General features: G+C 48.7%; 2 protein-coding genes across 3 annotated transcripts; one reads left to right on the forward strand and one right to left on the reverse strand.

Annotated features, from left to right (window-relative positions):
- Positions 1 to 5,849: 5,849 nt before the first annotated feature.
- tamalin (trafficking regulator and scaffold protein tamalin) lies at positions 5,850 to 40,356 on the forward strand. Of its 2 annotated transcripts, none has more exons than XM_085972698.1 (8): positions 5,850 to 6,164; positions 23,971 to 24,020; positions 24,467 to 24,521; positions 25,541 to 25,643; positions 30,871 to 30,964; positions 33,365 to 33,431; positions 35,183 to 35,249; positions 38,051 to 40,356. In XM_085972698.1, the coding sequence occupies exons 1-8, from the start codon at positions 5,964 to 5,966 to the stop codon at positions 38,485 to 38,487; spliced, it is 1,074 nt and encodes a 357-aa protein (XP_085828824.1). In that variant the 5' UTR covers positions 5,850 to 5,963; the 3' UTR covers positions 38,488 to 40,356. The 2 variants fall into 2 exon arrangements, with proteins under 2 accessions (XP_085828824.1, XP_085828825.1); XM_085972699.1 differs by having other exon boundaries at positions 38,237 to 40,356.
- A 7,884-nt stretch (positions 40,357 to 48,240) lies between these two features.
- Positions 48,241 to 52,255, reverse strand: LOC147096988 (uncharacterized). Its single transcript, XM_085972700.1, has 2 exons — positions 50,512 to 52,255; positions 48,241 to 49,384 (listed from the first exon to the last, which is right to left on the reverse strand). Exons 1-2 carry the CDS (start codon positions 50,512 to 50,514, stop codon positions 48,608 to 48,610), a joined length of 780 nt encoding a protein of 259 aa, XP_085828826.1. The 5' UTR covers positions 50,515 to 52,255; the 3' UTR covers positions 48,241 to 48,607.
- Positions 52,256 to 71,343: the final 19,088 nt, after the last annotated feature.

Consider the following 71,343-nt stretch of genomic DNA (forward strand, 5'->3'; position numbering starts at 1 on the left):
AACACCATTTAAGTTGCAAAAAGTGACCCCGTCACAGGTCCAGACAGACTAACTGAGGCCGGCACCGATTTGCTAATCAGATCATACAAACATACGCAATTGGCCGGCGGGAAAGGACCAGCTGGTCCATCAAGCCTGCCCCACACTCATGATGGCCGGAGCATCGTGACTAAGCACTAGATCACAGTGTCAGCCGAGACTCAGTGGGTAGCATCTCTAGGTGGGAGGGGCTAGGAGCGAGCAGGTGCTGCTGGATGCTTGATTACTGCATGGAGTTGGAGTGAGTTTGTAAAAAGTTGGTGGTAGGTTTTGGGGGTTTTGGTTTCAGGTTTTAGGGCCTTTTTGATCCTTAAACAGCAGCCCGGAGTGCCAGGCCCCTCAGAGCACAATGGGGTGGGGGGAGGAATTGGCTTGCGCCCCCTTTGGGTCAATAACGTCACCAGGGCGCTACTTTTAGTGCCCCAAGCATAAGGCGGGGCGCTACTGGAAGCGCTCCCCCTCCCTCTTGGGGCGCTACCATTCAATATCGCACGTCGCGCCACGGTACTGCAGGCCTCCCTCCCCTGATTAAAGGGGAGGGGCCTAGCACAGCGTGCAATGGGGCTGGACCCTGCTGGACCACCGGGGAGTGGGGTGCTGGCAAAAGAGCCCGGCACTCAAGAGGAGTGCCAGGCTGACAGATCGCGGCCGGCGCCCCGCAGGAGGAGGCGAGAGGGGGCAGGTGCTGGCAGGCGACCCAAAACAAAATGGCTGCCCGGCACCTGCCCTTTCATTATCGCCACCTCGGCCGCAAAAACGCCCCCCTGACCCTGTCGGACACAGCATCCGGAGGTAGGTCAGGGGGCGCGAGCCAAGTTTGCGGCCGGTGCGCTGCGCACAGTGATTATGTCATCGCCGGAGGTGCAGCGCCGCGGGGCGCTACCGGCTACCGCCGGCGCTAACCACCCGCTCAATTTCGCGGGAGGCATTAGCGGCGCCGTGCCCCTTTAGCGCCCCCTCGGGCCGCTAACGGGAGGTGCAAAGCAACTGAATTCCCCCCCCCCCCCATTGTTCCCAAGATGAATTTAATCAGGGGAGAAAAAATGTCGGGGGAAGGGAGAAAAAAAGACAATGGAAGGAGTGCAGTACTTCCGAGTACTGCATGATAACCAGGTGAAGGTTTGTTATTATTGTCTTGGACACGACCATCTTGTAAGAAGCTGTCTAGACTTATACTGTTATAACTGTGGCGAGTCTGGACACATCGCTCGGAGCTGCAAGGCGGAGAGCTGTGGGGTGTGTCACAAAGGCCCCACCCGCTGTGAGTGTGAGGCAGAAGGAAGCCCCTTGAGTGACGAGGAGATGGGAGAAGGAGCAGGAGGTGTGAGTGGAACGGCCGGAGGAGCGGAGCAGGCGGAGGACACAGCTGGTGAATGGAAGGAGAAAAGAGCCCAGGAAGAGGCAGAAAATTGCGGAGCAGAAAACACGATGGAGATGGTGGAAAACACACCAAGTACAGTGGAAAAGGACAAAGGCAGCAGAGAGCAGCACGGGTCGAGGGCCAAGTCGAGCCATAATACGGCTCGGCTCTCCCTAAAGAATCTGGCGTCCACAGGGGGAGAGGAGGCGGGAGCGGGGTGCGTGGTAAATGTAAGTACTCCAAAGAATGACGGGGAGTCGGCCATCTCGAGGAGCAGGAGGGGGCAAGACAAGGAGAGGGTGCAAGAGGCAGCAGCATAAAAGGGGCAGCAGGATGGGAGTGGGGAGACAAAGATGCCAGAAGGGAGCAAGATAGCTGCAGATGCGCCATTGTCCCAGAGAGAGAAGAAATGGGGAGCAAAGGTCAGCGGTGGAGATGAGGCCGAAGAGACTGGCACTGTTGGAGAAATCGCGATAGCAGGAAGACTCTAAGAAAGATTATGTATCTGACGGGGAGCAGGGATGGGAGGTTACAGAAGAGCTCGAGAGTGAGGAGTCAGAGGGGGACAGAGACATGGGGGGTGGGGTGGCATCATGTGGAAAGGGAAAGGTTAGTGAGGGGCAGAATGAGGGAGAAGGGGCAGCTCCTCGGCCCAAACCTAATGTAAGGAAGAGGCTGAAACTGCAGGGAAGGTTCAAACAGGAGATGAAAAAGAGCCGGAGGCTGCAGGAGAAAGCAACCGCTGCCTGAAAAGTTGGGAAGGAGCATGAGAGGAGGGAAGGGCCGGAGATTAAATGATGCGGAGATTATCAGGCACACTTCCCTCATTCGGAGCCATGATTACTGATCAATTTTTAAAGTACAATAGATTAATATATGTTACGGGAGACACATTAAACTTCAGGTTTTGATGTTAATATGTGGTGGAAGAATGGCTGTGCAGAGCAGTGGAATGGATTTGTATGATACAATGGAATGATCACGATGTTGTAAATGTTTTTAATGTTCAATAAATAATATATATATATAAAAAAAAAGTGGGGAGCACCCTTGGCTCTGAGTCAGAAGGTCGTGGGTTCAAGTCCCACTCCAGAGGCTAGAGAACAAAAATCTAGGCTGACACTCCAGTGCAGTGCTGAGGGAGTGCTGCATTGTCGGAGGTGCCGTCTTTTGGATGAGACGTTAAGCCGAGGCCCCACCTGCTCTCTCAGGTGGATGTAAAAGATCCCATGGCACTATTTCGAAGAAGAGCAGGGGAGTTATCCTTGGTGTCCTGGACAATATTTATCCCTCAACCAACATAACAAAAACAGATGATCTGGTCATGATCACATTGCTGTTTGTGGGAGCTTGCTGTGCGCAAAATGATTGCCGCATTTCCTACATTACAACAGTGACGACTCTTCAAAAGTACTTCATTGGCTGTAAAGTGCTTTGGGACGTCCGGTGGTCGTGAAAGGCGCTATATAAATGCAAGTCTTTCTTTCTAAGTGACTCAGCACTTCCTCCCTTCAAAGCCAAAGGTCAGAACTAACTTTTTTTTCATTCTCAGTGTGTGTGGTGGAACCTGGAGTCTGTAGAGGAGTGAAACTGAAGGTCTCTTTCTCTTCTGTCTAAAAATAACATTTTGGGACACAGTGCATGAGTAATTTGAGACGTGACGTGTGGGGAGTGCAGCGTGCTCGGGAGGAACAGGTGACTTTGAACCTGTGGTTCCCAAAGCTCTACCACCACTGGGGGTTTTCCTCAGCTCATGTCTGGGTCTGCTGTAGACTCATTGATGGAGATTGATTGCTATGATTAGTCAACAAGTCAAGTATCGTTGGATCATGCGACTCCCAGGATGGTAGATGAACTAGATGGGCCTCAGTCTTCTTTGGCCCAGCAAGTCCTATGTCTCAATCAAGCAGTTAAACCCAGAGCGGTTTCCAAGTTTCGCTAAACGCACATCTTCTCCATCAGATAACATCTGCAAAAAAATGATTTGCTGTCACTTTCTGATCAGAAATATCAAGATGAGAGCTGGAACCAGAGAGTGATTCTTAATATGTAATCATCTTGGAATCTTGTCATGACCTGACTTGGCTGTAAAGGTTAGCGCAGGTTGAAGCTTTTCTGCATTTCGGGTCCTTTCACCCTCTCCAGACTGAGCCCCCAGTGACCTCTCTGTTGATGCTAACTTTGCTGTCAAGCATAGAATCATAGAACGATACAGGGCAGAAGCAGGCCATTCGGCCCATCGTGTCTGTGCCGGGAAAACTGTGCACGGGCCGGGAATCAAACCCAAGTCTCCCGCAGGGCAGCTGAACCACAGATGCTGAATAGGTTGCATGACTTTTTTCTTCTTCGAGACAATACTGATTTCTTCCCTTCCCAACCTCGGCCGCGCCCCCTCCCCCAATATTCTCCCCTCCTCTCCTACAGGTGCTGACTCTAGGTGGGGCTACGGTCCCAGGGGCACTGGGTGTGCTCTAGTCTTCCTTCCTTTGTGAGACCAGACAAGTGAGTGTAGATGGACTATTTAACCGTGGGGGGAGGGCACAGGAGCTGAGCCCGATCCCGTCTTTGACTGATGTCCACACATGCGTACTGTTACCCTGTTAACACACAGCGGTCAGAGGCAGTCTCTGCCCCGCCCCGCCCCGCCCCCCCAATCCTTTTATTACGAGGAATTCGGTGCTATCACAATTCACCCTACTTGGGTGTGTAATAATAAATTAAAATAATAACAAGTTCAAATTCAATAACAATATATTCAAGGCAGAAATAGACAGATTTTTGAAAAACAGGGGAGTTGAGGGTTATGGGGAGCGGGCAGGGAAGTGGAGTTGAGGCCAAGATCAGATCAGCCATGATCTCATCGAATGGCGGAGCAGGCTCGAGGGGCCGAATGGCCGACTCCTGCTCCTATTTCTTATGTAAATTCAAAGTAGAGATAGCATTGTACATGTATTTTAGTGTCAGCTGTGGATCAGTGGGTAGCACACTTGCCTTTGAGTCAGAAGGTCGTGGGTTCAAGTCCCAACTCCAGGGATTTAAGCACATAAATCCAGGCGGACACTCCAGTGCGGTGCTGAGGGAGCGCTGCACTGTCGGAGGTGCCGTCTTTCGGATGTGACGTTAAACCAAGACTCCGTCTGCTCTCTCAGGTGGATGTAAAAGATCCCAGGGCACTATTTCGAAGAAGAGCAGGGGAGTTCTCCCCGGTGTCCTGGCCAATATTTATCCCTCAACCAACATCACTAAAACAGATGATCTGGTCATTATCACATTGCTGTTTGTGGGATCTTGCTGTGTGCACATTGGCTGCCGCGTTTCCCACATTACAACAGTGACTCCACTTCAAAAAGTACTTCATTGGCTGTAAAGCGCTTTGGGAAATAACAACAGAAAATGCTGGAAAAACTCAGCAGGTCAGGCAACATCCGTGGAGAGAAATTTGAGTTGACGTTTCGGGTCGAAACCCTTCTTCAAAACTGGAAAGAAAAGAAAATAGATCGAAGGCAAGGCTGCGATCGAACAAAAGAAGAAAAAGAGACAATAAAAGGTATTCGAAGCCAGACGAGATGGTAATAGGCCCGTGGAGACAAAAGGCAGCTGAGATTAGGTGTGAGGTGTACTGGCAGGTAAGAGACAGCTGCCAGGTGGGAGAGAGAAAAAAAAGGAAAGGAGGGGGGGGGGGGGGGGGGGCGGAAGGAAGACCCAAAACAAAGGGGTGGAAAAAATTATAAGTAAAAAAATAGTAGGGGCCGAGGTTATGATCTGAAATTGTTGAACTCGATATTGAGGCCGGAAGGCTGCAAAGTGCCTAATTGGGAGATGAGGTGCTGTTCCTCGAGTTTACGCTGAGCTTCCGTGGAACAATGCAAGGCGCTATAGAAATGCAAGTCTTTCTTTTTCTATTTTACTGTGTGGGTCAAATGTGGGTGATGAAATCCCAGAAACAGAGGTTATTTAAGAAAAGGGTTAGTGCGAAATTGCACTGTTCTAACTTCTTTAAAACAGATTTTTTTTAAAGACTTGCATTTCTATGGCGCCTTTCACGACCTCAGGATGTCGCAAAGCGCTTTACAGCCAATGAAGTACTTTTGAAGTGTGGTCACTGTTGTAATGTAGAAATATGGACTAAGCTAAAGTAGCTGGACAAAGAGCCCACGCATGTTAAACATTGGGACTCGAATATCGCACCGAGCATGTTCTTGTGACATTTTACATTTACCAAAAGAGTGCCCAATGCAGCTTTGCAATATAAATCGCAAACTCTGTATTCAGGGCTAAAGACGGATTTATGTATCAAGCTTTTTTTTGGAGGGGAGTGAGAATTAAAAAAAAAGTCGAAAGCTTCTCGCGATTTGCAGATTCCTATCAATTTGGGGGGAAATGAAACTGTAACCACACCTCGACCACGTGCGGGAGGAGGGAGGGTGGAGAGGCTGCAACATCCGTCTAGACGCTTTAATAAACAGTTGTGTCAGGGCGCAGCTCGCACTTTGGGCGCTCGGAGACAGACTCGTCGATCCGACCCGGTCTCAAAACATCAAACTAGAATGAGAAGCGTCAGAAAATGACTTTCCGAAAAGTGAAAAAGTTAAGCCGCAAGGAGGATTACGGCAGCGCCGATTGCGCCGCGTACAGTGGGGCTGAGGGTGAAATTTACAAAACCCGCAGTGAAACTTACAAAGCCGGCGCTGAAACTTACAAGACGTCCGAACTTTACAAGACCCTCGCCTACTCGGGGGGCACGTTGCCTCGCAACCACAAACAGGTACTTAAACAACAACAATACCAGCTCGCAAAACACACACACACTGAAAGTTATTTTTCAAAGAAGTCAAACCGGGACCTCAGTATTTCAGAGGGACTGAAATAAATGTGGATTCCAGTCGTCTCCACTTACAATGTAGCTGCTGGTCAAAATTGAAGCTTTTTGTGATCAAATAACGGGGCAGTTCCAACGGAGTCTGTGTCTTGGTGTGGTGTGTGGAGTTCCCCCCCCCCCTGTAGCACTGCACAGGTTAACACGCCCGTTTTTGCACCGTGATCTCGCCCAAATGCTGCTTTTTTTTGGCTGGGCTGGGGGGGGGGGGGGTCGAGAATCATTTTGCCCTTTTGCAAAAATGCTAAAACAGAACATCTTTTGTTTTGTTGCGGTTCTTGCAAGAGGTGTTTAGAAAATATGCAGTGGAAATATACAGCAGCAGCTCCGGGATGTTGGAGACAGGCGATACAATCAGAGGTGGAACTCCCCAAGAATGGAGCAATTTTAATTTTGAAATGCTTTCTTTTTAAAAAAAAAAGTTTTATTTACACCCGGGGGCAATTTTAAGACCGGCTTCTGAGTGCTAATAAAAATAGATTTACCTTTCATTACAAGTTTTTCATGGGGAAACAAATTATTCTGACCTCAAGATGCAACCTATCAAAACTTTGCATAGCTTGTCAGGGAGTCAGTGCGTTAAAACTTTTTTTTTTTGGAGGCGCATGACCTCAATGTGAAGTGAGACTTCAGTTCCTCGGTACAGCGAGTATTTCGATCTGATGTCTTGAAAATGACCTATTTGATTCATGTTAGGTGCTGTTCCCTTTTGCAGTCCCCTGTTCCTATTTTTTTGCACGACCTATTCAATCACATCAGCCGTTTCTCTTTCTGAACATAACTGCGAAATTTTGGCGAGGTTGCAGAGAAGCGCGGAGGGAATGATGCCAGTGGGGATTTGTTGTTGTTGCAATGCCTGAAATACTCAGCAAGTCGGGCAGCATCTGTATAGAGAGAGAGAGAGAGAGAGACACAGTTAACGTTTCAGCTCGATGACCCTTCGTCAGAACTGGAAGGTGTTAAGAGATGAACAGTGTATAAGCAAATAACGGAGACAGGGAAACAACAAAAGGGAGAAGTCTGTGGTCGAATTACAAATCAGTCAGGATCTAATTGAATGGCAGAACAGGCTCGAGGGGCTGAATGGCCTCCTCCTGCTCCTATGATGGGGTGGAGGGCAGGAGTGATTAATTGACAATTTACAACCACCTGCATTTGTATAGCTCCTTCCGTATAATCAAGTCACCTCGCGTGGGAGGGGGCTGGTGGCAGACCCCAACAGGAGTAGAGAGGAGAGCGGGGGGGGTTGGGGGGGGGGGTGACCAAAGATGCAGTGGATGAGTTAGGTTTTGTTTGACACTTTTTTGTAGGTGGGGAGAGAGGTAGCGAGGGGGAAGGGGTTTTGGGAGAGAGTCTGGTTATGTTTGGGGACCAGATCACTGATTCATTTCCATCGGTTTCAGGCGATTGTGTCCCCTGCTTATGACAGTGGGGGATTCACAACAACAACAACTTGCATTTATGTAGCGCCTTTAACATAGTAAAACGTCCCAAGGAGCCTTGTCAAACAAAATTTGACACCGAGCCACATAAGGAGGTATTAGGGCAGATGACCAAAAGCTTGGTTAAAGAGGTAGGCGACATGAATCAACTGAGCGGCCTGCGGGTGGCGCTGTCCAGGGAGAGTATAAATACTCGGGCACGGGCCCAGCTTGCGCAGGACATTCTTAACAGGAGCTAGTGAAGACCTCCATGTTGTAAAACAGTTGATTAAAGCTTTGTTTAACGCTTAGACCAAGTGCCTAGTAGTTTTCTTACGTCAATAGGTTTTAAGGAGCATCTTAAACGAGGAGAGAGTGGTAGCGAGGCGGAGAGGTTTAGGGAGGGAATTCCAGAGCTTAGGGCCCAGGCAGCTGAAGGCACGGCCGCCAATGGTGGAGCGATTAAAATCGGGGATGGTCAAGAGGCCAGAATTAGAGGAGTGCAGAGATCTCGGGTGGGGGGGGGGTGTTGTAGTCTAGTACAAATTCCAGGAATATGTGTGTTTCCAATTTGCACATTCTCTGTAAACCGCTACCGGCTGCAAATTCTGTGTTATTGAGTGAAACCCCGCAATGTTTACTTAGTTTCAATGCAGCTCACTCTCGATAAAGGCAGACCCCATCCAAGTATCACTGTAACTCCATTAATAGAAAACCGTTGCCTTTATATAGCCTTATCATGTCAAAGCATCTCCGAGCAGCTTCACACAATGAAGTGCCGTGACTGTTATGTCGGCAAGATGCAACTGTCATGCTGTGTCAGCACCCTCCCACAACCAGCAGGGAATATCGATGGAGGGAGCATTGTTCATAGAATCATACATCACAGAAGGAGGCCATTCAGCCCATCGTGCCTGTGCCGGCTCTTTGAAAGAGCAATTAGTCCCACTCCCCCCTGCTCTTTCCCCACAGCCTGGCAATTTTTTTTTTCCTTTTCATGTATATATCCAAGTCCCTTTTGAAAATTAGTACTGAATCTGCTTCCACCGCCGTTTCAGGTAGCGCATTCCAGATCTGGGCACCACACTTTAAGAAGGATGTCAAGGCCTTAGAGAGGCTGCAGAAGAGATTTACAAGAATGGTACCAGGGAACCGGGGATGAGGGACTTCAGTTATGTGGAGAAGCTGGGTACAAAAGCAAAATACTGCGGATGCTGGAAATCTGAAATAAAAACAGAAAATGCTGGAAACACTCAGCGGGTCAGGCAGCGTCTGTGGAGAGAGAAACCGAGTTAATGGTTCAGGGCGATGACCCTTTGTCAGAACTGGAAAAAGTTAGAGATGGAACAGATTTTAAGCAAGTGTGGGGTAGGGAAAGGGGGAGGAGCAATGAAGATGAACAAAGTAAAAGAGACAAATGGAAATCCCGTCGGAGAGAAGAGCAGAACTTCATCAAGATGGGCATTCTCAGAAGAGAAGTGGCAGTGAATTAAACACTAATACAAAAGCAAAATACTGCGGATGCTGGAAATCTGAAATAAAAACCAGAAAATGCTGGAAACACTCAGCAGGTCAGGCAGCATCTGTGGAGAGAGAAACAGAGTTAACGGTTCAGGTCGATGACCTTTTTCCAGTTCTGACGAAGGGTCATCGACCTGAAACGTTAACTCTGTTTCTCTCTCCACAGAGGCTGCCTGACCTGCTGAGTATTTCCAGCATTTTCTGTTTTTATTACTGGAGAAGCTGGGGTTGTTCTCCTTAGAGCAGAGAAGGTTAAAAAAACATAGAAGATAGGAGCAGGAGTCGGCCACTCGGCCCCTCGAGCCTGCTCCGCCATTCAATGCGATCATGGCTGATCATCCAAATTCAGTACCCTGTCCCTGCCTTCTCCCCATATCCCTTGATTCCCCTTAGCCTTAAGAAATATATCCAACTCCTTCTTGAATATATAGGAGGAGATTTGATGGAGGTGGTTCTGATAGAATAAATAAGGAGAAACTGTTTCCACTGGCAGGAGGGTCGGTAACCAGCGGACACAGATTTACGGCGATTGGCAAAAGAACCAGAGAGGGCGATGGGGAAACATTTTTTTACACAGTGAGTTGTTGCGATCTGGAATGCACTGCCCGAAAGGGTGGTGGAGGCAGATTCAGTAGTAACATTCAAAAGGGAATTGGATAGAGACTTAAAGGGGAAAAAAAATACAGGGCTATGGGGAAAGAGCAGGGGGTTGGGTTTAATTGGATAGTTCTACCAAAGAACAGGCACAATGGGCCGAATGGCCTCCTCTGTGCTGCATCATTCTATGATTCTATAACAACTTGCTGAGTAAAACATTTGTCCTGCCACCTTCAAAGATTGTTATCTGGGACTCCTCATTGCTCTGCTCTCACTGCAACGGGTATCTTCTAAAATTCACCCGAATAGGCAGAGGGGAACCACCGTTTATTTTAGTTTCATCTGAAGGGCAGCATCTCCAACCAGTCATCACGATCGCAGGGGAAATGAGCTAGCAAACTTACATCCTGGCTTTTTATTCGGTAAGGGCATCAAAGCATATGGAGTCAAGGTACAGATCAGCCATGATCTGATTGAATGGTGGAGCAGGCTCGAGGGGCTGAATGGCCTCCTCCTTATTTCTGTGGAGTTTGAACCCCCAGCCTTCTGAGACCAGTGTGCTACTAACTGAGCTAAGCTGGTACACCCAGGTTTCACTTTTCCCAGGCATTCCCGTTGTATAGAATTCCTGACCCATGCAGCATACTTAAAAGGGCTCCTTTTCGTTATACCAGTAAAGGATTGGTTGATTTGCCAAAAGACTACATAAGGAAGTCCCGAGTAAGAAAAAGGCCATTTGGCCCATCAGTCCTACTCCATCCATAGTCCCTTCGTATGATTCTATCATGGACTCCTCACCCTCACTGCCCGTGGATTCGCTACTTTAAGAAACACTAACGGGCGGAAATCACTGTCAGTGATATTATTTGTACCAAATTCTTATCTCTGCTGATTTTAGTGAAAGCATAAATCATTTATTTAACCTATTTTAAAGCACAATAGGAACATCGGAACAGGAGGAGTCCATTCAGCCCCTCGAGCCTGTTCCCCCATTCCATTAGATCATGGCTGATCTGTATCTTGACTCCATCGACCCCGCCCTGGTTCCGTAACCCTTAACACCCTTGCCGAACAAAAATCTAGCAATCTCGGTTTTGAAATTTTCAATTGACCCCCAGCCTCGACAGCTTTGTGGTGAGAGCGTTCCAGATTTCCACTACTCATTGTGTGATTAAGTGTTTCCTGACATCACATTGCCAAGTCTAACTTCTAGGTTTAAAGTCCTTCCTCTGGAAATAAAAAATCAAGTCCTGCTGTTAACTCTCAGTCCCACTTCTAGGTGTCAGTTGACCCTGAATCAGTGACCTCCACTGGGAGTCTGTTCCACATATCCATTATCTGTGGAAGAAAAACATGTCTTGGCAGCAACTGCATGATTTGGTTACAGCAAAAGATAGGGCAGGGGCACCTCCCTTTCACTTGTGGCCTTTGAACAATTTGTTGCACCGTGGGTGTCTGGGCCTCCATTTATGGCCTGCCCAAATTTGGGCTGATGGCTGAGTTGGGATTCAGGATTGTCCTTCTCATCAGTGCTGGCCCCTTCTCCCACTCTCCAGTAAAAGGAAGCACGAGATATGAAAAGCAAGTAAAGGATGCTATTAAAACTCGTCCCCTCTCTATCTCTAACCTCCTCCAGCCCTTCAGCCCTCCCGAGATCTCTGTTCTCCAATTCTGGCCTCTTGCGCATCCCTGATTTTCATCGCTCCACCATTGGCGGCCGTGCCTTCAGCTGCCTGGGCCCTAAGCTCTGGAATTCTCTCCCTAAACCTCTCCACCTCTCTCTCCTCCTTTAACACGCTCCTTAAAACCTTCCTCTTTGACCAAGCTGTCCTAATATTTCTATGATATAAAAACAGAAAATGCTGGAGAAACTCAGCCGGTCAGGCAGCATCTGTGGAGAGAAAAACAGAGTTAACGTTTCAGGTCGATGACCTTTTTCCAGTTCTGACGAAAGGTCATCGACCTGAATCGTTAACTCTGTTTCTCTCTCCACAGATGCTGCCTGACCTGCTGAGTGTTTCCAGCATTTTGTTTTTATTTCAGATTTCCAGCATCTGCAGTATTTTCTTTTTGTACTAATATTTCTATGTGTGGCTCCGTGTCAAATTTTGTTTGATAACGCTCCTGTGAAGCGCCTTGGGACGCTTTACTAAGTTACAGGCACCATATAAATGCAAGTTGTTGTTGTTGCAAGGCTATTGGTTTCAGCCGATCTGTTTAGCCATGTAGTGGTCAGTGTTTCCTTTCTCCTGTGGGAAAGTGCCTGTCTCCCCACTCAGCAACTACCCACCGTGTCACAATTGAAATCAGGAGCTGACGGAGTGGGGAACTGCAGACAAAGGCCGACATCCCATCACCTGTGGCGTGATACATTGAAACATTCATGAAAGTAGCCTTTGAGTGAGACACTGCCTGGGGGTCAACAGAAAGTTCATGACTAACGCTGGGTTGAAGACAAGTTAGTGCATTCTCTTAAAGGGGCAGTGTCTTTAAAATGCTCGGAGCCAGCATAGCTCATCCATTCAGCGTTGCTTTAACCTTGGGTTGTCACTGGCATTAAAGTAATGCAGTCAGAAAATCTAGGTTAGCATGTGTGTATATATACAAAAGATAATGCAATGCCTCAATCAGCAATGTCATTGTAAAAAATTAATTCTCGGGATGTGGGCGTCGCTGGCAAGGCCGGCATTTATTGCCCATCCCTAATTGCCCTTGAGAAGGTGGTGGTGAGCTGCTGCCTTGAACCGCTGCAGTCCGTGTGGTGAAGGTGCTCCCACAGTGCTGTTAGGGAGGGAGTTCCAGGATTTTGACCCAGCGACGATGAAGGATCGGCGATATACTTCCAAGTCAGGATGGTGTGTGACTTGGAGGTGGCGGTGTTCCCATGCGCCTGCTGCCCTTGTCCTTCTAGGTGGAAGAGGTCGCGGGTTTGGGAGGTGCTGCCGAAGAAGCCTTGGCGAGTTGCTGCAGTGCATCTTGTAGATGGTACACACTGCAGCCACGGTGCGCTGGTGGTGGAGGGAGTGAATGATGATTCTGGGACGTCAATCACATTTGCCACTACAAACTTTTTTTTAAATAAGGTATGAGTGTGTATTTGCTGTTGAGTTTTATCTTTGGAGCAGACTATTTCAGATGGTGAGAGTGTCTGAAAACTTGTTGTTGGTGGCAAAACTTCCCCTTTAAGTTTCAATGTTGCAATGTGGGCCACCTAAGCTCGAATTTAGGCAAATAAACACTGGAATCCACTCGCCCTATGGCCAATTGATAAACAGCAAACAAGCGAAACGGTTTTGCTCCTGACCAGTGTACCTTCTCCGTTCAGTCTCATTCCATAGCAGCTCAGATCCAAGTATCGCTCGCCTTAGCAACCGTGTATTTCGCAGCTCTCGCCAGTCGCCACCAGTTCTGCTGTTTGAAGGTGGTACCCTGGAAACTGAACAAAGTCAGCCAAACAAGTCGGTTTCTGCGTGACAGGTGGACAATTTCAATTCCTTGTCTAAGGCACTGCCTGGGATTTGTGGGCTAGAAAATGGGAAATGGCGCTGTTGTCAGCTTATCCACTAAGTGCAGATAACTTCCTTATTAACTGGAGGGAAGCACTTTCCATTACCTTATATGTAAAGGGTGACAGTGGGGGAAGAGGTAGCACTGCAATTGGACAGCAACTTCAAGCCTGCGTAACATAATAGGAAGTTCAATGTCTTATACTGAGCGGTGGTGCCTGATTTGGTCCAATTGTCCAACTATGATGAAGCCACTCCCACTACAGACTCTCCGAGGAGGACCACCACTTGTCCACCTTATGTGGGTGTAGTCGAATCTGGTGCACACACTAGCCTCAGCAGGGCTGTATCCGTGTTGGGGATGGGCAACCGAACCACATGGGCAGAAGAGGCAAACGACTATTGTCTCCGTTTGGAGTACAATGTGCCATCTTCCCTTTCATTCCAGAGCGCCACCATCTTCACACCTTCAAGTTCCATGTTAAATGGGTGCGTAGGGTAGGTACTGCAATGAGCTGGCACACACTGCTCCATCGCCTCTGGGACCTGGGTTTGGGTCCAGCTCGTACCGATTAGGATGAAATTCTCCTGTCTGAAGTGAGTTTGGACAGTCAGTCTCAATCATAGGACCTAACTCCCGCCCCTAACCTACCAGTAACTGGCAATCTCATGCAAAGAGGCTACGAAGATGGCTGACACTCGAAATGGACACTGGCACAGCGGGAAGCTCTCTTTGAGGTTGGGGCTCGGGCACATTTTTGGGGCAAAGCAGAGGCAGACTTGCTTTGCATTTATCTGTGCGGCACCTGATCTGGGAGTGCACAAGACACCTCAAGGTGCCTGAAATGGGAAGAGTTCCATTCCATTGCCAAGCGCACAAGTTCACATAAGAATTGGAATGACCTCAGTATCTACATCACAGTGTAAAATGGAGGCAACATTTGCTTCAAAATAATCAAAGTGACCAGGATTCCTAGTGCTTGCGGCCCTTCTCCCAGCTTTACGGTTCTGGAAGTGTGGTGATGTTTGAATGGAAAGTGCCCCAAAAAATTGCATGAACTTGGGGACCGTGTGTTCTGCCGAATCAAGACCCGTGGACTATCTGAAGTGCATGCTCTGCAGCTTTGAGAACATGCACATTCTCTAGCAGCAGAAATCTATGCGACTGAACTTCTGCACAGCGCCACAGTTCACTGAATACCACATCGTCAAAAATAAGGGAAGTGCCCCCAGCAGCGGGGAGCTCGTGAGACATGACGACTGAGTCAGACTTGCAGGCGATTTTTGCAAAGTGCGTGATTTTCTGCGGCGGCCGCCCCGAACTCGGGGTCAGTTTTCGCGTCCTGACTGGCGCGCTCGTTAGCTGAGACCCGTTAACTGCCCGCAGAGCTGGGAATCGGTTTAGTGCCACTTGGCCACTTGGGGGAAGCTCTCCCAGCAAGATGGTTAAAAGCCCTGCTCCTGCTGCCAACTCCCCCCCTCCTCCGCGCACATACACACACACACACCGCCCCCCCCCCCCCTCCCATTTGGTACAGGTCAACGTGACACACTGTTGTGACAGGCTGCAGATTTACAGTGGGTGTTTGTTCTCGTCTGATATAAATCGGCCTCGTTCCACTTTTTTTTTGCTTCCAAAATCCGGACTTACAAAGAAAAAAAAATAGCTCCCTGCTGATTATGCAGTCGGCGTGACCGGGCTGCAAGCGTGCAACAAATGGAAACTTGCACACTTGGAGTTTAAATAGTGCATGGGGAGTAAGAGCACGCAGACAGATCGAACCATGATAGAGATCAGAAAGGAGATGCATTTGGTTGGGTTAGATGTAAGGGGGGGGGGAAGACAGTTTTGTCTGGAAACGTAGGAATGAGGAAATTGCTTTGGCTTTTAGTTGCCTCTTCAAGCGAGGGAAGCGCTTTAATGTGCCGACTTCAATCTGCTGCCAGTTAAAATAAAAACTAATGGAAACCAGAAGCAGCAGCATTTATGATATTATAAATCATCCCCTCGCTCCCAACCAATCAGGGATGACATCCAGTCGGGCCAAGGCCTGCTATGAAACTGATGAACTCAAGTACTCAGCACATTCGCAAAGGCCGGGGCCTTTGAATTACAGTATGGTAATATTTTTGAATTACATGAGATTCCACAATTGGGGGATCGCGTTGCCTGATTCCATCCGTTAGAGTGGCCTTCACTTTAGGTGCCTCTCGCGTTGCCCGATTGTTTGCTTCCTGTCTAGGGAGAGCAAACTCTGTGAATCACCCTTCCCCCTTACAGTCAGGTGCCAGTGGCACTGGGCTCCACTGTGGAGTGCAGTGATCCAACTGCTCAGACAGTGTGAATACACGGGACCAGCTGCCCGTGTTTGCTTCGCTTAAACCCCAAGTCCCGTCCCCCCACCCCATCGCAGACCTACATTGGCTCCCGGTCCGGCAACGCCTCGATTTTTAACATTCGCATCCTCCTGTTCAAATCCCTCCGTGGCCTCGCCCCCCTCCTCCTCCAGCCCTAAAACACTCCGAGTTCTCTGCGTTCCACCAATCCTGGCCTCTTGCTCAACCCCCACTTCCTTCGCCCCACCATTGGCGGCCGCGCCTTCAGCCGTCTAGGCCCCGAGCTCTGGAATTCCCTCCCTAAACCTATCCGCCTCTCTACCTCTCCTCCTTTAAGCTGCTCTTTAAAACCTATTTCTTTGACCGAGTGTCCTAATATCTCCTTCTTTGGTTCGGTGTCAAATTTTTGTCTTATAACATTCCTGTGACGTGCCTTGGGATGCTTTACTACATTAAAGGCACGATATAAATACAAGTTGCTAAACACCTTATTCCGAAGGCACAATTGTGGACGGGCACTTTTGTAGGTCTACAGTGCCCTCGGCTTCTCGGGCATGGGGACATTTATACTGTGGAGTGCGTCTGACAGAGGGGCGCTTGAGCCCGCCTTCCTGTTGGCTGCTCTCCTGTAATGTAAAGGTACCCTATAATATACAAAGGAGCTGCTATTTGCTGTCTGAAAATGACTCCCAACTAAGCTTTTTGGAGCAAGGATGAATCGTCTTCAAAAAGCCTTATTTAAAAAAAAACATATAATCTATGAGATCTGAACAATGAATTGAATAATTGCCATCTAATCCACATACCATGATAATGAATAGGAAGGCATTCCTGCTATGAGTAAATTCCTACCTGTTTATACTGAGAAGTTAATCTTCTATTGTTTAGTCCATGAGGATGACGGGACTGGTGGTGCCTTGAATCCCAATGTACTCAATCACTGTTTGTGATTGAGTCTCTTTTAATGATATATTTTGAAAGCATTGATTCATTTCAGTTGAGCTACCAAACACATTCAGTCTCGGGAGGGTGTTTTTTGTTTTGAGGTATGCAGTTGTTCTCCTGCGATTGACCCAGCATCATGAACTGGCGCTGGTGGACTTTAGGACCCAGGAGAGCCCGTCCTGCGGACCTGCCTCAAGAGGGCAAGGCCAATCTAGTCCAAGGTGCGGCCAGTTAGTGTTCTCCTGCCCCTTTGATGCGGGCACCAATTTGGTATTTTTTTTCAGTGTGCCTGTGCCAAAAGAGAAGGGCAAAGTTCATCGTGAGGCCAGTATTGGCAGAGCGGCGGCATTTTGCGGCGTGCTGGTGACGATATAAGCGTGCCTGTTCCCTTTATTGCGCCAACTTTTGCCCTGCTCTCCTGAAGTTGCTGACTCATGCCAGGGTACAATGGTATGGGCGCCGGTCACCACCTGGCACCTTAGCCACGCAGCCATTCTTCACGTGTCACCTGTGACGGTTGAGTGCCGACAGATTATTCGGATACAGAAGCAAAATACTACGGATGCTGGAAATCTGAAATTAAAAACAGAAAATGCTGGAAATGCTCAGCGGGTCAGGCAGCATCTGTGGAGAGAGAAACAGAGTTAACGGTTCAGGTCGATGACCCTTCGTCAGAACTGGAAAAAAGCTGGAGATGGAACAGGTTTTTAAGCAAGTGTGGGGGCAGGGAGAGGGGAGGGGAGGAAAGAACGAAAGGGAAGGTCTGTGATAGGATGGAAGGCAGGAGAGATTAAAAGACAAAATGGATGATGGTGCAAGACAAAAGGAGATGGTAATGGGACAAGTTAAGAAACAAAAGATGGCTCTAGATGAAGTGTAAATGGCAATGGCAGAATTATCGACAGCTGCCACGTGTGAGAGAGAAAAAGAAATGGAAAAACAAGATAGGGGCCGAGGTTATGGTCTGTAATTGTTGAACCCGATGTTGAGTCCAGAAGGCTGTAAAGTGCCTAATCGAACAATTATTCAGATATGTCGGGCGTCACAGCCGATCCCAATCCTGACCTCGCCCAACATTAGCACACGTGCATTTTTTTTTCTTGTTGGCAGCGGTCATTGGATAGTGATCAGGAGCAGCAGCACTGACCACTTTCCACACCCCCTCACACTATACGTGGGGTGCTGAGGCCAACCAGACCGCTGCTACTGCAACCAAACCTCACGGCTTCCTGGTCTGTCGGCTCAGCTCGGGCGTCGCCATCAGGTTTCTTTCTGCTTCAAAAAGCTGATGCCCCCGTCGGCCCTTCCGAGTGGGAAGAGGCTGGCTTGACCACTGAGCAGTGGGCCCCTGCAGGAGCGTGGGCCACTGTGCATCGAACTCTGCCTCACCCTACTCATCATCCACCAATGAAACCACGTTGGGATGTGGGTGCTGCTCCCACCTCTTGGCTCTGGCAAAATGCTGCCAGAGCTGCAGCAGTTTAAAGACTGCAGCGCTAAAATGGCACTGTGCAATATTAGCATAGGGACTCTTAACACATTCTGATGAAATTCCTTTGCTATCTTATCGCTGGGTCAAAATCCTGGAACTCCCTCCCTAACAGCACTGTGGGAGTACCTTCACCACACGGACTGCAGCGGTTCAAGAAGGAGGCTCACCACCACCTTCTCCAGGGCGATTTAGGGATGGGCAATAAATGCCGGCCTTGCCAGCGACGCCCACATCCCAAGAACGAATTAAAGAAAAATCTTAATGCAGAAGTTCACCTCAATTAAAATAGTGGCAAGAGGAATCTCATACAAACACACTAAACACCCGTGTACACTAATGTTCTCATTCTAGTGTTCAAATCCCTCCATGGCCTCGCCCCCCCTGCCCACCCCCTACCCCCCCACCCCCCCCGCATCTCTGTAACCTCCTCCAGCCCCACAACCTGCCGAGATCGCTGCGCTCCTCCAATTCTGGCCCCTTGCGCATCCCCGATTTTAAGCGCTCCACCTTTGGCGGCCGTGCCTTCAGCCGCCGGGGCCCTAAACTCTGGAATTCCCTCCCTAAACCTCTCCGCCTCTCTCTCTTCCTTTAAGACGCTCTGTAAAACTGACCCCTTTGACCAAGCTTTAGGTCACCTGTCCTGATAGCTCCTGATGTGGCTCGGTGTCAAATTTTGTTTGACAATCGCTCCTGTGAAGCTCCTCGGAACCTTTTGTTGCTCCGTTAAAGGCGCTATATAAATGCAAGTTGTTGTTGTCCTGTCAAGGTTTGGATTTCGGAGTTCCGAAGCGGGGGGAGGGGCGGGGTATGGTATTTTCTGAATTAAGTCAATGGAGCCCCCCCCCCCCACCCCTGCCCTGCCCCCACCCCAGTCAGGGCATGGCTGGGCCTCCGGAAAAGGGAAGAGAGTAACTTTATTACCAGATAATGACTACAACTTCCCATCTAGATTGAAACTGGTGTCAAGAGATCCGAATCAGCGCGTCGAAGGAACAGGCCCAATGTAAACAATCCACTCGCTCAAACTTGACTCATGATTGAGGGGGTTAAATCCGCGACCTTGGCCATGTCGATGGACCTGGTGGGTTTTTTTCCCGACGTTAAACTCTTAGCCATACAGATGGAATGCCGCGACTGGAATAAACAGCAATTACATTCCCTCGCGTTCTCCTTTGAAGATGACGGGCAATCTGTCGTTGCAGCCTGCAGCTGCAACATGTTTGCTGCATCTGGCGAGAGAATAGCTTCAAGGTCTGTGCTGAATTAAAACAGCCACTTTTTATTCTTTTCTCTTTTAAGAACACTGCCGATGGTACAATCGTGAGCCAGACAAGTCTGTCTGCACTGAGTTAGCTGCTTTCAGCTGGGGTTGCAATAGGAAGTGCCGTAATTGGTCAAGGCAGCTGTGGGCTAGGGACAGGAAATATATCAGCCAGGGTTCCCACTCTGTATTGCTATCTTCTGCTGTTGGATGGTATTAGACTCGCGTCTCAGGCGGCAACCATGCAAGTGGAGTGACCTCTGCCAGATGCAGTACCCACAGCAGAATGGATACCACGTCCATTGTTCGATTAGGCACTTTACAACCTTCTGGACTCGACATAGAGTTCAACAATTACAGACCATAACCTTGGCCCCTATCTTTTTTTTCTTCTCTCTCACGTGGCAGCTGTCTTTCATTCTGCCAGTGCCATTTACACTTCATCTAGAACCATCGTTTATTTCTTAACTTGTCCCATTACCATCTCCTTTTGCCTTGCACCATCATCCCTTTTATCTCTTAATCTCTCCTGCCTTCCATCCTATCACAGACCTTCCCTTTTGTTCTTTCCTCCCCTCCCCCCTTTCCCAGCCCCTACACTTGCTTACAAACCTGTTCCATCTCCAGCTTTCTCCACTTCGGACAAAGGGTCATCGACCTGAAACGTTAACTCTGTTTCTCTCTCCACAGATGCTGCCTGACCTGCTGAGTGTTTCCAGCATTTTCTGTTTTTATTTCAGATTTCCAGCATCCGCAGTATTTTGCTTTTGTACCACGTATGTTGTGCCAGGGCTTGTACACCATTTGTTCAGGAGCTCGGCTCCAATGCCTCCATGTTTGAATAATCTGCTGACACTCATTGTCCAGGTTCCCACATGGTGAATGGTCACTCTGACGCAGGCACCATTCGGGGAGCTCTGGAAACTCATTCAATCTGTTTGGTACAGGTGCCACGTACTGTTTCTCCAGCTGTCACGGTGCCAGCTGGACAAACGGCTTTTAGCTAACCACTCACCGACACAGCATCAGCCTGCTTTGCTATTCTGGACATAGAACGTTGATGCTTTGCAAAGTCCTGGCTCATTGATTGAGACAAAAAAGAACTAGCCAGGCAATGACTGACAAGTGACTCGTTCCCTCTTAACTCAGCAGATATCATGTCTTGGAGAGGTGCTGATCACATATATGAGCACAAGTGACCCGCTCGGTGCCCTTTCTTAACTATGTGCTGGCAAAGGAAAATTAGAGTTGCCAAGTCCTGATGTGCAGATGATCAATAAACATTGTGCGTGGATTTTCAATGTTATTTGCTCGCCAAATCTTGGAGAGGAAAGAACACGAGTTTCGTCAAGGCAGAAGCACCCGGTCTCAAACTGACTGCATTTGAAAGCAGCGCTTGTAGATGATTAAGGGTTGGAATGAGACTTTTCAGTGCCATGCAAGTCATAATCATATCAAATTAGTTTGCATTTCATTTGTAATCTTTCACTAATAAATCCAGTAGGGAAGTCAGGAGAAACTTCTTTACCCAGAGAGTGGTTAGAATATGGAATTCACTACCACAGAAAGAAAGACTTGCATTTCTGTAGCGCCTTTCACAACCACCAGACGTCTCAAAGTGCTTTACAGCCAATGAAGTACCTTGTGAAGTGTAGTCACTGTTGTAATGTAGGAAACGCAGCAGCCAATTTGCGCACAGCAAGCTCCCACAAACAGCAATGTGATAATGACCAGATCAGCTGTTTTAGTGATGTTGATTGAGGGATAAATATTGGCCAGGATACCGGGGAGAACTCCCCTGCTCTTCTTCAAAATAGTGCCATGGGATCTTTTACATACATCTGAGAGGGCAGACAGGGCCTCGGTTTAACATCTCATCCGAAAGACAGCATCTCCGACTCCCTCAGCACTGCACTGGAGTGTCAGCCTAGCTTTATGTGCTCAAGTCTCTGGAGTGGGACTATGAACCCACAACCTTCTGACTCCGAGGCAGAGAGTGCTACCCACTGAGCCACAGGGAGTGGTTGAGGCGAATAGTATCGATACATTTAAGGGGAAGCTCGATAAACACATGAGGGAGAAAGGAATAGAAGGATATGTTGATGGGGTGAGATGAAGAGGGGTGGGAGGAGGCTCGTGTGGAGCATAAACACTGGCATGGACCAGTTGGGCCGAATGGCCTGCTTCTGTGCTATGCATTCTATGTGACTCCATGCTGGCATCAGCTATCTGCCCTCTCCCCCTGAAGGCACTGCCACGTGCTGAGATTTGACACCACAAGAGCCAGGTGTCCTTGCCGAACTGGCCATTCTTTAATGTGGAAACCCTGATAACGAGTGCCAGTGGGTTATTCAAACGGGGGCGGGGAAGGGAGCATTGACGCCCTAGCTCAATCCTGACCTCGCCCCAACATTCACACATACCTTTCGGTAAGCGGGCGCTGGGCGATGGTCAAGATCCAGACCCTGGGTTGATCTGGTTTTCACTCTGCCTGGCCCAGAAGAACAGTGCCGGCTCTGACCCCTGAACTGTCAACTCCAGCATGAGGTCAACTAGCCCAGGTCTGCACGGCTGCGCAATGTAACCACACGGTGCACGTGTCAAGTGAGCCACGCGGCGAATCGATCCCGTGCATCAGTCGCGGCTGAATTGAAACGCCAGCCCCGCTGAAGACGAAAGCCGGCTCCAACCACCGGAGCGACCAGGCCACGTCCACAGTCCCAGTCGAGACTATTAATAAAATGATTGCATTCCTTAAAGCAAATAAAAGCAGATTTTGACTGTGCACAATGTCACTTCAGCCAGAGCTCGATGCCAGATCAGAGACATGTCCAGGAAACACATTGGGCTGACGAAGGAGCTAAAGAATTTCCTGTGAAAAGATAAGGGCTGATTTACTGTGGAGATCTGATTTGCGACCCTTAAAGGCCTTTGATGTATCAACCCCATGAAGGGTAGCCAACCATCCAGGGCTGTCCTGGAGTCTCCAGGATTTACAGATTGATCTCCTGGGCATTGTTTCCAGCAACTCTGGAGAAAAGTCATAGGGATGTAAAAAAAAAGTGTTTTTTTGCCCCATTTACTTTGAACATTTTTGTTTATTGGTTACACAACTATTGGAGATGTGGGGAAAAACAGTTACTTGACGGAGAGTCCGGAATCATCCCATTGGTTAACGAAGAGTCTGTTCGCTCTCCAATTGGCCGTGGGGAGGCGGGGCGCCACGAGGATGGACATGTTGGGCGGCCAATGGCAGGAGCATGGGGGCGGGAGGGTCATGTGATATCTTCAGGAATATGTCCAACCAGATATAGCAACCCTAACCCTGTGATGTGGTTAAAGGGATAGTTACAGCTTCCCCAGTGGCCCAGCGGTTTGCACGGGTAGCATTTGAGCCACATCAAGTGAGAAGGTCTTCATTTTGATTCCTGGCCCACTCTACCTCATCTAACCTTATCAGCATATCCTTCTATTACTTTCTGCAGTTAGTAAGTTAATAGCGCAGGTTAATAAGTGAGGAAGTGGGAGTAATCAATCGAAGTTATTTAACCTGAGGTGATACGAGGAATCAATATTTGAGTGAAAACCTAAATACAGAAATTAGTATTTATAGTAAAGAACAAACCGGAGACAACCCAAGAAACGGAAACAAACCACAACACAGGGCAAAGCGTCTTAGAGGAGCTTGTGACCTCAATGGAAAAAAAAAACAGGCAGTCAATGCACTACCGCCGAAGATGAATTTAACCCCCAATGGTCCTGAGATGACACTGTTGGATGACATTTGCTACAAACTTCAAATGCATTCATCTGAAATCCCTCCCTGTGCTACTTCAGAAAAGGCGTTGCTTTGTGTAAAATAAACTGGTTAAGGCCAGGGGAGGAAAATATAGATAGAAAGAAAGACTTGCATTTCTATAGCGCCTTTCACGACCTCAGGCCATCCCAAAGCTCTTTACAGCCAATGAAGTACTTTTGAAGTGTAGTCACTGTTGTAATGTAGGAAACGCAGCAGCCAATTTGTGCACAGCAAGATCCCACAAACAGCAATGTGAAAATGACCAGATAATGTTTTCGTGATGCTGATTGAGGGATAAATATTGGCCAGGACACGAGGGAGAACTCCCCTGCTCTGCTTCAAAACCATGGGATCTTTTACATCCACTTGTGAGAGCAGACGGGGACTCGGTTTAACATCTCATCCAAAAGACGGCACCTCCAACAGTGCAGCACTCCCCTGGAGCAATAGCCTAGATTGTTGTGCTCAAGTCTCTGGAGTGGGACTTGAACCCCACAACCTTCTGACTCAGAGGTGAGAGTGCTACCCACTGAGCCACGGCTGACACTACCAGAAGGGAACAGTCGGATAGCAAGGAGAGGAACTTCAGACATGTGTGTTCGGTGTTGGTGGTCTAGTACATCCTGTAGCATAATCTCAGGGCCTTCTTTTCGATCACAAGCCAGCTCTTGACGCTTTCACACAGAGGCACCAGTTCATTCACTACACACTAGTTCAAAGGGCTAGTCATGGCATTTCTTATACCAATTGGATAACAGCTCTCGAATCCGGATACAACTTTTATTGTGAAATCTAATTGTCTGTCCTTTTTTGTAGAGGTCATTAATGAAATGGAAAACACTGACAGACTCTCCTGAGCACGAAAGGTAAGATGCAGCTTTATTTGTTTCTTTGTTAACTGCAGTCCCAGGAAGGTTCCCAGGGTTGACCCCTTGTCTGGGAGGAGCAAGCAATAGTAGGGGCACCGCAAATGGCTTCAGTGTCCATGGGCTGGGGGAAGAGTTAAAATCAGTGAGGCTTCTTCTCCTGATCACTATCCAGTGACTCCTGGTGGAAGGCGCACGTGGGTGGGATGTTTGGGCGAGGCTCGCTTGCCTTGCTTCCCCCGATTGTTGACTAGCCTGTCAATATTCCCTATATTGGGGCTCATGTATTAAGAATGGCTGCTTGGGCCTGACTGGAATGGTGCTTGACAACCGTGGGACTGTACCTGAACATGAGTCGATGCCTGAGGGGGGAAAGATATCACGAAAAGCAGAAGTGTGCAGTATCTCTCGTAAATGGTATTCATTTTTTGCTTGTTTGTCTTAAGGAGGATTATTACCTTAGAAAAGCAAGATAATGAAGCCTTTGGATTTGAAATTCAGGTATGATTTATGTTACTTTCCCGCCTTCCCTATCCCCTGTTTAAATCCTCTCAATGCATCAGGTGTGCGCACTGAGGAGAGCAGGGGAACGGTCTGCTCTGCAGTTCCTGAAGTCAATGCTGCTCTTTGTTGCTATCTCGACGAAGAGCCAATGGCTGTGGCTGTTGCTGTGGTGTGAGACACCTACCTGTTGTCCTCCTCACCCCACCCACCTTCACTCCCTTTTCCCTCTCGCCGCCTCTCGTGGACCATCATGCCCCTGTCCATCTGCTCCCATGACTCAACGATTGAATCCCAACGGCAACTCCACCATGTGTTGTATGTCCGGAATACTCAATCTAACGGCAAAAATCAGGAGCCGTTTTCTGTAAGTTTTTTTAGATCCCGTTCTTTTTTTTCCCCCAGTCAGCCACTGCAAGGTCTGTAACTATAGCAACAGCTTCAGCTACAGATGCTTGCAGCTGCAGCCGACTCTTTGGAAGCTGTTGCTAAGCAACAGTGTTTGTTGTCAGATACGGAGATGAAAACCTCCGTATGCTTCAACATTAACTTTGTATGTCCGGCAGTTTTGATAGATCGGCAACACGCCGGTCCCGTCGGTGCCAGATATCACAAAGTTTCCTGTATTCAGAGGCCTGTTTTAGAAACACAGAAGATAGGAGCAGGAGTAGGCCATTCGGCCCCTCGAGCCTGTTCCGCCATTTAATGAGATCATGGCTGATCATCCAAATTCAGTACCCTGTCCCTGCCTTCTCCCCATATCTCTTGATCCCTTTAGCCTGAAGAAATATATCCAACTCCTTCTTGAATATATTTAATGAATTGGCCTCAACTGCCTTCTGTGGTGGAGAATTCCACAGGTTCACCACTCTCTGGGTGAAGAAATTCCTCCTCATCTCAGTCCTAAATGGCTTACCCGTTATCCTTAGACTGTGACCCCTGGTTCTGGACTCCCCCGCCATCAGGAACATCCTTCCTGCATCTAGTTTTTTATTTTTATTTTTCTGTGCTGTTTGCAGACGTACGGCCTACATCATCGAGATGAGAATGCACTGGAAATGTGCACGTTTGTGTGTCGGGTCCGGGAAAACAGCCCAGCAGAGCTCGGAGGACTGAGACAAGGTGACTAACAGGCAGGGATACATTCGTGAATCTACCTCTCTCTGTATTCATAACTAGCATGCCTAACCTCTCTTTGTATAATAAATATATCTCACTATCTTTGTTCTCTGTATGGTGAACATGGTATCGTTGGAAGGATTCTGGGATTAACTGTGCTGGAATCAGCTCCCAAATTCACTGTTGCGTTTCCCTTTCTGGAGCAAGACAGTCAAAATGCTTAGCTCCAACACTGGGAGCCAGCACACGTGACCTGGGACCTTCCTGGCTAGATCAGGGCAATTGTAGGATAATGTGATTAAAAATACCTTAATTGAAACCTCCCAAATTTTGTCTGTTCACATGACCATCACTGAAATAAAAAAATGGTAGCGAGGCTTTATAAATCACCTCCGTTAGAGAATTGTGTCCAATTCTGGGCACCACACTTTAGGAAGGATGTTAAGGCCTTGGAGAGGGTGCAGAGGAGATTGACCAGAATGGTACCAGGGATGGGGGACTTCAGTGATGTGGAGAGACTGGAGAAGCTGGGATTGTTCTCCTTAGAGCAGAGAAGGTTAAGGGGAGATTGACCAGAATGGTACCAAGGATGAGGGACTTCAGTGATGTGGAGAGACTGGAGAAGCTGGGATTGTTCTCCTTAGAGCAGAGAAGGTTAAGGGGAGATTGACCAGAATGGTACCAGGGATGAGGGACTTCAGTTACGTGGAGAGACTGGAGAAGCTGGGGTTGTTCTCCTTAGAGCAGAGAAGGTTAAGTGGAGATTGACCAGAATGGTACCAGGGATGAGGGACTTCAGTGATGTGGAGAGACTGGAGAAGCTGGGATTGTTCTCCTTCGAGCAGAGAAGGTTAAGGGGAGATTGACCAGAATGGTACCAGGGATGAGGGACTTCAGTGATGTGGAGAGACTGGAGAAGCTGGGGTTGTTCTCCTTAGAGCAGAGAAGGTTAAGGGGAGATTGACCAGAATGGTACCAGGGATGAGGGACTTCAGTGATGTGGAGAGACTGGAGAAGCTGGGATTGTTCTCCTTAGAGCAGAGAAGGTTAAGGGGAGATTGACCAGAATGGTACCAGGGATGAGGGACTTCAGTTACGTGGAGAGACTGGAGAAGCTGGGGTTGTTCTCCTTAGAGCAGAGAAGGTTAAGTGGAGATTGACCAGAATGGTACCAGGGATGAGGGACTTCAGTGATGTGGAGAGACTGGAGAAGCTGGGATTGTTCTCCTTAGAGCAGAGAAGGTTAAGGGGAGATTGACCAGAATGGTACCGGGGATGAGGGACTTCAGTGATGGTGGAGAGACTGGAGAAGCTGGGGTTGTTCTCCTTAGAGCAGAGAAGGTTAAGGGGAGATTGACCAGAATGGTACCAGGGATGAGGGACTTCAGTGATGTGGAGAGACTGGAGAAGCTGGGATTGGTCTCCTTAGAGCAGAGAAGGTTAAGGGTAGATTGACCAGAATGGTACCAGGGATGAGGGACTTCAGTGATGTGGAGAGACTGGAGAAGCTGGGGTTGTTCTCCTTAGAGCAGAGAAGGTTAAGGGGAGATTGACCAGAATGGTACCAGGGATGAGGGACTTCAGTGATGTGGAGAGACTGGAGAAGCTGGGATTGGTCTCCTTAGAGCAGAGAAGGTTAAGGGGAGATTGACCAGAATGGTACCAGGGATGAGGGACTTCAGTGATGTGGAGAGACTGGAGAAGCTGGGGTTGTTCTCCTTAGAGCAGAGAAGGTTAAGTGGAGATTGACCAGAATGGTACCAGGGATGAGGGACTTCAGTGATGTGGAGAGACTGGAGAAGCTGGGATTGTTCTCCTTAGAGCAGAGAAGGTTAAGGGGTGATTGACCAGAATGGTACCAGGGATGAGGGACTTCAGTGATGTGGAGAGACTGGAGAAGCTGGGATTGTTCTCCTTAGAGCAGAGACGGTTAAGGGGAGATTTGATAGAGGTGTTCAAAATTATGAGGGGCTTTGATAGAGTAAATAGGGAGAAACTGTTTCCATTGGCAGGAGGGTTGGTAACCAGAGGACACAGATTTAAGATAATTGGCAAAAAAACCACAGGGGAGATGAGGAGAATTACTTTTACACAGCGCGTTGTGATCGGGAATGCATTGTCCAAAGGGTGGTAGAAGCAGATTCAATAGTAACTTTCAAAAGGGAATTGGATATATACTTGAAAAGGAGAAGTTTGCCTGGCTCTGGGGAAAGATCGGGGGAGTGGGACTAAGTGGAGAGCTCTTTCAAAGAGCCGGCACAGGCACAATGGACCGAATGGCCTCCTTCTGTGCTGTAAGATTCTAAGGGGCTGTAAATTTAGGATTTGCACGAGAAGAAAGTTTATTTTTACACACAGGGATATTAGGATCTGGGATGTTCTACCAGAAGTCACTATAGAAGCCAAATCAATTGCAACATTTAAGAGACGATTGGATAAGAAAGGACTTACACTTTACATAGCACTTTTCACAACCTCCCAAAGCACTTGTCATAATGTACGGAAGAACAGCAGTCAATGTGCAAGGCCCCACTAACAGGAATGAGATAAATGATCTGTTTTGGTGATGTTGGTTGAGGGATAAATATTGGCCAGGATACCAGAGAGAACTCCCCTGCTCTTCTTTGAATAGCGGCCATGGGATCTTTTACATCCACCTGAGAGGGCAGACGGAGTCTCAGTTTAACATCTCATCCTAAAAACGGCACCTCCAACAGTGCTGCACTGAGTGTCAGCCTAGATCACATGCTCAAGTCTCTGGAATGGAACTTGAACCCACAACCTTCTAACTTAGAAGTGAAAGTGCTACCAATGTGCCAAGGCCGACCCCTTAAGGTAAACACTTGAAGAAAAATATTATCGGGAAAGAGCAGGAAAATAGGATTACAGCAGATAGCTCCAAAGTGGCGCTAGCACCAGTTGGGCTAAATGGCTTTGTTCTGTACTGAAATCGCTGTGGTTCCATAACAAAAGGGCATCTTGTAGAAGTATAAAAACATGCTTGAAACCCAGAACAAGTCAGTCAGCATCTGAAACAGGGAGATAGATTTGACGCTTCGGGTAGGTAGCCTTCATCAGAACAGGGCCATGAATTCTGATGAACGATCTCCACGGCAGACATTGACCTAGCTTCGTTGTCCAGGGATGCCACAGTTGGACCTCAACACTCCTTGGCTAGAGATGATAAAAACTGTGGAACAGTAACCTAGCTTGAGTCAGCACCTTCAGGAGAGGAGAGGAAAAGAAACCAGAGGGGGTGGTGGTGAGAAATAAGTATAAATTGTCAGCATTAACGAGCTTAAAATCTGTTAATAATAAAGTTTCTACTCAGTAAGAAACCCAACCGTCATCTACTGAAGGTACATCATGATTAGGGTCAGTGATAAAGATCTCTGCAAATGAAGCTAACCAGATAACTCAAGTGTCTCAAATGGTCTCTGGTACAAGTGAGATACTTATCAAAGCCACTGCTGGACCTGACATTTGTTAATTATAGCGGTAGGTCATGGGTTCGAGCTCCGCTCCAGACCCTGAGCTCATAATCTAGACTGACACTTCAGCACGGTACTGAGGCAACGCTGCATTGCTGGAAGTGGTGTTTTTTGGACGAGATGTGAAACTGAGGCCCCCACCTGCTTGTTTCTGATGTTCATGTGCACTGTGTAAAAGATCTCACGGCACTCTTTTTGAGAAGAGCAGGGGGGGGGTGGGGGGGGGGAAGTTTCTCCCGGTGCCCCGGCCAACATTCATCCCTTAACCAACACCACCAGAAACAAACAGATGTTCATTTATCCTAGTTGGTGTTGTGGGATCTTGCTGTGCCCAACAGCTGGCTGCCGTGTTTGCCTAAACTACAGCAGTGACTACACTTCGAAAGCAATCCATTGGCTGGGAGATGTTTCTAAGACGTAAGGTGCTAGATAGATGCATGTCTGGGGAGGGTTGCTCATCCGGCCTATGGAAATGCAGATTTTGTTCATTTGAGTTTTTTTCATACTGCTGCTTCCAAGGTTTATGGGCTTCAGTGTCGAACAGTGTCTATAAGTTTCACTTCCTACCGCCAAATCGCGCTCCCCCCCCCCCCCCCCCATCTCCAGCAGCGAGCCACTCTTGTAACAGTTTCACAAGTACAAGCACCCCTCTGACAATTCACCCACATGGGCCCATCTTCATGTATGAGCCCAGATAGTGAGTGTTGGCAGGTTATTTGACTATTGGGGAAGGGGGGGTGGGGAACCGAACCCAATTCTGTCAGATGAACATAGGAGCAGGCCATTCAGCCCCTCGAGCCTGTTCCGCCACTCTATTGGGTCATGGCTGATCTGTACCTCAGCTCCATTCACCTGCCTTTGCTCCGTAGCTCTCGATACCCTTACCCAACAAAAATTCCATTGTTCTCAGTCTAGAAGATTTCAATTGACTGTCTTCACGTTTTTCAATTCACGTATTCTAGGCTGACGCTACTGAGGGAGTGCTGCACTGTCGGAGGTGCCGTCTTTCAGATGAGATGGTAAACCGAGGCCCCGTCTGCCCTCAGGTGGACGTAAGAGATCCCACGGCGCTATTCAAGGGAGAGCAGGGGAGTTATCCCTGGTGTCCTGGGTCAATATCTATCCCTCAATCAACACTTAACTGACCAGATAATCTGATTTTTTTTATCTCATTGCTGTTTGTGGGAGCTTGCTGTGTGAAAATTGGCTGCCGCGATTCCTACATCACAACAGTGCCCGCACTTCAAAAAGTACTTCATTGGCTGTAAGGTGTTTTGGGACGTCCTGAGGGTGCTATATAAATGCAAGTCTTTCTTTTACATCTGACGTGCAGATGTGTGCATTTTGCAGCAGGGGCCCACTGGATAGCGATTCTCTCCTGCCCAGCCCAAGGAATACTGGGGCCAGTTGTTGTGTCTGTATTGCCTCCCACGCTGCGAGCACTGGGGGCTGCTCTTGGGTTCCACACCGGGCAAGTCAACTTTCCAGCGAAGCTCAACACAATCACTCTTGTCACCTTTGGGTACTGCCCCTAGCCTCTTCAACTGCACCACACGTTAAGCGACTTCCTCTTGATGCAAGTTCCATTTCTTGTGCAGATTTCCTGTCTTGATAGACAGGTGGGAGGAGGTTTTTTTCACCTGTCGTGCCGGCAACCAATGACATTTCTTTTTGAGCGGGAGGCCGTTACGAATTGTGGTTTACTTTGAGGCTCAAAAAGAGCTGTGTTTTCTTTCCAGGTGACACAATCACCAGCATCAACGGGACAACCGTCGATGGATTCCGCCACCGAGATATTGTGGATCTTATCAAGTCTTCGGGAAATTGTCTGAGGTAATCAAACACAAGAAACGGTGACACAATGCGTGGGTTTCCATTGTAGTTTTCCAAGTGCCGATTCTTAAGTCTAATAATATCTGCAATTATTTTCTGCCCGCTTGAACAATAGAAGTCAGAGGAAGGCATGGGACTGGAGGGAAGCCAGTAGCTCAAGGCCACAAAATGGAGCCTCAGGGCGACCTGTTGCTTCAATTGGTTCTTATTCACACGGTGTTCATTAATCAGTGTTAAAATGTATTTTTTTTCTCCAAATTCTCTTCTCCCCCTCTTGAAGTTATGTTCACTGAGGTAGGTTTCCATGGCAACCCTTAAGGGATAATCTTCATATGTGAGCTTAAACAATGAGTGTTGGCAGGTTATTTGACCATCACAGCCAAGCCCCATCCTGTCCACATCCAACATTTGTACATATGCATTTTCCACCGGGGGTGGGGTGCCACCAGATAGTGATATAGTGGGAAACCCCCTCCCTAACCCAAGAGAGTTGAAGCCTCCACTACCACTACAGCTAGGATCACTCAACACCCCCTGGCCTGTGAGCCTCAACACCACACTGGGTGGCGGATCTCCTCACTGAACATAAGAACATAAGAAGTAGGAGCAGGAGTAGGCCATACGGCCCCTCGGGCCTGCTCCGCCATTCAATAGGATCATGGCTGATCTGAACCTAGACTCACGTCCACTTCCCTGCCCTCTCCCCGTAACCCCTTATTCCCTTATCAGCTAGGAAACTGTCTATCTCCGTTTTAAATTTATTTAATGTCGCAGCTTCCACAGCTCTGAGGTACCAAATTCCATAGATTTACCACCCTCTGAGTGAAGAAGTTTCTCCTCATCTCAGTTTTGAAAGGGCAGCCCCTTATTCTAAGATTATGCCCCCTAGTTCCAGTCTCACCCATCAGTGGAAACATCCTCACCACATCCACCCGATCAAGCCCCCTCACAATCTTATATGTTTCGATAAGATCGCCTCTCATTCTTCTGAATTCCAATGAGTAGAGGCCCAACCTACTCAACCTTTCCTCATAAGTCAACCCCCTCATCTCCGGAATCAACCGAGTGAACCTTCTCTGAACTGCCTCGAGAGCAAGTTTATCTTTTCTTAAATATGGAAACCAAAACTGTATGCAGTATTCCAGGTGTGGCCTTACCAGTACCCTGTATAACTGCAGCAAGACTTCCCTGCTTTTATACTCCATCCCCCTTGCAATAAAAGCCAAGATTCCATTGGCCTTCCTGATCACCTGCTGTACCTGCATACTAACCTTCTGTGTTTCATGCACCAGGACCCCCAGATCCCTTTGTACTGTAGCACTTTGCAGTTTCTCTCCATTTAGATAATAACTTGCTCTTTGATTTTTTCTGCCAAAGTGCATAATCTCACACTTTCCAACATTATATTCCATCTGCCAAATTTTTGCCCACCCGCTTAGCCTGTCTATGTCCTTTTGCAGGTTTTTTATGTCCTCCTCACTCACTGCTTTCCCTCCCATCTTTGTATCGTCGGCAAACTTGGATACGTTGCACTCGGTCCCTTCCTCCAAATCGTTAATATAGATTGTAAAGAGTTGGGGTCCCAGCACTGACCCCTGCGGAACACCACTAGTTACTGATTGCCAACCCGAGAATGAACCATTTATCCCAACTCTGTTTTCTGTTAGATAGCCAATCTTCCACCCATGCCAGTATATTACCCCCAATCCCATGATTTTTCATCTTGTGCAGTAATCTTTTGTGTGGCACCTTGTCAAATGCCTTTTGGAAGTCCAAATACACCTCATCCACTGGTTCCCCTTTATCCACCCTGTTTGTTACGTCCTCAAAGAATTCGAGCAAATTTGTCAAACATGACTTCCCCTTCGTAAAACCATGCTGACTCTGTCCGATTAAATTATGCTTATCCAAATGTCCTGTTACTGCTTCCTTAATAATGGACTCCAACATTTTACCAACCACAGATGTTAGGCTAACTGGTCTATAGTTTCCAGCCTTTTGTCTGCCTCCCTTTTTAAATAAGGGTGTTACATTAGCAGTTTTCCAATCTGCTGGGACCTTTCCTGAATCCACTGGGGAGTCACGTGGCAAATTTCTTGTCAGCAACTAGACCATCAGAGAGAGGGATGGGCCAGGAGAGTGTTTCCCCGGAGAGGGGGAAGGATAGAGGGAATGTCTGAGATGTCAACCCAAGTTGTTCTTCTGCAGTTAAATGGTTGGCCGTAGGGCAGGGTTGGCAGAGAACTGGGAGCAGCACATTACGCAGGGGAAGGCAATGGGTTAACTGGTGTTAAGACAGCTCTGATCGGAAAACCGCTAAAGAACAAGTGGATGTGAGGAGAAAGCTAACTATTTGAAAGTCTACACTGCAGTGTTTAACTGGTACATTCCCACTGACAGGCTGGAGACTGTGTACGGAACCTCCATCAGGCGAGCAGAATTGGAAACCAGACTGCAGTACCTGAAGGTAAGCTGCTTTTATGGCTGCTGTCAGTGCTTTGGGCCTTGGAGTGTTGTTTATTTAACATGAACTGTGAATGCAGAATTCGAAGACACAACGTGCCAAATTAACATACCTCGAGCAGGATCTGAGAGCTGAATAAATTCCATCCCTCCCCCACAGAAGACAGATTCCCAGATAAAGTATTTCTGGTGCGTTAACTGACACCTTTAAAAATCAAAGCGCTGGATTGATATCTGAGGGTTGTAAAGATAAGTACAGATAGAGATGATTGGGTGTTGTGTGGAACATGAGGGACCGGGACCATGGAGATGTCCTGGGGATGGGGAATCTTTAGCTACAAGGACAGGTTGGAGAAGCTGGATTTGTTTTCATTAGAGCAAAGGAGGTCGAGGGGTGATTTGATAGAGGTGTACAAGATTATGACGGGTTTGGATAGGCTAGACGGGGAAAAGCTGTTCCCACTAGTTGATGGTACAAGGACTAGGGGACACAGATTTAAGGTTTTGGGCGAGAGATACAGGGGGGACGTGAGGAAAAACTTTTTTACGCAGCGAGTGGTGATGGCCTGGAACTCGCTGCCGACGGAAGTGGTGGAAGCGGAGACACTCAATGTTTTCAAGGGGAGACTGGATAGGCACTTGAGGGAAATAAACGGGGATAGAGCGGGGGAATGGGACTGACTGGATTGCTCTGCAGAGAGCTGGCACGGACTCGATGGGCCGAATGGCCTCCTTCTGTGCCGTGATGACTCTATGTCACGCCAACTGGTCAAGGGATAGAGGGTTAGATAGATGGTCTGGAGTTTGGTTTGATTTCCTATTGAGGTACAGAAAGATCCATCCCTCAGGAACTTTGAAGCTTTTTGACCTTACTAGACCTTCGACTGCTGGGTCTCCCCTCTTCAGTGGCACTCAAGTACAGTATAAGCAACTGGACCTCCATGCAGCCAACTGAAGGGTAGGTACACTTCCTTATGGGTCTTCCAATCTCCCATCAGAACTACGAGCTTCTGCTGTGACCTACCAGCACTGAGTTGGTTCAGTGTGTTTGACACTTACGATGACATGAAATGGCATCACAACGCGAGCACGTTGATGCATGGGACCAGCTCAGTGTCAAATTCCCTGGCCTGCCCACTGCGAGACCTATACCTGACCTCCCTGGACACTAACGGTAATAAATGCCTTTTAAATGGGCTGGATAGGATCCACGATGGATCAGGATTGCCCACGGCCTATAGAAGGAATAGGTATGATAGCAAAATAGCAGAAGGAATAGGTATGATGGGCTGAATGACCTCTTCTCAGTCCGTGATCGGACAGGTTAATGTTTGAGGCAGCGACCTTGACGTAATAAAGCTCACTGCACACTTGGTTTGAGTATAAAGCAAGGCTTTAATCAACTTGTTTCAGAACATGGAGGTCTAGTTGTACTTCACTAGTTCCTTGTCTTACAAAATGTCCCTGGAAAGCTGGGCCGACGCCCGAGTATTTATACTCCTTGGACGGCGCCACCAGCTGGCCGTCCAGCGTTATTTCTTGATGAATGATGAGATTTATAACAGACCTTTTGTCAGAACTGTTCTGTTCTGTTGCAGGGTCTCCCCTCCCGCCCCCAACCCCTCTCTTAACCTGTCTGTTCTCTTCACAGAGACTCGCACGCCGATTCTGGCATTTTCTGTATTATCTCAGATTTGAAGCAGGCTTCTTATTCCTTCTGTATGAGATTTCATCATTGTCATTGTTCTTTCCCAGCAAACGCTGCAGGAGAAGTGGGAAGAGTACAGGTCACTAATGGTCCAGGAACAGAGACTGGTGCATGGTAGGTGAGCTCCTCGTTTCCTTCTCCGTGGTCAGGCCCAGGCACGGGGAGGTGTGTCCTTCTGGTGACCATGGCTGACTACGTTGGACAACCGTAGTTTAGGTTTTATAGAACTAGTAGCTTGGATTTCCTGGCCAGCGTTGTTTTAATCCCGGTGGTAACCCAGGGTTACAGCCAATGTGAATGAGTCTGAGCCTGGGACGTCCAGCCCCCGAATTTATTCATGTAGGTTTATGGATCGCGATGGGGACAACTTTGAACAGAAGTTACACTTTCCCTCCCTTTTTTAATGAACGCGTATGCAGACAATCAGATCATTACAGACAGCCATGTTCCGTGGGCTTGGGATGTACCAGGGCATGAATACAATCCCCGCCGCTTGTGGCGGGCGCGTGGGTGCCAACGCAATACGCGGTGGCCGGTACGACCGAGCAACTTTTTCGAAAGCACGGAGGGAATCTTCATCGCTGCACCTCCCTGCTCTGTCTAAATGCCCCCCTAATGATCCAAAGGGGAGGGAGAGTGAAAGCTAGCGCTCTGCTCAGTTTCCCCTGCACCGTTGGGAGAGCTGAACGGGGCCTGAATGGCGCAGCGGCATTTTAAACGGGGCGCGAACAGCCCGCAAAAGTCGGCGCGCTTAAAACGCTTTACTTGCCTGTGCCGTTGACGCCTATGGTGATGGCAAATGCTCAGCGCCATTCGCCCGATATAAGCGGCTGCCCGCAACGTGCGGAGACAGTATAAGTGGCAGGGACTGCACTGCACGTGGCTTACTGAATACTACAGTACACACCGGCACGCTGGGCCGAGTGGCCTCCTTCTGTGCTGGATGATTCGAAGAACAGGATCCCAGCAACTGTGTCTTCTTTCAAGTTCGCCTTTTCATTGATTTGCCCCCCTCCCCTCCTGCACTGCTTGTCCAAATAATGACCACGCCTGTTGCGAGCGCAGAACTCGTTAGATTGATTGAATTCCATTTCACAGCTTGCCATGGTGGGATTATGAACTCCCAGCTGTCTGGGTTTGCTGATCCAGTTCCCCGAACCGCTCGGCGCTTGTGTCCTGCAGCACCGACGAAGGATTAAACCTGGGGCCCCTCTCTCTGGTCAGTATGACTCAGCTCCTCACTAGCTATACTCGCTGAGCTGTCAGAGCAGCCTGAGCACGTGGTCAGGAGTTTCGGAATGCACAAGGGAGCGGAGATGACCAAGCTGCCACTGACGGTGCAGTAGGTCAAGCTGTGACCTAGCATGGAAGCTGAGTTGTACAGGCCAGAAGATCACAGGTTTCGTCTCGCGTCTGTGCGGAGTTATTTGGGGTAGGCAACGGGGGCTCTACAATAGGTCTCGGCACCCTCGGGCAAATGGGGGAGGGGGGCCACCCGGGGTTCCTGCCCCTGGTCATTGTCCACTGCGCCATGCTGGAAAGTACAGGCGAGTTAACATGATCAGGCTTGGCTGGGATGTCCTAGGAACATAGGACCATAGACGAGAAAAGACCACGGTCCATCTAGTTTGCCGTCTACCATCCTGGTGGGCGCATGACACAATGATAATGGAATTGTTGATTGATAGAGATTGATTGCTGTGATTAATGAGTCTACACCAGACCCAGACAGGAGCTGAGGAAAACCCCCAGTGGTGGTAGAGCTTTGGGACCCATAGGTCCAAAGTCACCTGTTCCTCCCAAGCACGCTACACTCCCCACACGTCATGTCTCAAGTTGCTCACATACTGTATCCCAAGATGTTTTAAAAAAATAAATAAATAAATCCATCTAATTTGCATTTGACTGAATCAATACTAACTGCATCCACTGTTTCCCTGGGGAGCCTGTTCCATAGATTGACCACTCACTCACTGAAATATCATTTCCGCAGCTTAGTTTTGAACCTACCCCCTTCAAGTGCGGGCCGTGTCCTCTGGTTCCAGTGTTCTGGGTACGGTGAAACAGCGCGTCACTGTCTACATTGTCTTGTCCCTTTAGAAACCTAAGAACAGAAATCATATCCCTTCTCTATTCCAGTGAGAACGTGCCCAGTTTACATAATCACTCCTCCTAATCCAATCCCGCCATTCCCTCAATCATTCTGGTTGCTCTCTTCTGTATCCTCGCAATAGCTGCAATATCCTTTCTGTACTGCGGCGACCAGAACTGTACGCAATATTCCAAGTGCAGTCGCGCCAATGATTTATAAAGTGGCAGGATTACCTCTCTATTTCAGCTCAATATTCAGCTGTTGATACATCCCAACATCTAATTTGGTTTACTCGCTGCCACTGAGCATTGTTGCGATAGCTTCAAATAGCGACCAAATAGCTTGCCAATACTCACGGTTTCGGCTCACATCTGAAGAATGTCGGTGGTACCAAAGGGCTGCCAGCGCCTATGGAATTGTGCCCGGGTGCGAGGTCAAGGTTTGGCCTGGCCTGTTCGCCCTGGCACCTGTTTACAGACCACCATGGTTTTAAGTGTCTGAATCCACTTTGCACCAACCTCCTTTTAAGATGCCCTTACATGGACGTTCGATTAGATGTCGGGAGAGCTTCATCCATAATCTAGCTCTCCACGCTCTCCACTGCTAAAGCTGGCTCCCTCATTCCAGTGGCAGAATTGTAGATCCAATGGAGCAACTGGGTCTATGAGCTTGCCACGAGGATAATGGAGCTGGATTTGGTGGTGTGTGAGTGGAAGGAACTAGTGCCAGGATGCCAGTCTCCCGGAACCCGAGTGCCAGCGTAAAAGTGGCGAACCTTCTAGTCTGTAGACCTCACCGCCTGGTGTTTTTGCCCTCTTTCCAGGGATCGTGTCAAAAGATCCAAGTGTTTATGACGCTTTCGAATCGGTCCGAGCCAGCCTTTTTGGTCAGGGCCTCGACCCCAGCCCTTCCGCCCAGAGGCAGACCCACTCCAGTGGCATTACCTGCAGCGGCGCCATGGAGGGCGATGACGAGCCCATTTACCAGACTTGTATCTTTGACCCCTTAGACGCGGGCAGCGACGACAGCCACAGCACTCACAGCAGCGAGATGGTCGTCGTCAAGAAGGCGCTGACGAGGAGCGTGAGCGCCAAGGCTGGCCACAACGGAGTCGCCTCCACCTCCTGGGAGAAATGCAACAACCAGAGTGCCTTTGGAACCCTTCCAAGGAAGTCTCGGAGAAAAAGTTTGCGGAAGAGGCTGCTCAAGTATATCCCTGGACTCAACCGATCGGTGGAAGAGGAAGAAAGCCACCTGTAGGCAACGTGCCAGCGCATTTATTTATTGTGTTTCCTATTTTCAACGCTAATAGCAGACATTGCTGCCACCAGAAGTATTGCGGACAGAGTACCAGAAGCGGGGAGGCGACCAAACCGCTTAGATTGAACTACTTCACACAGAAGGTGGTGAATGGGCTGCACAGACTGCCCAAGGAGACAATGGAGTTGGACAGTTTTGGCAAATTCCAAAGCGAGCTGGATAGTTTCTACGTCAAGGTGACTGAGGGGGTGTAAGAGATAAGTGTAATCGTTTTTGAACTTTGGGATAAGTCAGATGGACGGCAATGGTCTTTTGCGGTTCGGTGCACTCTTGTGTTCCTATGTAAGGGTTTACTTTCACTCTATTTATTTTTTCCGATTGTTTCCCCCCCGCCCTGCCGCCCCCCCCCCCCCCCAATCTACTAAGGTGTTGGAAGTGAAATGGGGAAAGAGCAGGGGGGGGAGTGGAATTAATTGGATAGCACTACCAAAGAGCCGTCACGGCACGATGGGCCGAATGGCCTACTTCTATGCAGTGTGCCCTCTAAGCGCGCAGTAACGGGACAGGTCCCGTGCAGGCCACTCACCGGCTTCTCCATTGTAAATACTGCGCCTGAGCGGAAATTTAAAGGGACCACGCACTAAAAGAAACAGGCCGCTTCGAACACAGCGCGGCTCACAGGGAACATTGCTTCTATGCTGTATCATTGTCTTGCCTGAAGGCACGGACTCCCACCCGGGTAAGGTTCCACAGGTGCCAGCAGCCCTCTGGTACCTTGCCCAGATAGCCATTCTTCAAGTGTGGGCCAAGGCAATGCGTGTCGGCGTGCCTTCCAACTGCGGCAAGCACGCACGTCCGGTCCATGCCCAACATCCGCACGCACTCTCTCCAGCGACCGCTACCACGTAGTGATCAGGCGTGGATGGCCAAGCTCGTCTTACCTTTCCTCTTCCCTAGCCTAATTGTAGTGCCTTCGCCCCAGCCCATAAGCTGCCCTGGCGAACTCCGCTCAGACCAAGGATCGAACTTCAATCATTCCTGATCTGAGGCTCAGCACCGCACTCCACAAGGACATTCACCCATTGAGCGAAACTCTTTTATTTTACTTGTTGCTGTCCGAATCGTTTTTGCTGTAATGTGGAATTTTGGTCTTTTTTAGGGGGTGGGGTGGGGGGATGGAGTCTGATCTTTTAGTAGTTTCCATCGCAGTGTTGTCTCGAGGTTCCTGGCTGACATCACTTCACCCTCGGTTCCGCATGAGGTAAAGGAACTTGATATTTGGTGGGACTGTCTGAGGTCACCCGCACGTAAGCTGTTTCGAGCTTCTCTCTCCCCCTCGCTGCAGCCTTGCCGCTTTCCTCCTTGGCGGAGCCTGGCGGTCCCGCCTCGCTCTCCCTTAATGGGGAAAAACAACAACCTGCACCCCAACAACACCTTTAAGGCGGAAAGCAAAGGCGCTTCGCAGGGCCGCAAGTCAGTGCCGAGATCAAGTGGCCCCGATTTTACTTGGGGCGGCTGGACGTTCGGATGACTGAGCGGGGAAGCAAAACAAAACGGGCCGCACGGCTGCCAAACTCCCCTTAAGCTGCCTCAGCCAGCAGGTTGAGTTCCCGCCCTTCAGAAACATTGCAAGGCGAGAGGCTCGACACCGATGCAAGTTGAATGTATTTCAAGCTGTTGTAAATCTGAACGGGGGGACTCCAAAGCTATCGCAAGCAATGAGACGCACGCGCTCTAATCGAACCTTGCAGTCGGCATAAACCTGTGCAGCAAATCCTCACGGCAAGGCTCTACCACAGCCCCTGACCTGTCCCAGATCCAACACAGCTATTGACCAATTTTCTTCCCTGAGCTCTTCGAAGACGGGGTGGGGGGGCGGGGGGGGGTTTTGCCTGCAGTATCTGGGCGCCAATCAACGGAGTGAAAATCAGGCGGGTTCTGTAACGGCCGGGCGATCCGCCAGTTTACCGCCCGGCCAGTGAGGACAGCAACCTACTCCACTGACTCTTACTGGGGGTTCCCCAGTTGTTGACAGATGCCTCCCCACACTCCCAGTGCCCCAGCCAAAGGGCCATTCTTCATGCGCATCCCTAAACAATGAGTGGCAGCTGGCTATTCGACTGTGGGGGGCACCGCAGCCAAGCCCTTTCCTGTCCTCAATAGACTGTCCGAGATGTGCCCTGTCCAGTAGGGGCTCAGTGGGGAACCCTGGCTGATTGTTATCCTTTCCCTGGCCCAGAGGCACTGAGTCCAATTGTGGCACTTTCAGTACTGCCACCCTGGTTGCTGTCGGCTCAATCAGCACCATGTGGAAGAGCGTCTCTATAACCAGTTATACCCTAAACACCGCCTTGTAGAGAGAGAAGAGCGTCTGCTGTACTTAGCTTGCAGTCGAGTTCCTCCTGCACAGCATTAGGTTTGCCAATTGAATTCGTTGTTTTGGGTCCAGTAACAGGATCGATTTGATGAGATCCCACAAAGGTCGTGGATCCATTTCGTTGAGTAATACCCACTATAACGGGGCAGCAGGTAGAACCATGGTAAGAGCTTGAGTGTTGCGGGACTGAAGGGGTTAGAAGGAGCGGCCATTGAAGGGACTGGGTCACTGCCTCTTTAAATAGGTTTTTTACTGCAGGTCTAAAGTGATCACTTCACAGCGGAGGTGGTCTGAAAATAGCCCCGCAGTAGCGTCTTAATTCAGTGACCACAGGCTTACAGACACTGGTTCTGTGAAAAAGAAATATATTGCTGACAGTACGTGCTGTGGGAACTGTCGAGTTTCAGACCAGAATCTTTCACAACTTGAAACAGTCAAGACAGGAAGTATAGCGGAGGAGGAGGTGGGGCGGGGTGGGGGGGGGAGGAGGATGCCAGTTCTGGATGCGACAGCCTAAAAACAGTAAGCGCTCGGTAGAAAGGAAGCCTGTGGGGTGACAGCAAACAATACCTCGATTGAAGGACGGCTGCATCCTCGTTTGAGCTGTAGCTAATCCGAGAAGGTTGGCTTTGCACCATTATCCTGGATTTCTAAGACCCGAAAGGCCTCTGACCAGCTGCCTTTGGTCATCCAATGTGCTTCTCAACATTGGCCGACAGTGGCCATAATACCTCGCCAGTATCTTGAGGAATTCAGTCAGGCGTTGGGCTAATTGAAAGGAGAAGTCAGTCTTCATTTCCCACAGTTTAGGATTTCAGGAAGAGTCGGTATTAAAGTTGGCAATTTTTCTGACCGTTTGAGATCAGGCAGGAGAAGATCAAGGAGGCCAACAAAACCTTTCTCTTTTTGATAGGTTTTATTGGCCTCCTTGACCTTCTCCTGCCCGATTTCAAAAAGGTCAGAAAAATTGCCAACTTTAATATGCAAATGTCAAAGCAAAATTCAGTGGAATGTTTTACCGTTTATGAACCTGTTACGCACAATGTCAAATGGGCCCAATAGATGATCCAAATAATGGCATCATCGCCAAAAGTGTCAGCTGTGGCTCAGTTGTTAGCACTCGTGCCTGAGTCAGAAGGTCACGGGTTCAAGTCCCACTCCAGAGACTCGAGCACAAAATCTAGGTTGACACTCCAGTGCAGCATTGAGGGAGTGCTGCACTGTCGGAGGGGCCGTCTTTTGGATGAGATGTTAAACCAATGCTCTCAGCTGGACGTAAAAGATCCCATGTCGCTATTTCGAAGAAGAGCAGGGGAGTTCTCCCCGGTGTCCTGGGGCCAATATTTATCCCTCAACCAACATCAATAAAACAGATTATCTGCTCATTATCACATTGCTGTTTGTGGGAGCTTGCTGTGCGCAAATTGCCTGCTGCCTTTCCAACAGTGACTACACTTCATTGGCGGTAAAGCGCTTTGGGACGTCCTGAGGTCGTGAAAGGCGCGATAGAAATGCAAGTCTTTCTTTATTGGCTTAGCAAAAGCACCAGTGCAACCTGTTGTTTATGTCCAGCCAGATGAAGCTGCTGGTACCAGTTTTGCTAAGACGTATTTGGAACACGCATTTCTCCAGTCTTCCTCTGGAGGATACAGAATGCCTGTGTGCCTTTCATTGACTGTGGGATTAGTTCTGTACCAAAATCCAAAGCGTCTCGAGAGTCCATTCTTTCCCATTTGGTTTATTCCAAGGATATTCTGAATTCTGAATGTTGTTCGCTCTTTATATTTATTCAATTCTACTTTATAGTGTTCCTCCATTTAAAATCTACAAAAGAATCCTTGTTTCGCACATTGTAGGGAAAATTGTGCATAGTTTGAAAGTGAGAAAAGCCATTTGTTCTGAAAGATATGTAACCGCATTCTCTTTTTCCCTCCCTTTTTTATTCGTTTATGAGATGTGGGCGTTGCTGGCAAGGCCGGCATTTATTGCCCATCCCTAATTGCCCTTGAGAAGGTGGTGGTGAGCTGCCTTCTTGAACCGCTGCAGTCCATGTGGTGAAGGTGCTCCCACAGTGCTGTTAGGGAGGGAGTTCCAGGATTTTGACCCAGTGACGATGAAGGATCGGCGATATATTTCCAAGTCAGGATGGTGTGTGACTTGGAGGGGAACTTGGAGGTGGTGGTGTTCCCATGCGCCTGCTGCCCTTGTCCTTCTAGGTGGAAGAGGTTGTGGGTTTGGGAGGTGCTGCCGAAGAAGCCTTGGCGAGTTGCGGCAGTGCATCTTGTAGATGGTACACACTGCAGCCACAGTACACCGGTGGTGGAGTGAGTGGATGTTTAAGGTGGTGGATGGGGTGCCAGTCAAGCGGGCTGCTTTATCCTGGATGGTGTCGAGCTTCTCGAGTGTTGTTGGAGCTACACTCATCCAGGCAAGTGGAGAGTATTCCATCACACTCCTGACTTGTGCCTTACTTGTTTGTTTCCTTTTCTGTCTGTTCGGATTGCCTCTCTCCATTGTCTCACTAGCTTTCACTCTCTCTTCTGAAGCCCAGATAGGCCAACCTCTTAGGAGACCTTTAAGTCCTCCTCTTGTGCTGGGTCTGCACATTGATCTTCAGAGGTGGTCGGCAATGACTAAAGGTGGAGTAGTCACCAACAGCTAAACTTTGGTCCAAGGATGCTGCCGCATGTTTCTTAGAGATGATTACATAGAATCTACGGCACAGAAACAGGCCATTCGGCCCAACTGGTCCGTGCCGGTGTTTATGCTCCACACGAGCCTCCTCCCACCCCTCTTCACCTCACCCCATCAACATCTCCTTCTATTCCTTTCTCCCTCATGTGTTTATCTCGCTTCCCCTTAAACGCATCGATACTATTCGCCTCAACCACTCCCTGTGGTAGTGAGTTCCACATTCTCACCACTCTCTGGGTAAAGAAGTTTCCCCTGAATTTTTAATTGGATTTATTAGTGACTATCTTATCTTCATGGCCCCTAGTTTTGGACTCCCCCACAAGCGGAAACATCGTCTCTACTATGAGATAGTATAATGGTCGAATAAAAATGTGGGGCTTGATTACAAGATTGAAACTCTCTTCCAAAATGTCGCTGCTCACGTGCATTAATTCGCCAGTGTAAAGCATGTGCTACATTCGACTTTGATTTAGAATTGGGGATCTTGAGCCAGGTGCTATCAAAGGAGTGCTCGGCCAGTTTCACTGAGTTGCCAGCTCAAATCCTGCTGCTTGTGCCAGGGCAACATGGGGGGAATAGTCAGTTTTCCCTTGGCGGGAAGTGCTTGTTGTGAGCGTGCCATTGCAGGCATTGGCCGACGAACCGTATTTAACCAGATTTTAGTTTGCCGTTACTTTCGCGTCACTTTACAGATTGTGCCACCGTGCCTTCAAGGAAGAAAACAAAGACAGAAGCTGGTCTCAATTCAGTTTCAGAGAGGTACCTTTGTATTAAGTCAAAAGTTGATAGATTTTTGTTGGGTAAGGGTGTGAAGGGATATGGAACCAAGGCGGGTCAATGGAGTTAAGATCCAGATCAGCCATAATCTGATTGAATGGCAGAACAGGATCGAGGGGCTGAATGGCCTCCTCCTGTTCCTAAGTCATAGCTTTATAAATTCTTTGAATAATAAGGAAGTGACTTCTGCACCAGAGGGATATGGACATTGAAATGGCAACTTTATTAAAAAAAATATATAGAGCAGTGTGATTATTATAATACAAATTTTATGCCACAGGAAGAGAACCTTCATTTAAATCACATTCAAATATTCAGTTTAGACATGTTGCTGGTGCAATGGGGTCTAAAGCTATCATTGTTATGTCCCATTTTGTGGGCCTAAAATGGCTGCAACAATAACCAATTTAGAAGTTCAGGCCACTGCTAAATTGGCCAGGGCCTTTTTTAGGTGGCCCTGGCGGCTGCCTGAAATGAACACAGGAGCCTCATTTCAATATTGCGCTCATTTCCAACCCGGGCTCCTAAATTTGTTTGCTGTGGCAAGCTCCGGCTGGCATTTCCGGATCTTCAGCAGCCTAACCAGTGCTCCTTAAAGGGACCGCTGGAGGCCGCTCAGAGTAAAAAGCCCCAAAACGTCCAATGTGTTGTCTTTTGTGGGGTCGGAAGGAGCAGGAGTGCTCTTCCTGTCTCCACAAAAACAACCGTGGGCCGCTACAGCCTGCCCTCGCCCTACCCCCACACCCCCTCACGATCCCCCTCGGTACAGGCCGACATTCTTAAGGCCCCGGCAGGCGAGTTTCGTCGGGGCACCCGATTGGCCACCTGATTTATTCTGATGAGGCTCGAGGCCAACTTTACTTTGGTTCTCTGACCTCTCCGTTCTGGCATGCCATCACTGCACACGGCCGGTCGGGGGGATGCTAAGGAATTTAGGCCCCAGCGTCACCAGAAATGGTGCCCGTTGGTTGGACATCGAATGGTCATTGGCTGCTTAGCAATTATGCTACAAATCCTTAAACATGTTCATATCAGCCTCTCTGCCTTCTATCTTAGTATCGGAGAAAGGAATTTAATACAAATATGTTAAGGGCTTGTACAATAACTGAACAGCATAATTTCCAGGCTTTAGTTAATAGCTTGTCTAATCCAAAATAATTGTCCAGTTTATTTAAACGTACACTGAGTCACTTGTCTTCATGCAAATAATTCTGTAATATTTTGTAAATACCTTTTTTCACTGATATATCTAATGTTCTACTAATATTTATTTTAATATTGTATTTTGCTAAGGTTTATGTTGTATGAAAATGTTTGTCATTAAAAGCAGCGAGTGTTTTCAATGACGGAAAACAAAATTTTTGTAAAATAGAAGATTTGACATTAAACGTTTTCAAATGTTTGGAGAAGTGTTTGTCGTTTTTTTTGGTCAGCGGCAAAGAGGAGGTCGCTTGGTGAGTGATCTTGGGAGGGTCCGCTACAACATTTGCTAGTTCTGCTTCAGTCACCATCCAAGTTGACCCAGAAGTCGAATCCATAAGATGCAACCTTTAGCAATCTGTTCCTTGCATCAAACCTCTGCTGGCCTGAATGACTGTGAACAACTGCGACACATGGTCCTGAAGTGGCAGTACTTAGCTTCCAATTAGTTACAGCCATTCCAGCTTGTTATTTTTGTAACCAATCATTAGTGTTCGGATCCTGATTGCAAGTGGCACAGATCGCAGCAGGTTCTGCACAAACTGACACACTGGGAGCAACTGCATGCACTCCGAGAGCTCTGCGCTCCTCTAATTCTGGCCTCTTGAGCATCCCCGATTTTTAATCACTCCACCATTGGTGGCCGTGCCTTCAGCCGCCTGGGCCCTAAGCTCTGGAATTCCCTCCCTAAACCTCTCCGCCTCTATCTCCTCCTTTTAAGACGCTCTGTAAAACCTACCTCTTTGACCAAACGTTTGGTCATCTGCCCTAATAGCTCCTGATGGGGCTCGGTGTCAAATTTTGTTTGATCATCCTCCTGTGAAGCGCCTTGGGACGTTTTACAATGTTAAACGCACTTCTAATGGTTCCCATACAAGACAAGGACTGAGCAAAAAAAGGTGTTCCACCGCAGCATCAGTCAGTCACGATCATTATGTAGCATTTCAACTTCACATCTTTGGAAGTAATTTATTAAATCATTCGTTAAAAGCCAGAATTGTTCTGTGCTCCACAAGTTTACGTTTTGAACAGCGATGATGTCCCTGTAAGTCCTGGAAACCATTCCCGTGCTTGCTGTGAGTGATCATCAACGTGCTCAGACAGGGCAGTGTTTGGGGTGCTATGATCGGGCTTCGTGCCCCTAAGCGCGAGAGAGAGAGAAAGAAATCTCATTGGCCCATAACGGCAAGGCGAATGGCACTCGCCGTTATTTATGTGCAAATGGTACAGCAACTTCAGGCGAGGAGCAGATGCGCGGTTAAACTCAAGTATCCAAAAGTTACTGTCCGAGTTGTGCCAATCCGCCCTTAGCTTCTCGAAAACGACACCTCGCTGACTGCCTCACCAGTGAAATGCATTCAACGGTGTGAAGTTGCTGTATTTGCAGGGTAGATACAAACTAAACTCGCCACAGAAAATGAAGTCTCGTTCATTCCAGTCTAAGTATAGTATTATCAACATAGATGTTCATCACTGCCAGTCAACCTCTCTGGCACTGAAAATTAACTATTATAAGTATGGAGTCTCAGTCCTTCAGGTTTTAATTGTTGTTGGAGATTTTCAGTTCTTTTTTCTCTCTCAATCCAATCTTTCCTTCCTTCTCTTTCTGTACCTGATTTGATGTTGAATTCACCTACTCGAACTTACACTTCCTTCTCAGTCCTTGTGCTGTTTATTTCACAATCCTTCAATCTGATTGATTAAGGAGCTATACAGTCGCTTGCCCTGTTCACTCAGGTCCCAGATGCCCCGTTTCCCCTCACTGTGACGTTATCAGCTCGCATGTTCAGCAACTTGCCACGCAAAAGATTTAAAAACCTAAATGTGCAAGGGCAAGTCTAACTAATGGCAGACACCATTAGATCCCCACATCAGGAGATATTGGGGCAGATTAAGGAAGGATATACTTGCATTGGAGGCAGTTCAGAGAAGGTTCATGAGGTTGATTCCGGAGATGAAGGGGTTGTCTTATGAAGAAAGGTTGAGCAGGTTGGGCCTATACTCATTGGAGTTTAGAAGAATGAGAGGGGATCTTATTGAAACACATAAGATACTGAGGGGCCACGACAGGGTAGATGCAGAGAGGATGTTTCCCCTCGTGGGGAAATCTAGAACTAGGGGGCATAGTTTCAGAATAAAGGGGGCACCCTTTTAAATCGGAAATGAGGAGGAATTTCTTCTCTGAGGGTTGTGAATCTTTGGAATTCTCTTCCCCAGAGAGCTGTGGAGGCGGAGTCATTGAATATATTTAAGGCGGAGATTGACAGACATTTGAACTACAGGGGGGTCAAGGGGTATGGGGAGAGAGCGGGAAAGTGGAGTTGAGGCCAAGAACAGATCAGCCATGATCTTATTGAATGGCGGAGCAGGCTCAAGGGGCCGAATGACCTCCTCCTGCTCCTACCTCTTGTATTCCCAGCAAATTATGGCCCATTGAATTCAACACCATTTTTCCTTAAGGGACAAAGGGTGTGATTTGAATTTCTTTGATGTCCCCCTCCCACTGCAATATTTTCTGCCCAATGATCCCCCCCCCCCTCCTCTCTGAAGGTGCTGCCTCTGGCTGGGGTCCAGATCCATGGGCACTGGTCACCCTTCAGTACCTTGGCCGAGTGACCACCCTTCATGTGTGAGCCGGAACGGTGAGTGACTATTCAACTGCAGAGGGCATCACAGCAGAGCCTGATTCCGCCCTCCACCCACCCCGCAGACAGACCAGTTTCCAGCATTGATCAGCAGTGGCAACTCTGGATGATTTCTCGCTCTCGCTCTGGCCCAGGGTTTTTTTTTTGTTTCAAAAATATACTTTATTCATAAAGATTTGTTCAAATACATTACAGTACAATCCATATCAACTGCATACAGATCATATTTTATATTGTACAGTCCAGGTTCAATACATGACATGGCAGTTTTGTTTGTTTCATGCCAGTTACATTTCAAATGTTATGTACATTTACATTGAGACAATTTGATACATACAGCCCGAGGGGGGTTTATACTGGTTCCAGCCCCTCGGTGGACACTGGCGGGGGGGCCTTAAACTGTGGCCCTTCCCCATCGTGCCTTGGCCTAGGCGGCGGCACCAACCTTTAGTGCGTCCCTCAGCATGTAGTCCTGGACCTTGGAATGTGCCAGTCTGCAACACTCGGTCGTGGACATCTCCTTGTTCTGGAAGACCAGCAAGTTTCGGGCAGACCAAAGGGCGTCTTTCACCCAGTTGATGATCTTCGAGACAAACATCAACTGCTGCTGGGTGTGCGTCCTTAGGAACAGTCCGTAGAGCACAGAGTCCTGTGTTACCGAGCTGCTCGGGATGAACCTCGACCAAAGACCACTGCATCTCTTTCCAGACTTTGCAAAGGCACATTCGAGCAGGAGATGGATGACAGTCTCATCCCCGCCGCAGCCTCCTCGAGGACAGCGTGGGGTGGCACTGAGACGCCGGGAGTGCATGAAGGATCTGACGGGGAGGGCCCTTCTCGCCACCAGCCAAGCTACGTCTTGGTGCTTGTTTGAAAGTTCTGGCGATGAGGCATTCTGCCAAATGACTTTGACAGGCTGCTCGGGGAACCATCCGATAGGATCCACCATCTCCTTTTTCTGTAGGGTCTCAAGGACGTTACGTGCTGACCGCTGCTTTATGGCCTTGTGGTCAAAGGTGTTTCCCTGCACAAACTCTTCCACGAAGGACAGGTGGTCCAGCACGGTCCAACTGGATAGAGCGTTCCGCGGCAGCGTGGCCAGACCCATCCTTCGCAACACCGGGGACAGATAGAACCTCAGCATGTAGTGAAACTTGGTATAACAACAGAAAATGCTGGAAAAACTCAGCAGGCCAGGCAACATCTGTGGAGAGAGAAATAGAATCAATGTGTCAGGTCGAAACCCTTCGTCAGAACTGAGAAAAAAGCAGGAAATGAAACAGATTAAAAGGCCAGTTTGGGGGCTGGGAAATGGGGGATGAAAGAGCAAAAGGGAAGGTCTGAGAGGTGAAGAGACATTAAGAGATATTCAAGGTGAGACGAGATGGTAATAGGACAGGTAAAGAAACAGACAATGGCTCTCGATGAAGTGTGAAATGCGCTGGCAGAGTGAGAGACAGCTGCCATGTGGGAGAGAGAAAAGGAAAAGGCACAAACCAAAAGTGTGGATAAAAAATATATAAAAAATATAATGGGGGCCGAGGTTATGATCTGAAATTGTTGAACTCGATATTGAGTCCGGAAGGCTGTAGAGTACCTAATCGGAAGATGAGGTGCTGTTCCTCGAGCTTACGCTGAGCTTCCATGGAACAATACAAGAGGCCGAGGACGGTGAGGTCCGAGTGGGAATGGGGCGGTGAATTAAAGTGACAGACGACCGGAAGCTCAGGGTCACCCTTACGGACTGAATGGAGATGTTCCTCAAAGCGGTCACCCAATCTGCGTTTGGTCTCGCCAATGTAGAGGAGACCACATCGTGAGCAGCGAATATAGTATACTAGATTGTAAGAAGTACAAGTAAATCGCTGTTTCACCTGGAAGGGGTGTTTGGGGCCCTGGACAGTGGGAAGGGGGGAGGTATAAGGGCAGGTGTTGCATCTCCTGTGCTTGCACGGGAAGGTGCCGGGCGAAGGGGAAGGGGTGCTGGGGGTGATAGAGGAGTGGGCTAGGGTGTCTCGGAGGGAGGTGTTTGCGTACCGAGGGTCTCTGCACAGCTTGATGCAGCCGCACACAAAGGTGGCCATCAGGATGAGGGCGAGGTTGGGTCTGGCCCACGGTGACTGAGCCCAATCATTACGTCCCAAACACTGCCTGGGCGGAGAGCGGCTTCACTCGGCACAGACCAGGGAGCGATCTTAGCACTTTGAGGCCGACATGGCTCGGTCTCACAGTCAGTTGGGGCCGTCACCTCTTGGGCGGTTGGGGGAAGGTGTGTTTTGGCCTAATTCTCCATTTTAGTGACAAGTCCGGGGGTGGGGGGGAGAGGTTTACCATCTGCCATCGTTACGAAGCAAAACCGAGCTGATGCATATGTTCTCACTAATTTACTTGCTGCCTCTGTGTCAGTCAGGTCAGCGTAGAGTCATTCAGCTGTGACTAAAGGTTCCACTTCGGCTGCAAGCACAGCAGGACAGGGTCAGCGGAGCACAGATTGATAGCTCGCTGCGACTTCCTGTTGCGAGAGTATTCCTGGAAAATGAATTCTGCGACCTGCTTATTTTTTTTCGCTCCGGTTCTGCTAACAGGAAACAAATGTGCAGAATATCAGCAGCTTCCGCCTGAACATTTGACAGGACTGAACGGTTAACTGAGCACATTCTGCGGCTGCAGAAATATGCAGAGCCCTTGAGTCGGAGTTTAATTTAAACAAGGCAATGGGTACTTCTCCCTGCTCCTTTGCAGCAGGTCCGGCAAAGCCCTGGGGAAGCCTCATTTGCTGGGGGAGTGGGGTGGCCCAACCCACTGTAATTGCCCGAGCTGGCGTCAGTCTTTCTACGAGTTTGACCCACCAGGAAAGGCACTGTAATCCATGCGGGAAGGGTGGTGCCTCCACTCTCTGATGACTCAGTGACTGTGTGCCCTCTTTAGTTACGAATGTTAACCAATGCGAGGATTTGAACTCACCAACCCTGCCCCTCTTCCCTCATTCCCCCTTTGGAAATGACTGTTGGATGGCGAAAATGACTATTTCAAACCAGGCGTTGGCTCCGTTAATATCAGCGGACAGAACTCTGTCCTACGAAAGTGTTAACCGTTTGTCCACTGTTATCTGAGATGATAATTTCTAGCCTCATGTTATATTTCAGAAGTGGGACTCAAACATAATAGGAATCATGGAAAATAAATTCCCTCTGGTTACTGTGTCTCAGTGACACTGTGAACACAGTGGGACGATTCCCTCCGGTCTCGCCGTGTCAGTCACACTGTGAACACAGTGGGACGATTCCCTCCGGTCTTGCCGTGTCAGTCACACTGTGAACACAGTGGGACGATTCCCTCCGGTCTCGCCGTGTCAGTCACACAGTGAACACAGTGGGACGATTCCCTCCGGTCTCGCCGTGTCAGTCACACTGTGAACACAGTGGGACGATTCCCTCCGGTCTCGCCGTGTCAGTCACACTGTGAACACAGTGGGACGATTCCCTCCGGTCTCGCCTTGTCAGTCACACAGTGAACACAGTGGGACGATTCCCTCCGGTCTCGCCGTGTCAGTCACACTGTGAACACAGTGGGACGATTCCCTCCGGTCTCGCCGTGTTAGTCACAGTGAACACAGTGGGATGATTCCCTCCGGTCTCGCCGTGTCAGTCACACTGTGAACACAGTGGGACGATTCCCTCCGGTCTCGCCTTGTCAGTCACACTGTGAACACAGTGGGACGATTCCCTCCGGTCTCGCCGTGTCAGTCACACAGTGAACACAGTGGGACGATTCCCTCCGGTCTCGCCGTGTCAGTCACACTGTGAACACAGTGGGACGATTCCCTCCAGTCTCGCCGTGTCAGTCACACTGTGAACACAGTGGGACGATTCCCTTCGGTCTCGCCGTGTTAGTCACACTGAATACAGTGGGACGATTCCCTTCGGTCTCGCCGTGTCAGTCACACTGTGAACACAGTGGGACGATTCCCTCCGGTCTCGCCGTGTCAGTCACACTGTGAACACAGTGGGACGATTCCCTCCGGTCTCGCCGTGTCAGTCACAGTGTGAACACAGTGGGACGATTCCCTCCGGTCTCGCCGTGTCAGTCACACTGTGAACACAGTGGGACGATTCCCTCCGGTCTCGCCGTGTCAGTCACACTGTGAACACAGTGGGACGATTCCCTCCGGTCTCGCCGTGTCAGTCACACTGTGAACACAGTGGGACGATTCCCTCCGGTCTCGCCGTGTCAGTCACACTGTGAACACAGTGGAACTATTCTCCCTGGGCTCTCTATTTGCTAATTGTATATATTTACGAGATAAATCTGTCCAATGAGACTTTGGAACTGACCTCCTGGATGAGAGAAGAAAGGGTCTCACATTTTTTGAATGGCTTTGCTGTGCTGCATTGTGACACGTTTTGGAAAGATGAGATGCCTTTAAATTAACATGCTATTTATACGACAGATATCAAACCATCTGCAAGTCATTGTGTGGAGTCACCTGGCATTAATATTAATGCTTACATTTCATGGTCTTGCATCACATGGAGCCACCAGGGGAGTAGAAAACAAGCTCAAAGAAATCAGCTACAGTCAGCATCGTGATCTCACGTTAGAAAACATCAAATCTATCACTGGAACAGCATCTGTCACCTTTCTGATGCCACAATATAACATGACGTAAGAAAACTACTAGGCACTTGGTCTGAGTATTAAACAAAGCTTTAATCAACTGTTTTTCAACATAGAGATCTAGTTGTGTCCTTCACTCGTTCCTGTTAAAGAATGTCCTGAGCAAGCTGGGCCCATGCCTGAGTATTTATACTCTCCCTGGACAGCGCCACCAGCAGGCCGCTCGGTATTATTACATAAGTCATTTCCACATGAAGGACAAGATTCATGTCATAACATATGCAAATGTTTGTGACCCACTTAAAAGTTAGTGTCAAGAGAAACCTAGTATCACCTCGAATTGACTTGACGATCTGCTTCAACCAATTAGTCTCTAAGTGACCCAAGGATGGCTAAGTAATTAGAACTTGTGGCCATGTTACACAAGGCTGCACTTTAGCAGCAGAATAATACATTGTCCGTTATGAGGTATAATGATCCTGGCATCCCACATTGGTGCAACTTTACTGGGGCAGGATTGTTGCCCACCCTATGCCCATGCCCCTGAACTCAGCTGCATTTCTATTATTTGGGCCAGCTCCTGGCAGGGTACCCACCGCCGCCTCAGTGGAGGGGTGGGGGGAAGAAGGAAAAACTCCAGTGGCCTCCAGGGCGGCCCTTAAGACTTTTCCTAAAACACCATCTTAAGCAACGGCAGCCCTTTAAATTTCTGAATGATCCCAGAGCAGCTTCAGATCCCAGTAATGCACTGGCGTTCCTCGTGGCCAGCGTTGCGAAGGCCCAAATTGCGGACACAACTGGCGTGTGACATATTTCCTGTCATTTGCATCTCATTAGAATAGCACCCACCCTGCCCCATTATCAGAGTGAATGTATTCTACATCCCTTGTCGCTGCTTTCAGGAAACCCCGGAATTGGCGGAGCGAGGCAGGAAGCTGGTGTTATGGCTCCCCACCCAATTTTCCTCCCCCACCTTCCGAAACTGGCATAGCTTCAGAAGAAAATCTGCCCCCTCGTGCCGAGTGCCTTCAGATGCCAATCGCCAGATCTCCAGATGTCACACCTCAAAGTGTCACACTTTGTTATAGATGCAAAAAAAAGAGAGAGCCAGTCATTGACTTGGAGTCTGAAATTTACAAGTAGTTACAATTGCACTCTGGTTGACCACGGTGTGGTTGGGGGTAGTGGGCGGGGGGGGAAAGGTCATGGTTTATCAGCAGCTATAATTACCTGGACGTGCCTGTTGAGACCACTTGCTCACAGGGTGTGTTTGATCAGTGGCCTTAACTGGACAGACCAGGTTGGCAGCTAAACATCACAACAGTGCTCTAGACTATGAGCAATGCCAGAGGAGATTAACTCTGTTTCAAAGTTTATTCTGAGGCCTGGAGCTGTCTGGGTGGGGCATGTCTCACCAGCTGGGCCTTATGGAGTTATGTTCGATACAATGCGATTGGGGAGAAAATCTCATCCAAGAGTCGCTTTGACAGAGACCTGGAAGCATATTGCATGCCTGCCCTGTTGGATGAGAAATATAATAATTATGTCTACCAATACATACAAAATCTTATATCGATGCACAATTCCCAGGGCCTGATAATCTACATCTTAGGGTACTTAAGGAAGTGGCCCTAGAAATAGTAGATGCATTGCTGGTCATCTTCCAAAATTCGATAGCCTCTGGCACAGTTCCCATGGATTGGAGGGTAGCTAATGTTACCCCACTATTTAAAAAAGGTGGTAGAGAGAAAATAGGGAATTATAGACCGGTAAGCCTGACATTGGTAGTGGGGAAAATGCTATAGTCCATTATAAAAGATGTAATAGCAGAGCACTGGGAAAACAGTGACAGGATCGGACAAAGTCAGCATGGAGTTACAAAAGGTAAATCATGCTTGACTAATCTACTGGAATTTTTTGAGGATGTAACTGGTAGAATAGATAAGGGAGAACCAGTGGATGTGGTGTATTTGGACTTTCAGAAGGCTTTCGATAAGGTCCCACATAAGAGATTAGCGTGCAAAGTTAAAGCACATGGGATTGGGGGTAAGGTACTGACTTGGATAGAGAACTGGTTGGCAGACAGGAAGCAAAGAGTTGGAATAAACGGGTCGTTTTCCGAGTGGCAGGCAGTGACTAGTGGGGTACCGCAGGGATCGGTGCTAGGACCCCAGCTATTCACAATATATATTAATGATCTAGACGAAGGAACTAGATATATTATCTCCAAGTTTGTAGACGACACAAAGCTGGGTGGGCGTGTGTGCTGTGAGGAGGATGCAGAGAAACTCCAGTATGATTTGGACAGGTTGGGTGATTGGGCAGATGCATGGCAGATGTGGTATAATGTGGAAAAAGGCGAGGTTATCCACTTTGGTGGCAAAAACAGGAAGCCAGATTATTATCTGAACGGCAATAGGTTGGGAGAAGGGGACGTGCAACAAGACCTGGGTGTCCTTGTGCACCAGTCGCTGAAGGTAAGCATGCAGGTGCAGCAGGCGGTTAAGAAGGCAAATGGTATGTTGGCCTTCATAGTGAGAGGGTTCGAGTACAGGAGCAAGGATGTCTTGCTGCAGTTGTACAGGGCCTTGGTGAGACCACACCTTGAGTATTGTGTGCAGTTTTGGTCGCCTTATCTAAGGAAGGATGTTCTTGCCATGGAGGGAGTGCAGTGAAGATTCACCAGACTGATACCTGGGATGGCAGGAATGACGTATGAGGAGAGATTGGGTCGATTGGGCTTATACTCACTGGAGTTCAGAAGAATGAGAGGGGATCTCATTGAAACTTATAAAATTCTAACAGGACTAGACAGACTAGATGCAGGAAGGATGTTCCCGATGGCGGGGGAGTCCAGAACCATGGGTCACAGTCTAAGGATAAGGGGTAAGCCATTTAGGACTGAGATGAGGAGGAATTTCTTCACCCAGAGAGTGGTGAACCTGTGGAATTCTCTACCACAGAAGGCAGTTGAGGCCAATTCATTAAATATATTTAAGAAGGAGTTAGATATATTTCTTAAGTCTAAAGGGATCAAGGGATATGGGGAGAAGGCAGGGACAGGGTACTGAATTTGGATGATCAGCCATGATCTCATAAAATGGCGGAGCAGGCTCGAGGTGCCGAATGGCTTACTCCTGCTCCTATCTTCTATGTTTCTATGTTTAATTCCTGTCTAGAAAACCTCACTTCCGGTTGTTACATTTTTATCACATTTTTGCGTCAACTTTTTCTGTGATAAATTTTTACGTCCACATTCATACTGGCAACTTGCTATGTAAACTTGTCATGCTGTAATTACACGCTCCCACCAGTGATGGTGCTGTCATGCCTCAGTTTTGCCTCCCTCAGATCCTCAGCCTGTACCCCAGAGAAAGTCCGATGTCCCAACCAACTCTACTTCTCTGTTTCCTTAATTGCAAAGGCAACTAAATAATAATCTAAAATCAAAATGTTGGCCCAGAATTTGCTGGAGCGGGGCCTCTTGTGGTGAGCGCCGGGAATTGGATTTTTTCCTTCAACCTTGAGATCGTATTATTTTTGCGCTGTAACTTGCTGGAGGTGCGAGCTGATAACAGTGCGACAAGGGCAACAGGGCATCTGGGACCTTGGTGAACGACGGGTCCAACAGTCTATCTCCTTAACCAATGATATTTAAGAATTGGGAAAGAAACAGAGGAACGACGGAGAAGGAGGGTGAATTCGAGTTGGTGAATTAAGAGTCAAATCAGGTACAGAGAGAGAAATAAAGAGAGGGAAAGAAAGATTGGATTAAGAGAGAGAGAAAAAAATTTAGAATGGAAAAGTAAGAAAAAAGATGTAAAACTTAGAATTTTATAAAACCTCTAGGAATAATTTATTACCTGCAGGAATGAGATTCCACAGTTTTAATTGTTCTCTTTCTGGGCCGGAGAGGTTGAATGGCAAACCAAGACCATAAATCACCCCATTAATAGGGCCCTTACGCTGTTAAGTACCAGCCCTAACTTTCTGCAGTGAGTTTAATTGACCCAAGGATGGCTAAGCACTTAGAACTTGTGGCCAAGTTACACAAGGCTGCACTTTAGCAGCAGAATAATACATTGTCCGTTATGAGGTATAATTATTCTGGCCCGCACATTGGTGCAACTTTACTGGGGCAGGATTTCTGCACACGCTATGCCCATGCCCCTGAACTCAGCTGAATTTCTATTATTTGGGCCAGCTCCTGGCAGAGTACCCATCGCCGCCTCGGTGGAGGGTGGGGGGTGGGGGGAAGAAGGAAAAACTCCAGTGGCCTCCAGGGCGGGCCTTAAGACTTTTCCTGAAACATCATCTTGAGCACCGGCAGCCCTTTACATTTCTGAATGGCCCCAGAGCTGCTTCAGATCCCAGGAACGCACTGGCGTTCTTAGTGGCCAGTGTTGCGAAGGCCCAAATTGCGGAGACAACAGTTCAGAGAAGGTTCACGAGGTGGACTCCTGAGATGAAGGGGTTGTCATATGAAGAAAGGTTGAACAGGTTGGGCCTATACTCATTGGAGTTTAGAAGAATGAGAGGGGATCTTATTGAAACATATAAGATTGGGGGAAGGCCGATTTTAATATGATAAGGCAGGATCTGGCCAAAGTGGACTGGGAGCAGCTACTTATAGGAAAATCCACATCAAGACAGTGGGAGACTTTCAGAAGGGAAATAGAGAGAGTACAACGCCAACATGTTCCTGTAAAGGTCAAGGGTGGGACCAACAAGCAAAGGGAACCTTGGATGACAAGGGATATACAAAAATGCATTAGAAATAAAAGGGGGGCTTTTGGCAGTTACAAAAGACTAAAGACGGAAGAAGCCCTAGAGGAGTATAAAAAGTGCAGGGGCATACTTAAAAAAGAAATTAGGAGGGCGAGGAGGGGCCATGAAATAAAGGAAAATCCTAAGATGTTTTATAAGTATATTAAGGGCAAGAGTAAAACCAGGGAAAGGGTAGGGCCCATTAGGGACCAAAGTGGCAATCTGTGTGTAGAGCCAGATGATGTAGGCGGGGTTTTAAATGAATTTTTTGCATCTGTGTTCACTATGGAGAGAGACGATGCAGACATAGAAATCGGGCAAGGGGACTGTGACATACTTGAACATATTAGCATCGAGAGGGAGGAGGTGCTAGCGGTTTTAGCAGGCCAAAAAGTGGATAAATCCCTAGGCCCGGACGAGATGTATCCCAGGCTGCTGTGGGAGGCAAAGGAGGAGATTGCAGGGGCTCTGACACAAATTTTCAGAACCTCTCTGGCCACAGGGGATGTACCAGAGGACTGGAGAACAGCTAATGTAGTACCACTATACAAGAAGGGTAGCAGGGATAAACCAGGGAATTACAGGCCAGTGAGCCTAACATCTGTGGTAGGGAAATTATTGGAAAAAATTCTGAGGGACAAAATTAGTCTCCACTTGGAGAGGCAAGGATTAATCGGGAATAGTCAGCATGGCTTTGTCAAGGGTAAATCATGTCTGACAAATCTGATTGAATTTTTCGAGGGGGTGACTAGGGGGGTGGATGAGGGAAATGCTGTGGATGTGGTTTACATGGACTTCAGTAAAGCTTTTGACAAAGTCCCGCATAGGAGACTGGTCAAGAAGGTAAGAGCCCATGGGATCCAGGGTGCCTTGGCGCGTTGGATCCTAAACTGGCTGAGTGGCAGGAGGCAGAGGGTGATGGTCGAAGGATGCTTTTGTGACTGGACGCCTGTGTCCAGTGGGGTACCTCAGGGATCGGTGCTGGGTCCCTTGTTGTTTGTGATCTACATAAATGATTTGGATGAGAATGTAAAAGGTATGATCAGTAAGTTCGCAGATGACACGAAAATTGTTGGGGTGGTAAATTGCGAGGAGGAAAGCCTCAGGCTACAGGACGATATAAACGGGTTGGTCAGATGGGCGGAAAAGTGGCAAATGGAATTTAACCCTGAAAAGTGCGAGGTGATGCATTTTGGACGGACAAATAAGGCAAGGGAATACACAATGAGTGGTAGAACCCTAGGAAGTACAGAGGGTCAGAGGGACCTTGGTGTACATGTACATAGATCTCTGAAGGCAGCGGAACAGGTAGATAAGGTGGTTAAAAAGGCATATGGGATACTTGCCTTCATTAGCCGAGGCATAGAATATAAGAGCAGGGAGGTTATGATGGAGCTGTACAAAACGCTGGTGAGGCCACAGCTGGAGTACTGTGTGCAGTTCTGGTCGCCTCACTATAGGAAGGATGTGATTGCTTTGGAGAGGGTGCAGAGAAGATTCACCAGGATGTTACCTGGGATGGAGTGCCTCAGCTATGAAGAAAGACTAAACAGGCTGGGGTTGTTTTCCTTGGAGCAGAGAAGGCTGAGGGGGGACCTGGTTGAGGTGTACAAAATGATGAGGGGCATAGATAGGGTAGATAAAGAGGAACTTTTCCCCTTAGTAGGGGGGTCAATAACAAGGGGGCATAGATTCAGGGTAAGGGGCAGGAGGTTTAGAGGGGATTTGAGGAGGAACTTTTTCACCCAGAGGGTGGTTGGAGTCTGGAACTCACTGCCTGAAAGGGTGGTAGAGGCAGGAACCCTCAACATTCAAGAAGCATTTGGATGAGCACTTGAAATGCCATTGCATACAAGGCTATGGACCAAATGCTGGAAAATGGGATTAGACAGGACAGGAGTGGATGGGCGGCGCGGACACGATGGGCCGAAGGGCCTCTTTCTGTGCTGTAAAACTCTATGACTCTATGACTCTATTCTGAAGGGGCTTGACAGGGTAGATGCTGAGAGGATGTTTCCCCTCGTGGGGGAATCAAGAACTAGGGGGCATAGTTTCAGAATAAGGGGGCACCCTTTTAAATTGGAAATGAGGAGGAATTTCTTCTCTCAGAGGGTCGTGAATGTTTGGAATTCTCTTCCCCAGAGAGCTGTGGAGGCTGGGTCATTGAATATATTTAAGGTGGAGATAGACAGATTTTTGAAAGGTAAGGGAGTCGAGGGTTATGGGGAGCGGGCAGGGAAGTGGAGTTGAGACCAAGATCAGATCAGCCATGATCTCATTGAATGGCGGAGCAGGCTCGAAACATAGAAACATAGAAACATAGAAGATAGGAGCAGGAGTAGGCCATTCGGCCCTTCGAGCCTGCTCCGCCATTCAATGAGATCATGGCTGATCGTCCAAACTCAGTACCCTGTCCCTGCCTTCTCCCCATATCCCTTGATCCCTGTAGCCTGAAGAAATATATCCAATTCTTTGTTGAATATATTTAATGAATTGGCCTCCACCGCCCTCTGTGGTAGAGAATTCCACAGGTTCACCACTCTCTGGGTGAAGAAATTCCTCCTCATTTCAGTCCTAAATGGCTTACTCCTTATCCTTAAACTATGACCCCTGGTTCTGGACTCCCCGGCCATCAGAAACATCCTTCCTGCATCTAGTCTGTCCAGACCTGACAGAATTTTATAGGTTTCGATGAGGTCCCCTCTCAATCTTCTAAACTCCAGTGAGTATAAGCCCAATCGACACAATCTCTCCTCATACGTCATTCCTGCCATCCCAGGTATCAGCCTGGTGAATCTTCGCTGCACTCCCTCCATGGCAAGAACGTCCTTCCTCAGGTAAGGTGACCAAAACTGCACACAATACTCAAGGTGCAGTCTCACCAAGGCCCTGAACAACTGTAGCAAGACATCCTTGTTCCTGTACTCGAACCCTCTTGCTACGAAGGCCAACATACCATTTGCCTTCTTAACCGCCTGCTGCACCTGCATGCTTACCTTCAGCGACTGGTGTACAATAACACCCAGGTCTCTTTGCACTTCCCCTTCTTCCAATCTATTGCCATTCAAATAATAATCTGCCTTCCTGTTTTTGCCACCAAAGTGGATAACCTCACATTTATCCACATTATAGTGCATTTGCCATGTTTCTGCCCAATCACCCAACCTGTCCAAATCGTACTGGAGTTTCACGACATCCTCCTCACAGCTTACCCCCCCACCCAGCTTTGTGTCAAACACTGACCCTGACGTGATTTGAACACGCAGCCTTCTGATCTCGAGCGACACGCGCTACCGTTGCGCCACGAGGTCCACATTCGAGGGGCCGAATGGCCTACTCCTGCTCCTACGCCTTATGTTATGTTCTAACTGGCATGTGACATACTTCCTGTCATTTGCATCTCATTAGAGTAGCACCCACCCCTGCCCCTTTATGGTGTGACATCTGGAGATCTGGCGATTGGCATCTGAAGTGTGGCACAGGCACTGGGCATGAGGGGGCAGATTTTCCTCTGAAGCTATGCCAGTTTCAGCAGGTGGGGGAGGAAAAATTGGGTGGGGAGCCATACCAGCAGCTTCCTGCCTCGCTCCGCCAATTCCGGGGTTTCCTGAAAGAAAACCAATGAGATATAAGAATTGCGAACGAAACAGAGGAACAACGGAGAAGGAGGGTGAATTCAGAGTCAAATCAGGTACAGAAAGAAAAGTAAAGAGAGGGAAAGAAAGATTGGATTAATGCGCAAATGCAGCAATTTCTTGAAACTCACGGGGAGGTTGAGGGCGAGCTGCCGTTTTCGCGAGGCGCAAATCGTCCAGCAACTTGTGGCGATTCACAACTCACGCCGTATCTCTTCCTCGCCCCAAGTTGCTGGGTTTATTTACGCACTAGTAACGGCGAATGCCATTAAACTCACCGTTATTCTTCCAGCAAGTTCGGGGCCAATATGAGATAAAAATAAGGACAGGGGTTGACATGAATCAGTCGTTCATGAAAGAAAGACTTATGAAATAATACTGAGCGGCCTGCGGGTGGCACTGTCCAGGGAGAGTATAAATACTCGGACGGGCCCAGCTTGCGCAGGACATTCTTAACAGGAACTAGTGAAGGACACAACTAGACCTCCATGTTGTAAAACAGTTGATTAAAGCTTTGTTTAACGCTTAGACCAAGTGCCTAGTAGTTTTCTTACGTCAGAAAGTATGACCTTAAAATGGGGACTGCATTATGTCTGGTCGAGTTATCATCCGCCCTGTAACCCTGCTTCACCTGAACACTACACCTGGTCTTGAGTCACCCCCGCAACTGAGGTCACGAGAGATCATCTAGTAACCTTAAGAGATGTGCGAGTGGACATGTCCCAAAAATTGTCCAACACAGGGGTTCATACTGGTTTTCATTAGTCTTTGGGCCACCTCTGAGATCAGCATAATCAACCGGCATAAATTTCTTTGTCAACACTGCACGAATCTGTATTTTCATATTCCTCCTGAGAGGGACATCAGGGATGGGGATCTGAAACACATCAGCATTTTACCGTGCTCTTAAATGGCTGTCATGACGCGAACACCAGCGTGCTACAACCGTTCACCACAGCCCCAGGTCTTTAACGCGTTGTCCCAGGCTTCACGGAGCAGCCTCGTGCCTTCATTTCCTGTCATTATTTCTTCTTTTCTTCAAAGGACACGGTGGGGGAGAGGATGTGGTTCAGATCTTGGTTGCTGCTCAGCGCAAAAAAAAAGAACGAAATAGTCTTTCACTTGCAGAAGAGGAAATGGGAAGTCACCCAGATGACCACAGCTTTTATCGCTGTAGTCGTAACATATCAACGGTTGGATGCAATTCGCGTCACTGCGCCCGGCTGGCCTTCGAGCCATGACGGGAAGTTGGACCGGAATAGCCACACGTTGTGTCACCCACACATAGCTAAAAACCCCGTTTATAAACATCATTCGATAGTATTGCAATGGTTGCCTAGAAAAAGCTTCATATTGGATTTTTTTTTAACGCGGACGTGTTAGCATTTCTGAGAATTGACTAACCTTTTGAAGTGCGATCAACTCCCCGAATGCCGGTTACAAGACGCACCTGAGGGCAATCCTTATGAGATGAAAGCTTGGGTTGCAAATAATCACTGCGTTACAAGCAAGGCATGGTTAATTGTCCTTTAGAATGTGATAGCACTCAAGTTTATTTTTTTTAATTTGTTCACGGGATGTGGGTGAGAACATCGCATTCATGACCTTGGTACTGCAGCGCGAGTGTCAGCCTGGAACATGTGCTCAAGTCTCTGGAACCCACAACCTTCTGACTCAGGGGCGAGAGAGAGAGAGTGCTGGTCACTGAGTCACAGCTGACACCCTATACCTGTATATAAATAGCCCAGAAGAGACATATATTGTTTTCATAAGAGAATAGGGGGGAAGAATTGGGTTGATTTACACCTCTCGTTAGTGCCCTGGGGGGGCGCTAACGGGGCGCAAATGCCCAGGCACGGCGCCGCTAGCGCCTCCTGTGAAATTCAGCCCGAAGTTAGTGGCGGCGGTAGCCAAGTAGCGCCCCACGACGCTGCGCCTCTGGCGTTGACGTTATCGCCGTGCGCAGCGCGCCGCTCGTGCCCTGGCCGCAAACTTCCCTCGCGCCCCCTGACCTATCGCCGGACGCTGTGTCCGACAGGGTCAGGGTGTCGTTTTTGCAGCCGCGGCGGCGCTACTTAAAGGGCAGGTGTCGGGCGGCCATTTTTTGGGGGGCCGACTGCCAGCACCTGCCTCCTCTGGCCTCCTCCTGCGGGGTGCCGGCCGCGATCGCTCAGCCTGGCGCTCCTCTCGAGTGCTGGGCTGTTTTCCCGGCACCCCGCTCCCCGGTGTTCCAGCGTGCTGCGCTAGGCCTCTCCCCTTTAATCAGGGGAGGAGCCTGGGAATGACACGGCACTACGTGCCAATTGCGTGAGGCGCTGTTGCATGTAGCGCCACGATCTTCAGTTGTAGCGCCCCAAGAAGGAGGCGGAGCGCTTCCAGTAACGCCCTCCCTCCTGCTTGGGGCGCTACTACTGAATTTCACGTGGAGGGGGCACTAATTTTTTTCGGGGCGCTAAGGGGCGACACTGAATTTTTCCCCCTAAGAGTTTTTAGGCACATGGAAAGGCCATTACGTTCAACAAGCCAGCCCCATCTTGACGGATTAAGATCAGTGTCCGGAGAGACACTGGATGGATATCAGCGTGGCTCAGAGGGTAGCCTTCTTGCCTCGGAGTCAGAAGGTGTGTATCCAAGCCCCACTTCAGGCCTTGAGTACACAATCTCGGCTGAGACTTCAGGGCAGTACTGAGGGAGTGCTGCGCTGCTGGAGATGCCGTCTATCAGGTACAATGTTGATCTGAGGCCCCGTGTACTGGTTTGTGGGAGGGCAAAGATCCCATGGTACCGTCGGGAAAAAGGAGCAAGGCTGCGTTCTGGCCAGCATTCCTCCCTCAAACCCAAAGTATTTTCACTGCTTAGCCATCGGTTTGTGGGATCTTGCTGTGTGCAAATTGGCTGTTGTGCTTACCCACAAAACAACAGTAACTGCAAATCAGACAGGAATTCATCGGATTTGGAAGTGATTTGGGAAATCCTGAGGAATGTGGCGAGGTGATATGCAAATTCAAATTCTTCCTTTACCTACCCAACCCCCCATCCGTATCCTTCGATCCTGCTCTCTCTAGAAAAACACATCCCAATCTGTTGAACCCAATAAACCATCTGTTTCCATGTCCTTCCCTGGTACGTTATTTCACAATTTATTAGCCTTTGGGCAAGAAGTTCTCCTCCAACTTTCCTTCTTACTCCTAACTACCCTGCGTTCCCCTGTGAATTCAACACTTCACGATAACGAACAATTTGTACGCATCAACACTCTCAATTCCCTTCCTATTATTGAAGGTTTCAGTTAAGCCGCTTGAAAGTTTCCTCATGTCTGCAGACAAACACAGTGGCATTGGTCAATATAAATTGTGCCATTGTGTCGTGTATTGATAACGACCAGTAAAGATTCCAGCAGGAAAGACCAAACGGTGACCTCATTCCTTTTCTCCCTGACCCAGAGGTGTTGATCCCAGTTACGGTTGAGATCAGCTGGCTCACATAGAAAAGGGATGGAACCTTGGGATCGTCCTGGTCTGTACAGCTTCGGACCACACTGCATGCTGCATTCACCCAGTAAGCTGACAAGTGGCAGGTAACACTCGCGCCACAGAAGTGCCAGGCAATGACTATCTCCAACAAGCGAGAGTCTAACCACCTCCCCTTGACATTCAATGGCATTACCATCACCAAATCCCCCACCATCAACATCCTGGGGGTCACCATTGACCAGAAACTTAACTGGACCAGCAACATAAATACTGTGGCAACAAGAGCAGGTCAGTGGCTGGGTATTCTGCGGCGAGTGTCTCACCTCCTGACTCCCCAAAGCCTTTCCACCATCTACAAGGCACAAGTAAGGAGTGTGATGGAATACTCTCCACTTGCCTGGATGAGTGCCGCTCTAACAACACTCAAGAAGCTCGACACCATCCAGGACAAAGCAGCCCGCTTGATTGGCACCCCATCCACCACCTTAAACATTCACTCCCTCCACCACCGGCGCACCGTGGCTGCAGTGTGTACCATCTACAAGATGCACTGCAGCAACTCGCCAAGGCTTCTTCGGCAGCACCTCCCAAACCTGCGACCTCTTCCACCTAGAAGGACAAGGGCAGCAGGCACATGGGAACACCACCACCTACAAGTTCCCCTCCAAGTCACACACCATCCTGACTTGGAAATATATCGGCCGATCCTTCATCGTCGCTGGGTCAAAATCCTGGAACTCCCTCCCTAACAGCGCTGTGGGAGTACCTTCACCACACGGACTGCAGCGGTTCAAGAAGGCGGCTCACCACCACCTTCTCAAGGGCAATTAGGGATGGGCAATAAATGCCGGCCTTGCCAGCGACTCCCACATCCCCAGGATTAATTTTTCAAAACATGGTTGCTGTGCTGTTGGGGTTTCGGAGGGGACAGTGCTGTTTTGGGGGCAGCAGGACTGTGCTGAACAGTGAATTGTTGAACAGTCTGGTGCGTTGCTTTGATTACCGATGGGAAACAAGGATGCAGAGCTTTCCTTCATGAGGTTAAATGTGTGACATTGAGGCCGCGATTTTACTAACCTCGGCGGGTCCATGGCGGGCGATGTCGGTGGTGGGTCCCGACCCCGCTGCTGTCTCCATCCCAGCCTCTGAAATGAATTTCCCCTGATTGGGCTTGTTAAGCCCGCCCAGTGCATTTCCCAGCCAATTAGAGGAAGCGGGTCTTGTGACATCATTTGATGACACGTCATCAGCCGGTTTCCTTAAAGGGACCATGGCCAACTTTAATTTGACATTTGTGCTGTCAGTGTTCTACAAGTGCTGCAAACACTGACAATGATTGCACAGAGGTGCAGGGCTGCACCCAGGCTCTCCCATGACTCCCTCCATATGCTTATGAAGGGAGTCACAGCACGCAGGGAGGTTATCTTCCCTTCCCATGGGCGGAAGAGACCTCCCCAGGAGACCAACACAGCCTGGTTGCACATTGCACAGGAGAACACAAGCAGGGATGTTGTCAGGAAGACCTGGGTGCGGTGCCACAAACCTTTCAATGATCTCAGTAGATCACAAAATGTGACTGCAGTGCCACACTCAACCTCATCCTGCTGTGCCACTCATCACATCCCCATCACTCTGCCTTCCCTACCCTACTCCTGCACATCCAAAGATGTGCGGGTTAGGTTGATTGGCTATGATAAATTGACCCTTAGTGTTAGGGGGATTAAATACGTGGGGTTACGGGGATAGGGTGGGATATGTGTTGGTGTAGGGGTTACGGGGATCGGGTGGGATATGTGTCGGTGCAGGCTCGATGGGCCGAAATGGCCTCTATCTGCATTGTGGGGTTTCTGTGATTTCTGTGATCCTTACTCACACCAACTTACCTTGCACCTCCACCCACCCCTCTCTATCTACATTATCACGTCCCCATCTCACTAGCCACCCCTCACATTCACCCTCATCCTAGTCCAATCATTCCAACTAACAACACACAAGGGTAGGCACTTGGGTGTTTTATCCAATGTTCATGTAAAGTTTCTGTTAATGTGGTGGCAAACATTGAAACCTTTATTTTCAACACTTTACGTTCTTGGACAGATTTGTGTGCGCCTTTGGAAGTGGTTTAGTGAGTTGCAATGAATGTTGAGACATAACGGTACCCCCGCGATGGTAATGAGTGTGAAAAGAATGGCTTGGGCATTGTAGGGATGCTTTATGGTGTTGGTGTGGGGTGGTGCCAACCTGGCGCTTCATGTGGCAGACAGGGTGTACAGCGTCAAGTGAAGTAAATCTGGCCATGGTGAGGCCATCCCTGGCAGCAATGTGGTCAGGTGCTGATGCCCTGTGTCCTGTGCAGCATCAGGTGATTGCGGAGGAGGTTGGTGGTGTTGGTGTTGGTGCTGCTGGTGTGCCTGGTGATGCTGGTGTTGGGGCTGATCGTGGTGGGATTCTGAGGACCAAGGTGAGAGAGTATAAAGGGCACCCATGCTGATGGAATAGATGGCAGGTGAAGTAGAGATGACAGAAGTGATCTGTCAATGGTCAGAGAGGTAATGAGGTCAGACTGGGTGGAGAATTGTGTAAAGACTTGCAGCCTGGTGAATCTGTTGTGGAAATGCAGTGAGGAAGAGCTTGTGGCTGAGGGAAGATATCTCTGTAAGGTGGGAGCTTTTACTGTACATTTGAAGCTGCCAACTCAACAGCTGATTCAATGGCCACTGAACTCCTGCCTCAGCTTGACAGACAGGGTCCACGACCAGCTTGGGCGAGCAGTCAAATGCAGAAGGTGAGCTGAAATTCATTCTTAAATGGCTGTAAACAAGCCGCTAATGATCTGAGTTGGGTCCCCCTGCTGTGAACCCGCCGCTGCGTGTCGGGTCTGCTCAGCGCTGACAGACCTGGCATCGGGGAAAGGCGCATGGCGGTGGGTTCACAGCAGGGTCCCGACCCGCTGGGGAAAAAACACCACCGATCGCACCCGCTGACCCCCCGGAATATCCAGCCCTGAGTCTCTGTTTGGGTAGATTACAAATGGTCGTTATGGTCTATGGAAGGCGCAGCACTGATTAATCAAATGACCATTTCTTGTTCCATGCTTTCTTAAGCAGAAAATACAATCACTACACCTGGTTGAGACTGCTTCCCATTTTAAGCCTTAAATACCACTTCTTCAATGGTCTGAACATTGCTGGTTTGGTAGTAACACGTCACATTCTCATGTACAGATGTTGCCTGTTCTCTTTCACGCACTCTGTAATGTTCCAGTTTTTTTTTAATGCAAATTATTGCATTGATTTTTCCACTTCCAGGTGCTCAGTATCAGTACCAAGCTCTTGTGGGTCAAGGTCGGTACTGACAACTGCACATTAAAGTTGCCTTCAACATAGAATCATACAGCACAGAACGAGACCATTTGACCCATTGTGCCTGTGCCGGCTCTTTGAAAGAACACAAGAACATAAGAACATAAGAATTAGGAGCAGGAGTCGGCCATTTGGCCCTTCGAGCCTGCTCCACCATTCAATAAGATCATGGCTGATCTTCTACCTCATCTCCACTTTCCTGCACTATTCCCATATCCCTTGGTTGCCTTAATATCCAAAAATGTATCGATCTCTGTCTTCAATATACTCAACGACTGAGCCTCCACAGCCCTCTGGGGTAGAGAATTCCAAAGATTCACCACCCTCTGAGTGAAGAAATTCCTCCTCATCTCAGTCCTGAATGGCCGACTCCTTATCCTGAGATAAAGAACTATCCAATTAGTCCTGCTCCCCCGCTCTTTCCCCATAGCCCTGCAAATTTTTCCTTTTCAAGTATATATCCAATTCCCCTTTGATAGTTAATATTGAATCTGCTTCCACCGCCCCTTTCCTTGACGACATCGTGCTTTGACCCAACCATTAGAAAAGCCCCCCGTCGCCCCCGCCCCACCGACTGCACCAGTGTGATATTTCCATTTCTCACACCAACCATCCTGTGGCCTTTCTGAATGAGATTGTTCAATTCAGGCCCACGTTAGAAGCAGTTTTGGGGGCTGTGGGCAGCCGTGTTGACTCTGCCTTTTCAGCTCATTTCACATCGGACCCTTACGACGGGCAGAGAGGAGCCCGTCGCTGGTCTGTGTGGAAACCAGACCCAAGTCCCAAAGATGAAGAGAACTTGTGCTAACCCAGTCCACCCCACAGATGACAATCGTCCAGCTTTTAAAACCATTCATGGTCTGTTAATGGGAAATGAGGATGCACCTTAGCTTTCTCATGTCTCTGCCGATGATCAGCTTTTCTTATTTACTTTCCAGTCATTTTTCCTGCAAAATACAGGAAAATCCCAATCCATTGGGAAATGAGGGGTCAGTGCTGCACAAAACGATAATTAAACATTTCTTCTGTATGTGAAATATTGTGAAATTAGAATCATAGAATCATAGAAATGTACAGCACAGAGGGAGGCCATTCGGCCCATTGCGTCCGTGCCGGCCAACAAGAGCTCTCCAGCCTAATCCCACTTTCCAGCTCTTGGTCCATAGCCTTGTAGGTTATGGCACTTCAAGTGCGTATCCAAGTACTTTTTAAATGTGACGAGGGTTTCTGCTTGTTTATAAAGAGCAGGTTTCCTACTTCACCATGCCAAGGGCTCAGAGAAAATCCTCCCCTCAAAGTATCAAGGGGTATAGAGCTGAGGTACACTCATGATCGAATTAAATGGCGGAAAAGGCCCGTGGAGCTGAATGACCTCCTCCTGTTCCTAAGTTGCCAATCTCATTTGAGTCTCCCTCGACAGGCCACAAGGACGTAGGAAATGGAAATGCCACACTGATCCGGCGGGGTTTGCTCTTGTGAGTTTGGCAATCGAACCATGCTGTGGGAAGAGTGGAGGAAAGTGTACCCTTTACCTGACCTTTATCTAATGTGTATTGTAAGAGTTGATGACTGCATGCTGCCTTGGATCAGTTGGTAGCCTTCTTGCCTTTGAGGTAGGAGGTTGTGGCTGAACTGGTCATTCATTTCAGTTATAACAACAGAAGATGCTGGAAAAACTCAGCAGGCCAGGCAACATCCGAGGAGAGAGAAACAGAATCAACATTTCGGGTTGAAACCCTTCGTCAGGACTGAGAAAAAAAGGCAGGAAATGAAACAGATTAAAAGGCAGTTTGTGGGCTGGGAAATGGGGGAGGGGATGAAAGAAGAGACATTAAGAGATATTCAAGGCGAGACGAGATGGTAATAGGACAGGTAAAGAAACAAACAATGGCTCTAGATGAAGTGTGAAATGCGCTGGCAGAGTGAGAGACAGCTGCCATGTGGGAGAGAGAAAAAAGGAAAAGGCACAAACCAAAAGTCTGGATAAAAAATATAAAAATATAATAGGGGCCGAGGTTATGATCTGGAGTTGTTGAACTCGATATTGAGTCCGGAAGGCTGTAAAGTGCCTAATCGGAAGATGAGGTGCTGTTCCTCGAGTTTACGCTGAGCTTCCGTGGAACAATACAAGAGCCCGAGGACGGTGAGGTCCGAGTGGGAATGGGGCGGTGAATTAAAATGACAGGCGACCGGAAGCTCGGGGTCACCCTTACGGACTGAATGGAGGTGTTCCGCAAAGCAGTCACCCAATCTGCGTTTGGTCTCCCCAATGTAGAGGAGACCACATCGTGAGCAGCGAATACAGTATACTAGATTGTAAGAAGTACAAGTAAATTGCTGTTTCACCTGGAAGGGGTGTTTGGGGCCCTGGACAGTGGGAAGGGGGGAGGTATATGGGCAGGAAGTGCGAGCTGATAAAGGGGCTCGACAATATAGGTGCAGAGAGTATGTTTCCCCTCGTGGGGAAATCTAGAACTCAAGGGTGTGGGGGACTACGGTCTCCCGCGTAAAGAAATAGGCAACACAGCGAGCTACAAGAAATAGGTCTTTACTCCAACTCTCACAATACAGTACTGAATTCGTGAAGCCCGCGAACCTGTGATGACTCATGGATTGGTCACCTGCTGGAACCTGATTGGTTTTCCTTCTCTCAGCAGCAGGCAAGTCTGAACGTGCCTTATTCCTCTCAGCTTGCAACTGTCTTGCGGGGGGAGGGGAATACAGCAGTTAAAAGGGGATTATACAGGTTTATCTACATACACACAGTGTTTCCCCAATGTAGCAACGCCACATACGCCCCCACAGAATCCTCGTTAACTGTAAAAGTCAGTCTCTGCGGAGGTTTGACCAAGTGGCCGTAGCGGCTGTAGTAGCCATCTGGCGTGTGAGGAGGGCTGTCTGGGAGGTCGGCCGGTTGGTTCGTCGGCTGGTCTGGCGGCTGGTCTGCCGGTGGGCTGGCTGGACGGGCTGCCGGCGAAGGTGGGGCGGCGGCCGGGAAGTAAGGTTCTGGCGTGCCTTGGTCCTCTTGTGGGGCCACCGCCAACGCGGGAGGTCTGCCCCGCCGTGGGGGAAGAGCCGGCCGAAATGGGACGCTGAGGTCCAGGTGCGCCGGTTTGAGGCGGTCTACTGAAATAAGGTCCGGCTTCCCGCCGACGTCGATAAGAAAAGCTTTGTCCCCCGTCTCCAATACTGGGAAGGGGCCGGTCTATGGTGCCTGCAGCGGGCCTCTGTGCGCGTCCCGGCGCACGAAGACGAACTCCGCATGTCGTAAGTCTCGAGGCACGTAGGACGGCTGCGGGCCATGTTGCG

The sequence above is a fragment of the Somniosus microcephalus genome, chromosome 33 (assembly GCF_052327205.1).
Source record: "Somniosus microcephalus isolate GS21.2 chromosome 33, FLI_Smic_1.0, whole genome shotgun sequence".
Taxonomy (NCBI): Eukaryota; Metazoa; Chordata; class Chondrichthyes; order Squaliformes; family Somniosidae; genus Somniosus; species Somniosus microcephalus.

What these genes read in the sequence shown, in the direction of transcription:
- tamalin (XM_085972698.1), top strand. Translation starts at nt 5,964, where the DNA reads ATGACTTTCCGAAAAGTGAAAAAGTTAAGCCGCAAGGAGGATTACGGC. An exon ending in TCTTCGGGAAATTGTCTGAG is followed by an intron (nt 30,965 to 33,364) that starts GTAATCAAACAC and finishes TCCCACTGACAG; the next exon opens with GCTGGAGACTGTGTACGGAA. An exon ending in GGAACAGAGACTGGTGCATG is followed by an intron (nt 35,250 to 38,050) that starts GTAGGTGAGCTC and finishes CCCTCTTTCCAG; the next exon opens with GGATCGTGTCAAAAGATCCA.